The following is a 72,089-nucleotide window of genomic DNA, read 5'->3' on the forward strand; positions in this document are numbered from 1 at the left end:
AGAAAACTTAATACCTATACTTCTCAAACTATTCCAGAAAATTAAAGAGGAAGGAATGCTTCCAAACTCACTATGTGAAGCCAGCATTACCCTGATACCAAAACCAAAGATATTGAAAAAAAAAAAAAAGGAAAAGAAAAAAAATTACAGGCCACTATCCTGATGAACATGGATGCAAAAATCCTCAACAAAATATTAACAATCTGGTTTCAACAGTACATTAAAAGGTTTCTACACCATGATCAAGTAGTGTGAAAAATTTTGTGTGAGGTAAAATTGGAAAGGTAGTTTAATTAACTTCAACCTCAATCTTTGAAAGTTTCCAAATTTTTTGTTCTTTTTAAATTAGAGGGTGCTTATTTAGAAATATTAATTACCTTTGATATATAAATATATTAAATCATTGAGGGTCTGAAAGCAGGGAAATTTATTGTGAAACAGATACTAAAATCGGGGCTTAAGGTGGTTAAGAACAGGATTGAGGCACTTGTAATAAAAGTGGAAGTAAAGGAATGGATTCAGGACATACTGTGATGGAGCACATGTCTTGAGTCCTGATTAGATGTGAAAAGGATAAAGATAAAAAGTAGCTAAATTAAACTCTGGTATTTTTCAAGATAGTAACTAGAAGCATTTTCACAACTAGTTTCACAACTAGAGAACAGAAACTTGGAAATATTTTGGAGGGTGGATATAGATACAAAGATAGAGATAGGTAGAACTAGAGATGCGGGGAGAGAGAGAGAGGTTGTTTGAGTATGTATTGGGGAAGTAGCATGTTGAAGAGGTATTGGTTGATGTTATGGGTCAATAGTTGACAAAATTGTCTGCCTATCAGAATAATTTACATTGCTCTTTAATTAATAAACCATGGACCACACCTCTACAGAGTCTAACTCAATAGGTCTATATATGTTTAAAATATACACATAATAAATCAACCTAACAAACAAAAGCTTCCCAAGGGATTCTGAGGGGCAGTGTCCTTGCTAAGTTATATGACATTTTTGTGGAATTAGGGAAAGGTAAACCTCTCATCCCTCCCCAGGGCAGACTCAACCTTCTGCCAAGGTGCAGGACTAGGTGAGTACAGTATTGACCAGATTTCAAGCCCCACTCACCTCCTTCTTGACTAGGTATTTTTGTACAGTACATTTACTATACAATCAAGGGCATTAGCCCTGCTCATGGGCAACTTAGAGTTGGATCTGTTTACATAAAATCACAGAATATTAAGGGGTCTCAAATATAAATATCTCCTGTGCATTCCAAACTATCAGTCAGAGCCCTGGGATTAAATTCACACTAGCAGAGGAAAGTTTTAAATGCCTTTTTCCATGTCACTGTGCACATTTCCCTTAATCTATCTTTGTCTTTTCTCATAGACTATCTCCTCTCATGCAGTACTCTGACCACTCCAATTGCTAGTCTATAGCTCACGGTGTCCTCAGATACCACCTGGGAATGATATCTCACTCCTGTCAGCCATTTATCCTGGGATTAACCTCTCTCAAGAGATGAAGAGGAATTCATTGGTCTTATTTAAATGGACTTGCAAAGTTAGCTTATCATATTTTGTTTAATTTGTAGGACATCATCAATGGATTACTTTGTCAAGTGCATGCAAGCTTAGCAGGAATTATGCTCTAAGTGATTTACTAACACTCAGTGCCAGTGACAGCAGTGATACACTGCTGTGCTTGAGGGTGATAAAAATGGCCTGTGCACCAACCAGACAGTTATGCTGCTAAATCATGGAACATCTTTAGGTAAATATCAGAAAAAGAATTGCCTTACATTTGCAAGTAAATGATAATGCTTACATTTGTTTCTAATAAAAACTACCTTCTCTGTGAGAGAATATGGATCATATGGACACCTGTGTCATGTCATGAGGTTTGTTTGAGTTTTTCTAAGTCTACCCACATTTTCTTTTATTAAGGCCTAAATTCTGCCTTAATTATTAATTCCTGGATCATAAACAGTCCCTAGATAATTTTGCATGTGAGAAAACTAAGGTTCAGAGGGCTGAAGTTGCCAAGGGCCACGTAGCTCTTTGTCCACAAAACTAAGGCAAAATTCCTGAATTCTTGTTTTATGTGTTTTCGTTATGACATGTTGCATTTGGCTTAAGCATTGCTCTTGCCAGTATTCTATTTCACAATTAAATAATTTCAGGAGAGACTGTATAGTAAGTTCTTAACACTTTAGTATGAATGAATTATTGCTGCAAGGTAGTAGAAACCAGGGTAAGATATTACTGGATCTTAAGAAATGAAGAGAAATAGAAAGTGATAAAGGAAAATGAAGGTTGAGGAAAGAGAGGTTAAAAGAAAAGCCTTGGAGTGACAGAGGGAATTTTTGGCTGACTTAATTTTCAATTTTGCCTTGGACCTGTATGGTTTTGTAAAATATAAAGCATTGTTCATTTAACTGATTGTTTCCCAAGACCAGTGTATTATCACTGTGTTTATTATCTGTGAAGTTCCATGTTACCAGTTCATTTTATTTCTATCCCTTTTATTGTGAAGAAGACAAACAATTGTGCTGTCATCAAAGTAGGCAGCACCATCTGCAAAATTGTTCTGCTCCCATGAGTAGGGTATTGGTGCTCTTTTTAAAAGACTTTAAAATCAGAAGAGACTGCTACTCATCACAAAGAGAAATTCTTTAGTTCTTTATTCCCCACTATACTTTCTAACTTGCCACTGTAATCTTCATATAGCTGAAGGAAGCCAGGCATGAAATGGTGTTCTATTTAGTTTAATGGTTAACAGACTGCTCCAACAGCTGCATTCAGTGCATCACCCAATGCTGAAAGATCTGATAATTTTTAATAAGGAGAAAAACTATTTGGTGTATAACACTGTATGGCAGAAATATACTTGACCCTCTTTTTCTCTTCATTGTCACAAAATATATTGGACAGGGGCACTTCATAATAGTGCTTTTCTAGCTTTTGCTTACACAAAGCAAGGAGCTCATGGACCTACGGAGTTCAAAAGAGAGTTAAAGTTACAAAATTTCCTATAGATTTTGAAAGATCTTAGAAGTTCTCTAGTCCAAATCATTTTATTTGTCAGTTAAATAAATCAAAACCAGAAAAGTTGAGTGGCTCCAATAAGTCAGTTAATGCATAGCTTCTTTTTTCTCTCCTTCCTTTTTTCCTCCTTTCCACATTTTTTCCTTTATTTTTTCCTTCCTCCTTCCCTCATTCTTCCCTTCCTTTCTTCTTTTCTTCTTCTCTTCTTATCCTTCTTCTTTCCTTCCCTATTCCCTTCCTGTGTATCTTCTAAGTGTCACAAGAAGATTATGTTTGATACCTCTCTCTTTCAATCCTATACTTGTAAAAACAATCTTTATTCAATATGAAAGACTGCTTCTCCCCACACTCACGCAGTGGGTATTTTCTTGATAGGCAAAATGTCCTTCTCTTGGAAAAAAAAGAAAATTAATATGTAATACTTGATCTCCTCTCTTATTATTATGTTTCCTAGTCCCAAGAATCCTAACCTTCAAAGCCCTCAGTGCAACATAGTTCAATTTCAATATTCATTAATTAGCTAGATGAAGAAATAGTTTTATCTAAAAGTAATTAATCCTTTATCTTTCATCTCATAGGATTAAGGATTAAAGACTCTAAGAAAAGGTTATAATTATTATTGATCATTTTGACTAAAATATGAAATACCTTGCAAATATGATAATTACACTCATTTTTCAGTTGTCTCACATTATCATCTCATGTGAGCCATATACCCTCTGTACTAACATAGAGAATATATCATTATTTAAATTTTATAGATGGTAAAATGAATTTCTGAGATTTCACATGACTTGGTCAAAGTCACATGGCTTATCAGTATTAGAGTCATGACTAAATAACAGATTTTCTAACACCCAGCTCTATGTTTTTCCCACCATACCAAACCATTTCCACTCATGATAGTAATTACTGTCTGGGTGTAGGGAGATGAACCAGAAAAACTGGACTGAGGAAGAATTGTGGGGAGAGTGAGACTTGGGAAAGCATAGCAGAGGAGAGCAGAGGAAGGTAGAATTTGCACATTTTCCTGCAGGCTCATGTGGGATACTAGTGGGGTGCCAAAGTCGTGGAGAAACACCTGGTTCATGAAAAATAGACTCCTCATCCTTAGGAAACTGCGGCTGGATCAGACTGGAAAGTTGAGATCCAGGGTTGAGGTAAGCACCAAGGACATCTCCAAAACAAGCTAAGAATTGAGGCAAAGGTCACACAGAATACAGCAAAACTGATCTGATAGGAAAAAATAGTAACTGGAACAAATAAGATTATATAGTACTACTGAAAATTTTATGATTTTTGATCTTAAAGAGATAGTCTATCCACACAAACTTCTTTTATTTTTTAGTGTTAAATTTATTCTCTTCTTTTGTATAACCTGAATGCATCATCAATGTGCTTTCAAGAGTGATTAAGGTCAGTCCTATTATCAGATACTTCTCATTCTAGGGCTCTGTGTCAGAAACTGTATGTGGAGCAAGATACCCTAGCTTGGGACTTAATAAATATATAGTTGATTTTGCATTGGTATCTTATAGGCAAATATTTTTTGAATGTAAAATTTACTCCAAGAACAATGGTATGTCATGTTTCTATTTAAGATGTTAATGACAGTTCACTTTACTTGGAGGGGCCATTTAACAAGATGGTCTAAAAGATATGTCTTGAGCTGCTTCTATAAGTTTATGTAAATTTATTGAACATAAAATAATTTATTTTTCCAAAAGATGTAATCCCCTTTAAAGTAATTATCATGGGAGATAGTAAACAAATCCAAACAATACTCCTATTTTTTGAACTCTTTTGTATACTTTTAAAAATTTACCATAGTGCTTTATAGGAGTTTGAATTAGAGCAAATGCCCCCCAAAATGCTTGTTTATAAGTATCATGTATACCATAGATTTATGACTAAGAAATAGAAAATAGAAATAATCCTCCCAAGGAACTATGGAGACTTTGATTCTTGTTTATCTCCTTTGATGTAAGTCAGGGACATAGTTTCCGATCCAAGCTTTTTCATTAATTAACTGTGTAGCTTTAGGCAAATGTCTTAACCACTCAGTTTCTTCATCTAAAAGGTTGGATTACATGACTTTTCAGTTTCCTGCTAGCTATATCAGTTTGTATTTCTATTATCTACATGGTGCCAAATCCAGCATCAGGTTCTCTTAGGGAAGGTGTGATCTTTAAAAGGTAAATCATGAGTAATAAGGGACATTTGCAAACTTCAATTCCAGTGAACAGAATGAAGTTTTTAGACACAAATAAGTGTCTAATTGTACATATTTATATTCTCTTGGGTCTTCAGGAAAGAGCATTGCCAAGCCAAATGCCACAAGCCTTGCATGAGATAAGTGGTCAAGAAAAAAGTCAGAAGGCAGAGAAAAGCAAAATGAATGAGAATGAGAGAGTGGTTAAAGAGTTACAAATATTCAGAAGAACTAGTCAAACAAATGACACAGACATATCTTTAAACAATTATGGGTAGATTCAAATAAATATAACATAAAAATCAGCATAATGAGGATAACAACTTCTGTGTAAATTTGTACATTTTTTGACAAGTAGAAGTAATTGAGAATGGACACCTGAGAATGGAATACAACAGATATCAGCAGAGGTCACCATACCCAATGAGAATGAAAAAGAATCAGCCCAATTACCCCCACATTTTATGGGACGTCACATGTCTTTCTAAGACTTTGGTAAAATCCCAGGGTCTTGCAGTTTCCTAATCATTTCTCGTCTCAAGTCTTCCCTCCATCCAGGCTTAGACCACTTTATAGCTTCCCTCCCATGGTAAATCTCTGTCCTATGCTCTAGGTTGACCCAATATTGAACTCAGTATCTTGATGTGATTGTCTACCAAAGCTACTCTATAAAATGTCTGTGAATGTGCAAAATATCTGGGATAATGTTGGATGTTTACAAAAAAAAAAACAACAACTTGTAATTGAATCTTGAGCACCCTGTTGTGATGCTTTTGGGCCACGTTATCATTTGGAATTCTCTTCTGGTCTCCTTAAATATAAATTGGGCACTTTCACTTAGGCAAGACCTTTCCCATTCAATTCCCCATCCTCTAACTAGGTCCACTGAAGATGTGTTCTGCAGATTGTACCCTTCATGAGGTCTGTGGTCGGGTTTCCCAATATCAAAAAAAGCCTAGTACTATGTTTAGAGAAGTTGATCAATAACAGTATTAGCTGAGTAAGCAAAATAATATCTCAGACTGTTGAGTCTGGGTAAGTTTTTGACTTTACCTCTTGCAATCTCTACAACTGCACATTGTTCTTAGACCATGAAGCTATCACAATACTTATTGTTTGAAAGTTTCCCCTCCAATCACACATACCTTCTATCCAGAGACATCTTTAAGCATGGAGACTTCAACACTGATATGAAACTAAACACAAAGCATATGGCTGGTAAACATTACCTATCTGCAGAGAACAAGGAAGTAATTTAAAATCTTAAGTTTCTGTCAAATAAATATTAGGCAAAGTGCCAAAGTACTTTTGCATCCATTGAAGGAAGACTATATATCAGGAATGGCACTGACAGCAGAAATAAATACATGAAGCTATCTACCATTATCACTAAATAATTGTTTATTCTTTAAAATGGGCTTGCAATGTTGCATTATTTCTTAAAACATCATCCCGTAATCTCAAAATCCAAACTTGCAAATTTCTAGGAGTTGTCAAACTGCTGTGCTGATTAAATGAGAAATCTGAGCATTTGTATGCAAAAAATTCCCAAGGCCATACTCAACTAGAAGGAAGAATTAGAAGAATAATATGACGAAGGACTGTGGTTGAAAATTATCACTAGGAAAGTGGATATGCTCAGGCTAGGAAAGGGAAAAGGATAAAAACCATGTAGGGAAGGATGTTCATGTAGGAGAATCAAAGGTTTAAGTGCTGTGCTACCAGTGCAGAATCACAAGTTTGGGAGAAGGGTGATGATGAAAATAAGCTGGCAGGAATCAGAGAGCAGAGGGTGAAAAAAGGATGGAAGAAGTGAAAGGTGGAGGAGGGAGGGAGGATGCTGAAGGGTGGATATGATTCTGAATGAGAATATAATTACCATGTAATTGTTCACAGCACCCCCTTTCTCAAAATGAATCTGAGGTTTCTATCTGCTTAAGTTCCCCTTCTCATGCTAATCCCCACAAATGTTGCCAACATGTCTTCCTTGCCCCATTTATCTTTCTAAGGAGAGTTCTCTGTACAAGACTGAATCTTCTGACTTCAGAGATGAATTTTTTTTTTTTTTTTTTTTTGCTGTACGCAGGCCTTTCACTGTTGTGACCTCTCCCATTGTGGAGCACAGGATCCAGACGCTCAGGCTCAGCGGCCATGGCTCATGGGCCCAGCCGCTCCGCGGCATGTGGAATCTTCCCAGACCAGGGCACGAACCCGTGTCCCCTGCATCGGCAGGCGGACTCTCAACCACTGCGCCACCAGGGAAGCCCAGAGATGAATTTTTAGAAGAAAATGATTAGTTTGATGGAAGAAGCTTGAGAGAAAGCTGAGATTCAAGGAAAGGCTTGACCTGTATAGATTTTTTTTAGTTCTTCTAAAGAAAGCTAAAAAGAAGGAGAAGGAAATTTAGCAAGCTGCATGGGAAGGAAGGCTTTAATTTAATTTTGGACTTTGTTTTCTTTAGCATTTCATTGTGAAGGTTTAAAGAGGTAGTTGTTGGATCATGAGTTGCAGAATGTAAGGAAGGTAGACTTAAGAGTCCACAGAATTTTAGTAAGTGCTGTCCATGGATTATTATTTAAAATATCATTTTGCTGCTTAGGAAATAAGAAGCCAAAATGTTCAGTTATTTTGAAATGCCTTTATTTGTTGGATTTTGTTTCTTGGTTTAAGAAGAGGTGTAACCCATAGATCTCAGATCTATCCAAATTGCATTTGGAGTAGAGTGTCAGATCTTGGTGCATGCCACTTAGTTTCTTCAGTTGGAAAGACCAAAAGAGGGGTAAATGATACTGGAGGTCTTCTTTAGTTGGACCATGAAGTGAATAGAAAACATACAATAGCTTTAGGCTACCATAATCTTACCTGTGAAAGCCATGAGCCTTAAGTGAAAACAGGACTTAGAATAGAACAGCTGGACTGCTTGTCTTCTTACACACTTGGAATAGCTTTAGTATTTTTTAACCCTGTTGTTGATGTCTGTGGTCTTAACATTGCAAGGAACACTAATAATAAGAAACATGAGTGGCATACCTGTGCTGTTTCTCATGAGCTGGGATCAGGTTTTCACTTGGCAGAGAGAAAGGACAGATTTAAAATGATTAATATTGACTAGGGATAAGGTTTTGTATTCTAGCAAATGCTCTTTAAAAGTGTCTACTTATATACCAAGGATCGTGCATTTCCTATAGAGAAGGTATGTATTTCAAAATTATAATCGTCCTTATATATTTGCTTAGTTTTCCACAATATCATTTTAATACCAAACATTCTCCAAAATTACTAGGCAAATATGAGAAAGTCAAAATCATAAGGCTTAAGCTAACTTAAATAAAAAAAAAATCACCATTTTGCAGGTTTAACTGGAAATTGAGAAAATTCTAACAGGAAAACTACCAATCTTTAAGGAGCAATTGCTACCAAAGTGTGCTCAATTTATGTCATGACGATTGCTGTATCATCTAATGGACATTGCATTTGCCATTTAATTTTTTTAACATCTTTATTGGAGTATAATTGCTTTACAATGGTGTGTTGGCAGCTGCTGTATAATAAAGTGAATCAGCTATACATATACATATATCCCCATATCTCCTCCCTCTTGCATCTCCCTCACACCCTCCCTATCCCACCACTCCAGGTGGAAAAAAAGCACCCAGCTGATCTCCCTGTGTTATGTGGCTGCTTCCCATTAACTATGTATTTTACATTTGGTAGTGTATATATGTCCATACCACTCTCTCACTTTGTCCTAGTTTACCCTTCCCCTCCCCATGTCCTCAACTCCATTCTCTACGTCTGCTTCTTTATTCCTGTCCTGCCCTTAGGTTCTTCAGAACCATTTTTTTTTCTTAGATTCCATATATATGTGTTAGCATATGGTATTTGTTTTTCTCTTTCTGACATACTTCACTCTGTATGACAGTCTCTAAGTCCATCCACCTCACTACAAATAGCTCAATTTCATTTCTTTCTATGGCTGAGTAATATTTCATTGTATATATCTGCCACATCTTCTTTATCCATTCATCTGTCGATGGACTTCCATGTCCTAGCTATTGTAAATAGTGCTGCAATGAACACTGTAGTACAAGAATCTTTTTGAATTATGGTTTTCTCAGGGTACATGCCCAGTAGTGGGACTGCTGGGTTGTATGGTAGTTCTATATTTAGTTTTTTAAGGAACCTCCATACTGTTCTCCATAGTGCTTGTATCAATTTACATTCGCACCAACATTGCAAGAGGGTTCCCTTTTCTCCACACCCTCTCTAGCATTTATTGTTTGTAAGTTTTTGATGATGGGCATTCTGACTGGCATGAGGTGATACCTCATTGTAGTTTTGATTTGCATTTCTCTAATGATTAGTGATGTTGAGCATCCTTTCATGTGTTTTTCTGGCAATCTGTATATCTTCTTTGGAGAAATATCTATTTAGATCTTCTGACCATTTTTAGATCGGGTTGTCTGTTTTTTTTTGTTTTTTTGATATTGAGCTGCATGAGCTGCTTGTATATTTTGGAGAATAATCCTTTGTCAGTTGCTTCATTTGCAAATATTTTCTCCCATTCTGAGGGCTGTCTTTTTGTCCTGTTTAAGGTTTGTTTGCTGTGCCAAAGCTTTTAAGTTTCATTAGGTCTCATTTGTTTATATTTGTTTTTATTTCCATTTCTCTGGGACGTGGGTCAAAAAAGATCTTGCTGTGATTTATGCCACAGAGTGTTCTGCCTATGTTTTCCTAAGAGTTTTATAGTGTCTGGCCTTACATTTAAAAGGTCCTTAATACATTTTGAGTTTATTTATGTGTATGCTTTTAGGGAGTGTTCTAATTTTATTCTTTTACATGTAGCTGTCAAATTTTCCCAGCACAACTTATTGAAGAGGCTGTCTTTTCTCCATTGTATATTCTTGCCTCCTTTATCAAGGATAAGGTGACCATATGTGCGTGAATTTATGTCTGGGCTTTCTATCCTGCTCCATTGATCTATATTTCTGTTTTCGTGCCAGTACCATATTGTCTTGATTTCTGTCGCATTGTAGTATAGTCTGAAGTCAGGGAGCCTGATTCCTCCAGCTCCGTTTTTCTTTCTCAAGATTGCTGTGCTATTCAGGGTCTTTTGTGTTTCCATACAAATTGGGATTTTTTAAATTCTAAGTCTGTGAAAGATGTCATTGGTTGTTTGATGGGGATTACATTGAATCTGTCAATTGCTTTGGGTAGTATAGTCATTTTCACAATGTTGATTCTTCCAATCCAATAACATGGTATATCTCTCCATCTTTTTGTATCATATTTAATTTCTTTCATCAATGTCTTATACTTTTCTGCATACAGGTATTTTTTCTCCTTAGGTAGGTTTATTCCTAGGTATTTCATTCTATTGTTGCAATGGTAAATGAGAGCGCTTCCTTAATTTCTCTGCCAGACTTTTCAACATTAGTGTTAGGAATGCAAGAGATTTCTGTGCATTCATTTTGTATCCTGCTACTTTACCAAATTCATTGATTAGTTCTAGCAATTTTTGGTTGCATCTTTAGGATTCTCTGTGTATAGTATCATGTCATCTGCAAACAGTGACAGGTTTGCTTCTTTTCCGATTTGGATTCTTTTTATTTCCTTTTCTTCTCTGATTGCTATGGCTAAAACTTGCAGAACTATGTTGAATAAGAGTGGTGAGAGTGGGCAACCTTGTCTTGTTCCTGATCTTAGAGGAAATGCTTTCAGTTTTTCACCATTGAGAACAATGTTGGCTGTGGGTTTGTCATATATGGCCTTTATTATGTTGAGGTAAGTTCCCTCTATGCCTACTTTCTGGAGAGTTTTTATCATAAATTGTGTTGAATTTTGTTCAAAGATTTTTCTGCGTATATTGAGATTATCATATTGTTTTTATCCTTCAGTTTGTTAATATGGGTTATCACATTGTTTGACTTGTGCATAATGAAGAATCCTTGCAATCCTGGGATAAATCCCAGTTGATCATCGTGTATGATCCTTTTAATATGCTGTTGAATTCTGTTTGCTAGTATTTTGTTGAAGATTTTGCATCTATGTTCATCAGTGGTATTGGCCTGTTGTTTTCATTTTTTATGCCATGTTTTTCTGGTTCTGGTATCAGGGTGATGGTGGCCTCGTAGAATGAGTTTGGGAGTGTTCCTCCCTCTGCTATATTTTGGAAGAGTTTGAGAAGGATGGGTGTTAGAGCTCTTCTCTGAATGTTTCATAGAATTCACCTGTGAAGCCATCTGGTCCTGGGTCTCTTTTTGTTGGATGATTTTTCATCTCAGTTTCAATTTCAGTTCTTGTGATTTGTCTGTTTATATTTTCTATTGTTTCCTGGTTCAGTCTCAGAAGGTTATGCTTTTCTAAGAATTTGTCCATTTCTTCCAGGATGTCCATTTTATTGACATACGGTTGCTTGTAGTGATCTCTCACGATACTTTGTATTTCTGCAGTGTCAGGTGCTACTTTTCCTTTTTCATTTCTAATTCTATTGATTTGAGTCTTCAGCCCATTTTTCTTGATAAGTCTGGCTAATGGTTTATCAATTTTGCTTATCTTGTCAAAGAACAAGCTTTTAGTTTTATTGATCTTTGCTATCATTTACTTCATTTCTTTTTCATTTATTTCTGATCTGATCTTTATGATTTCTTTCCTTCTGCTAACTTTGGGTTGTTTTTTTTGTTGTTGTTGTTGCTGTTGTTCTTTCTCTAATTGCTTTAGGTGTAAGGTTTGGTTGTTTATTTGAGATACTTTTTGTTTCTTGATGTAAGATTGTATTGCTCTAAGTTTCCCTCTTAGAACTGCCTTTACTGCATCCCATGGGTTTTGGGTCATCGTGTTTTCATTGTCATTTGTTTCTAAGTATTTTTTTATTTCCCCTTTGATTTCTTCAGTGATCTCTTGGTTGCTTAGTAATGTGTTGTTTAGCCTCCATATGTTTATATTTTGTACAGATATTTTCCTGTAATTGATGTCTAGTCTCATAGCGTGGTGGTCAGAAAAGATATTTGATATGATTTCAATTTTCTCAAATTTACCAAGGCTAGATTTGTGACCCAAGATATGACCTATCCTGGAGAATGTTGCATGAGCACTTGAGAAGAAAATGTATTCTGTTGTTTTTGGATGGAATTTCCTATAAATATCAGTTAAGTCCATCTTGTTTAATATATCATTTAAAGCTTGTTTTTCCTGATTTATTTTCATTTTGGATGATCTGTCCATTGGTGAAAGTGGGGTGTTAAAGTCCCCTACTATTATTGTGGTACTTTCAACTTCCCCTTTTATAGCTGTTAGCATTTGCATTATGTATTAAGGTGCTCCTACGTTGGGTGCATAAATATTTACAATCATTATATCTTCTTCTTGGATTGATCCCTTAATCATTATGTCATGTCCTTCTTTGTCTCTTGTAATAATCTTTATTTTAAAGTCTATTATGCCTGATATGAGTATTGTTACTCCAGCTTTCTTTTGATTTCCATTTTCATGGAATATCTTTTTTCCATCACCTCATTTTCAGTCTGTATGTGTCCCTACATCTGAAGTGTGTCTCTTGTAGACAGCATATATATGGGTCTTATTTCTGTATCCATTCAGCCAGTCTATGTCTTTTGGTTGGAGAATTTAGTCCATTTACATTTAAGGTAGTTATTAATATGCATGTTCCTAATACTATTTTCTTAATTGTTTTGGGTTTGTTATTGTAGGTCTTTTCCATCTCCTTTGTTTCCTGCCTAGAGAATTTCCTTTAGCATTTGTTGTAAAGCTGTTTTGCTGGTGCTGAATTCTGTTAGCTTTTGCTTGTCTGTAAAGGTTTTAATTTCTCTGTCAAATATGAATGAGATCCTTACTAGGTAGAGTAATCTTGGTTGTAAATTTTTCCCATTTATCGCTTTAAATAAGACCTGCCACTCCCTTCTGGCCTGAAGAGTTTCTGCTGAAAGATCAGCTGTTAACCTAATGGGGTTTCCATTTTATGTTATTTGTTGCTTTTCCCTTGCTGCTTTTATTTTTTTCTTTTTATTTAATTTTTGATAGTTTGATTAATATGTGTCTTGCCTTGTTTCTCCTTGGATTTTTCCTATATAAGACTCTCTGCTCTTCCTGGACTTGATTCACTATTTCCTTTCCCATATTAAGGAGTTTTTCAACTATAATCTCTTCAAATATTTTCTCAGTTTTTCAGTCCCTTTTTTCTCTTCTTCTCTGAGACCTCTATAATTTGAATATTGGTGCATTTAATTTTGTCCCAGAGGTCTGTGAGACTTTTCTCAATTTTTTTCATTCTTTTCTCTTTTCTGCTCTGTGGTAGTCATTTCCACTATTTTATCTTCCAGGTCACTTTTCCATTTTTCTGCCTCAGTTATTCTGCTATTGATTCCTTCTAGAGAATTTTTAATTTCATATATTGTGTTGTTCATCATTTTTCATTTCCTCTTTAGTTCTTCCAGGTCCTTGTTATATGTTTCTTGTATTTTCTCATTCTATTTCCAAGATTTTGGATCATCTTAAAATCTACTCCCAGCCACCACCCACCCCAGTGAGTGAGCAGACAAGCCTCTCGGGCTGGTGAGTACTGGTCAGCACTGATCCTCTGTACAGGGATCTCTCTGCTTTGCTGCCTGCGCCCCTATTGCTGTGCTCTCCTCCATGGCTCTGATACTTCCCCTCTGCCCACCTCCAGTCTCCACCAGTAAAGGGGTTTCCTAGTATGTGGAAACTTTTCCTCCTTTACAGCTCCCTCCCAGAGGTGCAGGTCCCATCCCTATTCTCTTGTCTCTGTTTTTCCTTTCTTCTTTTGCCTTACCCAGGTATGTGGTGATTTTCTTGCCTTTTGGGGAGTCTGAAGTCTTCTGCCAGTGTTCAGTAGGTGTTCTGTAGGAGTTGTTCCACATGTAGATGTATTTTTGATGTATTTGTTGGAAGGAAGGTTATCTCGAAGGAAGGTTATCGCCATGTCTTACTCCTCTGCCATCTTGAATGTCCCCCCACATAATTTGTTTTATCTTTCCTGGCTTTTTTTCTTACCATTTTTCAGCATTGCTATGAAATATATACATAAGACACCATTTTCTGCCACATTTCTTCAAAAAATATTTAATGAGTTTTTGTCATTGCCTATAGGATCTAACCCATCACTTGGTTTTTATAAAAGTCTTCAGAAAATTATTTCATTTTAGATATCATCTTTTTATGGGTTACATTAGTAAGGTTGGTACAAGCCCAGAAAAAAAAGCTGACCTGGAGGGCCTATTCAAAATAATTTAATCCTTTAACCCAAAGAGAAAATATAATTTCCTATGTCAATTTTAAGTTCCCTCATGATTGCCCTCTGACTACATCCTTCTTGCCTTATTTGTCAGCCATTACCCACTCCCACTGCTGGTACTTTGTCCAGTATGTGGAATCACCCATGTTCTCTCTTGCTTCTTGACTATTGCACATACTATACTTGGAACATTTTGTCCCAAATTTGTAGGCCAGATCTCTTGTTTTAGCTACATTTTGCCCATCTTTTAGGTAACCAACCAATTTCCCCATTCTCTGGGAAACTTTTCTTGGATACTTGAATGTGGATAAGTCCCATGCCGTATGTTGCCATAACATCTTGTCCTGCTTTTATCATATATAGATATTGTCATACTTCACTGTAATTGTTTCCAATTATCTGCCTTCCAATAGACTGTAAAAATCTAGGATTATGTTCATCTCATTTATCATTATATTTCAGTGCCTCCCATAGTTCCTTTCCTACAGGATTCGTATGAGCACAATTTGAAAAATGAGGCTATGAAAGGTGATGTTTTGTTAAAAGCAGATAGAAGCACCAAAGATCACAGTGATGAATACAAATTAGTACCAAAACAATTTTCAAATTTGTGTCAGAGTGGAAACTATGATCATGAGTAATATACAGTGGCTACCCAGGGGATCAGACCAAGAGGGAGGGATTTTGCTAAACTGACTCAGTGGGATTCTTGTTAAAACTGGGCTGAAGAGGCCAAGAACAGGACCCAAGGTGGGGGCTTAGTCAGAGAGAAGACAGAAGAGTCTGGCTCAGGTTTGCTCAAAGGAGAGTCCTTGTCACCTCAAACATGCAATGAAGTGTGACAGCTGTGATAAAATCGAGCCAGAAGGATGTCTTGAAACAACTGAGCCTAACATGAAAACCAGAAGGGGAGCAGTGCATGTTAGAATAGCTGCCGTTTCCATGGCTTGGACATAGGGTGTTAGGGAGAGGGTGACTGGAGCTGGAGAGACAGGTAGGGTGATACAGAGTGGGACCCTGTCTTCAGGCTTGTAATATTGTATATATTTCAAATGTACAATAGCATTAAGAATAAATTAACTACCTCAAGGCTGCATAATAGACACTGAGTAGAGGACTTTCAGCTTTATGTCTTTGGTTTGAATCTATCCCTAGTTTAAGACTGACTGAAAGTTGTTATCCTTTGTCAGCTGTTTGGTGACTTATGAAATGAGTTATTGGTCTTAGTCAAGTTCCGTAGTCAAAAAACTTCACAATTGATGATCTTTGGGAGCTATTGGAAGTTAAGAAACAGGGTGAGAGATTGAATTGGTCATGAAAATTGAATAAGTGTCTCTCTGGTCCACTTTTTAAACATACATTGAGGCTTAGAGTTTTATCCTTCTTTAGAAGAGAATGATGTGTCTCAAGAGTTGCTGATTAGACACCTTTCATTAACATAATATGATGGAGACAATTTATGGCTTTTTCTTCTAGCTAGGGAAGCACAATTATCTCCAATTTCTTTCTTCACATAAAGAGATATCTGAGGGCTTAGTCATCTCCAGGGTAGGATGGTTTTTTTTTGAAAACCTCACAAAGTACAGAAAAAACACTGAGATTCCATAGCCTTTCTTACTATTGTCTCTATAAGGGCAAGAACATGTTGGAATCAGATTGTTATTTTGATCTGTCTAGAAATAACATGGTTTAGTAGAAAGCATCCTTGTCATGTGGAATTTTTTCTGTTTGGTTTTTAGTTCTTGCTCTGCCTCTATCTGTAAAACATTGTGTGCATTTTTACCCTAATCACAGGGTTAGTTTATTTTGATATTAGTTTAAATGACATCCACTTAAGAAGGTCTTTCCCCACCTCCTCTTTCAGTCTCTTTTCATCTCCTTGGTTTTGTGATTTTTGTCTGTGTTTTAAATAAGATGTCTTAGCCCTAGCAATTATTTTACTTATCCGTGTACTACTTGGACTTTAATTTTGTACTTTTTTGTTTACTTTTTTCTTGTTCTATTAATGTAGAACCTAATCTCCATAACAGAAGAAATTCTATCATGTTTAGCACCATATCTTTAGAATGGTTTCTGGCATACAGTAAGTTCTAAATAAATATTCAAGGCTTGCTTGACAGATGGAGTGAATGATTTAAGGGGATGCAGTATATTTGGAGGAGAATATAGCTCCAGGAAAGGAAAGCTAATAGATGCCATCCAAGGATCCTCAGCCAATAGAAGGTTCTAGGCTTGACTTTGGTACCACAGTGGAGATTAGGTCTTAAGTAAGCCAATAGGGAAAACACCGGAGTGAAGTGTCAAAGAGGAGGCTCAATTCAGTAACCGGGCAAATATAAGTGTGGCTTGTCAGTAAATGTGCTGTAAGGGCTTGATATTCTGACAAGAGTTTGCCCTGGTCAGGTGAGGCTTAGATGCAACACAAGAACCCAGCAGGCAGACCAAGGTATAAATCCAAGGATCAAGTAAAGATGAATATAAGTGGAAAAGAGGGCAGGGAGCATTACTCTCTTGTCCAATTTGGAATCCTGAAAATGTGGTTTTATGCCAAGCATTTAAGAAGTACTTAATAAAATTAGGCAAGACATGTATGAGTGTCAAATGAATGAATGAATAATTAACCTATGTATGTAAAAACAATTACCGGGATTCCCTGGTGGCGCAGTGGTTGAGAGTCGCCTGCCGATGCAGGGGACACGGGTTCGTGCCCCGGTCCGGGAGGATCCCACATGCTGTGGAGCAGCTGGGCCCGTGAGCCATAGCCGCTCAGCCTGCACATCCGGAGCCTGTGCTCCACAACGGGAGAGGCCACAACAGTGAGAGGCCCGCGTACCACAAAAAGAACAAAAACAGAAAACAATTACTGTAATGTCTGGTATGTTAGTCACTTGTCTTCCTCCCCCTTTTCTTTACCTTTATAAGTTGTAGCATGGTGGAGGTGATGCTACTTTGAAACTTGTCAGGTATGCCTGTGGGATGGCGGTGGGATCTTGAGGGACTGGCAGATACTGCTGTGTGGAAGTTGGGAAAGACAAAGATGATGGGGAAGTGAAGCAGAGAGACAAAAACTGACTGCTGCTGTAAGTAGACTCCCTAAAGAGAATATTAATATTGTCATTACTCAAGTGGCATTTCTTCAGGAGTATCTCAGTAACATGAGTTAGATTAAGCTTTATATAATTAACCCTAAGAAATTATCTTTAATCAAGAATCAATTCTATAATTTGCTTTCCCCCTGATCTCTCTCTTTCTTCCCATTCTTTTTGACACTTAATCCTATTTTATACTAGATTAATATCTGTTGAATCAACTTCCCTGGCTATCTAAATGACATTTGCTCTAAAGGAGAAATAGCAGTCTTAATTCCCTTAGTATACTAGTTTTCTAGGGCTGTAATAACCAAGTACCACAAACTGGGTGTCTTAAAACAGCAGAAATGTATTTTCTCACAGCTCTGGAGACCAGAAGTCAGAAATCAAGTTTTTGGCAAGTCTGTCCTCCCTATAAAAAGTCCAGGAAAGACTCTTTCCTCTTCCTAGCTTCTGGTAGTCGCTAGCAACCTTTGACACCCTTGGCTTATGGATGCATATCTCCAGTCTCTGCTTCTGTTTTCACATGGCCTTCCCTATGTTACTCTGTTTCCAAATGTCTCTACTTTTATAAGACTCTCATCCTAATCCAGTATGACTTTATTGTAACATTATTACATCTGCAAGGACCCTATTTCCAACTAAAGTCACATTCGCATGTGAATTTTGGGAGGATTGTATTGAAATCAGTACATGTAATGAGAGGGGAAGTACTATTATGGGATACTCCTAGGCTTAGGCCCTTATTGAGAAAGGCCTGGGGAATTTTTCACATTGAGTAGATTTGTTTTACAGATATTTTTTCTAAAGGAAATGTGCCTTAATCTTTTTTATATTCTTCATTCTTACAATGGTTTTATGCACAGTGTGTATTTACTGAATAAACAAATTTGAATAAATGAATACTATTAATAATCTTCTTGGCTGCCCACCTCCGTGGCTCACTAACACCACCAATGAAGCTTTGTATTGACTCAGGGGCTAGGGTAGGAAGTGCCTGGATTCAGATGCCTTGGTCTCCTGGGCCTGCCACACTTTGTTTCTGATATGTCTGTCACCTGGTTGATATGTTTATGATTCCTTTTAATACTTGAATTTTGAGACAGTGCTTTGAGAAACAAAGCCTGCAGTATGAGGAATTATCTGTTCAAAACAATGTTACTGAAATATTGGACCTTAAATTAACTGTTTTAAAATCATATTTGTATAGATAATCTACTTAATATAAGAGATACAAATAGCTGTTCTTCAGTTGATAACTAGCTTTTTTGTTAAACTCATCAGTATTCCTTTTCAAAAAAATATTTAGACAGTGTAAATCCAAGCCTTAAAACAAATGAGCTTGTAGAGAGAGACAATGTTACATTTGCATGACACTTTCTAATTATCTCATTTGATCACTGCAAGGTAGGCAAGACATGGATAATTTTCTCCACTTAACCAAGAAGGAAACTGAGGCTCAGAGAAGTTAAGTAGTCATATTAAAGAAAAGAAGGAAATAATGAGGGTATGAGGACTTCATGTCTTCATATCCTAGTCTCTTTCTCTTTCCAGAATACTACCCTGCTTCTCATCACTTGGAGTATCTGAAAGGTTAAATTAGGTTACACTGTCAATTACTACTCAGTCTGAAGAAGTTATAGCTCACATCTACATTGTTCATACAATGGATTTTGCTTAGGAACTACTACTAGACTTTTTTTCTTCATGTTCAATTAGTATTAACATAATTTTCTTTTTTCAAAGTCTTATTTTATTACAACACAAATAAAAGCATAATATTAAAGAAGAAGAAAGACCTGTGTAAAGAGTATCAGATCTATAGGCTGACAGCTTGAGATTAAGTCCTGTGTGATTTGGTATGAGCCACTGACCTTCTAGGGAGCTCAAATGAACTCCAATGTGGACCTCTGCACTTGTTGACCTTGTGATATTTCAGTGTCTGGTTGGAGTTAGGGGGAAAATATCTTGTGGGGGGAATTTGGAAACAAATTGGTCATTCTGGTTGCTTTACCAATTATACTTTGCCCAGCACATGAAAAATTTTGGGCCTATTGATATTTGTTATGACACTTAAATGTTCAGCACAGTATTGATTCTAAATGTCAAGCCCTCTGCTTAGGTGATATTTCTGTGTGAAGAGCAGATTACCACAGAATATTAATTGAACCCTTTAAATACACACTTATGCACAAATACACACATACACATACACACATACACACACATTCCTATATGCACAGTACCAACACCCAGGAATTTAAGTGCACGTTTAACCAGAGTCCATTCTCAACTTTAACAGAAGCAAAATAGCTATGTTTTAAGCATTGCTAAATAGTTTGCAGTGAGTTTTCCACCAAAATACATAATTTACTGCTGTAAAATAAGTTTACATGGTTTGAAGTGGTACCTGGGACAGCTAATAACCAGATAGGAACAATGATGAAATAGAATACTAATCTGAGAGAGAAAATATTATATTATCATGCACTAAAGGGAATAAATGAAATGTAATTGACTTACTTAGTGCAGTTGAATAAAACAAGGTTTTGAAGAAAATTTCTAAGGTTTTTAAAGCATCTACAGAAAAGTTGATAAGAATGATACACTGTTTATTGGTAAAATCTAGAAAAGACATGTAAGTTGATTAATGTTAGTCTATGTTGTAAAATATTCATAATATTCTGTAATTAATTGATTATTTGGTATCTTGGAAGCAGAGCCAAACTAACAAACAAAGTTGTTTATATTTACAGCATCTCATGTTTTCAGTGACGCATAAATTCCGTAATAAAAATTCTCACCACAAACTTCAATATCTGTGTTTTTTTCTTGCCCAATACGGTATGCCTTCTACCTGACAATTTCCTACAACTGTAGTAATTATGTCTCACATCCATGCTTTCCCCTCACTTCTTCTGTCCCCTGAACAACTCTGGTCCTTCTTCACATGGCTCTGCATGGTGCAATGTGCCTCCTCATCTTGGGAATTGTAGGTAATTGACACATCTTTTAAAGGCACTGATGGTTCTGTGTCATTAGTCATAACTATAAATTAAATCCTTGGTACATTTAAAACAGTTGTTTTGAGAGTTCAATTTTAAATGATTCAATTGTAAGCTTGTTCATCTTTTTTGAGAGGTATATATATATATATATATGCATATATAAACATATATATAGATCAATAGGTACACAGATAGATATATTAAATCATTTTATCACATAATTCTAGAAGTTTAGTTTAAAATTAGCAAGAAACTCTTTAACCCACACTCACTTGAGAAATGCAAGGTCTTTATATAAATGAACAAGAAATATCTGATCAAAATTAGAAGAATATATTTTATGATTTAAAAAATAAGCTATAAATTTCTTGCTGATACTCAAATCATATGAGAGGTCTTTCTTAACTCCAGTCTCCTCTGATTCTGAAGTGATAATCAACATCAGGATGTCTTGAAGAACGGATTGGAGGAACCAAGATGTCAGAGTAGAAGGATGTGCTCACACTCCCTCTTGCAAGAACACAAGAATCACAACTAGCTGCTGGACAATCATCAACAGGAAGACACTGGAACTCACCAAAAAAAAAAAAATACCAAACATCCAAAGACAAAAGAGAAGCCACAATGAGATGGTAGGAGGGGCACAATCACAGTAAAATCAAATCCCATAACCATTGAGTGGGTGACTCACAGACTGAAGAACACTTATACCACAGAAGTCCACACACTGGAGTGAAGGTTCTGAGCCCCATGTCAGGATTCCCAACCTGGAGGAACAGCAAGGGGAGAAGGAATTCTTAGAGAATCAGACTTTGAAGCCTAGTGGGAATTGATTGCAGGACTTCAAAAGGACTGGGAGAAACAGACACCCCACTCTTGGAGAACACACACAAAGTAGTGTGCACATCGGGACCTAGGGAAGGAACAGTCACCCCAGGGGAGACTGAACCAGACCTACCTGCTGGTGTTGGAGGGTATCCTGCAGAGGTGTGCAGTGGCTGTGGCTCACTGTGGGGATGGAGCCGCTGGCATCGGAGGTTCTGGGGGGTGCTCCTTGGTGTGAGCCCTACCAGAGTCTGTCATTGACCCAACCAATGAGCCTAGATGGGCTCCATTGCTGGGTTGCCTCATGTCACACAACCAAGAGGGAGGGAACCCAGGCCTACCCATCAACAGTCAAGTGGATTAAAGTTTTACTGAGCTCTGCCCACCAGAGCAACAGTCAGCTCTATCCACCACAAGACCCTCCCATCAGAAAACTTACACAAGCCTCTTAGATAGCCTCATGCACCAGAGGGCAGACAACAGAAGCCAGAAGAACTACAATCCTGCAGCTTGTGGCACAAAAACCACATTCAAAGAAAGATAGACAAGATGAAAAGGCAGAGGGATATGTACCAGATGAAGGAACAAGATAAACCCCCAGAAAGACAACTAAATGAAGTGCAGATAGGCAACATTCTAGAAAAAGAATTTAGAATAATGATAGTGAAGATGATCCAGGACCTCAGAAAAAGAATGGAGTCAAACATCGAGAACAGGCAAGAAGAGTTTAACAAAGACATAGAAGAATTAAAGAACAAAGAAACAGAGATGCACAATACAACAACTGAAATGAAAACTACACTAGAAGGAATCAAAAGCAGAATAACTGAGGCAGAAGAACGTATAAGTGACTTGGAAGACAGAATGGTGGAATTCACTGCTATGGAACAGAATAAAGAAAAAAGAACGAAAAGAAATGAAGACAGTCTAAGAGACCTCTGGGACAACATTAAACACAAGAACATTCCCTTTATAGGGGACCCAGAAGGAGAAGAGAGAGAGAAAGGACCAGAGAAAATACTTGAAGAGATTATAGTTGAAAACGTCTGTAACATGGGAAAAGAAATAGCCACCAAAGTTCAGGAAGCACAGCCAGTCCCATACAGGATAAACACAAGGAGAAACATGCTGAGACACATAGTAATCAAATTGGCAAAAATTAAAGACAAAGAAAAATTATTGAAAGCAGCAAGGGAAAAACAACAAATAACATACAAGGGAACTCCCATAAGTTTAACAGCTGATTTCTTAGCAGAAATTCCACAAGCCAGAAGGGAATGGCATGATATAGTTAAAGTGAGGAAAGGGAAGAATTTAAAACCAAGATTGCTCTACCCAGAAAGGATCTCATTTAGATTTGATGGAGAAATCAAAAGATTTACAGACAAGCAAAAGCTCAGAGAATACAGCACCACTAAACCAGGTCTACAGCAAATGCTAAAGGAACTTCTCTAAGTAGGAAACCCAAGAGAAGAAAAGGATCTACAAAAACAAACCCCAAAAAATTAAGAAAATGGTCATAGGAACATATATATCAATAATTACCTTAAACGTGAATGGATTAAATGCTCGAACCAAAAGACAAAGGCTTGATGAATGGATACATAAACAAGAACCATATATATGCCGTCTACAAGAGACTCACTACAGACCCAGGGACACATACAGACTGAAAGTGAGGCGATGGAAAAATATATTTCATACAAACGGAAATCAAAAGAAACCTGGAGTAGCAATACTCATATCACATAAAATAGACATTAAAATAAAGAATGTTACAAGAGGCAAGGAAGGACACTACATAATAATCAAGGGATCAATCCAAGAAGAAGATATAACAATTATAAGTACATATGCACCCAACATAGGAGCATCTCAATACATAAGGCAACTGCTAACAGCTATAAGAGAGGAAATTGACAGTAACAAAATAATAGTTGGGGATTTTAACACCTCATTTACACCAAAGGACAAATCATCCAAAATGAAAATAAATAAGGAAACAAAAGCTTTAAATGACACAATACACCAGATAGGTTTAATTAATATTTATAGGACATTTCATCCAAAAACAGCAGATTACACTTTCTTCTCAAGTGTGCATGGAACATTCTCCAGGATAGATCACATCTTGGGTCACAAATCAAGCCACAGTGAATTTAAGGAAATTGAAATCGTATCAAGCATCTTTTCTGACCACAACGCTATGAAATTAGAAATGAGTTACAGGGAAAAAAATGTAAAAAAACCTAAACACATGGAGGCTAAACAATACATTACTAAACAACCAAGAGATCACTGAAGAAATAAAACAGGAAATCAAAAAATAACTAGAAAAAAAAATAACAATGAAAACACGATGATCCAAAATGTATGGGATGCAGCAAAAGCAGTTCTAAGAGGGAATTTTATAGCTATACAAGCCCACCTCAAAAAACAAGAAAAATCTCAAATAAACAATCTAACCTTACACCTAAAGGAACTAGAGAAAGAAGAACAAACAAAACCCAAAGTTAGCAGAAGGAAAGGAATCATAAAGATCAGAGCAGAAATAAATGAAATAGAAACAAAGAAAACAATAGCAAAGACTAAGAAAACTAAAAGCTGGTTCTTTGAGAAGATAAACAGAATTGATCAACCATTAGCCAGACTCATCAAGAAAAAGAGGGAGAGGACTCTAATCAATAAAATTAGAAATTAAAAAGGGGAAGTTACAAGAGACACCACAGAAATACAAAGCATCCTGAGACTACTACAAGCAATTCTATGCCAATCAAATGGACAATCTGGAAGAAATGGACAAATCCTTAGAATGGTATAACCTTCCAAGACTGAACCAGGAAGAAACAGAAAATATGAACAGACCAATCACAAGTCTTGAAATTGAAACTGTGAATAAAAATCTTCCAACAAACAGAAGTACAGGACCAGATGGCTTCACAGGTGAATTCTAACAAACATTTAGAGAATAGCCAACACCCATCCTTCTCAAACTCTTCCAAAAAATTTCAGAGAAAGGAGCACCCCCAAACTCATTCTGAGGCCACCATCACCCTGATACCAAAACCAGACAAAGATGCTACAAAAAAAGAAAATTACAGACAAATATCACTGATGAATATAGATGTAAAAATCCTCAACAAAATACTAGCAAACAGAATCCAACAACACATTAATAGGATCATACAACATTATCAAGTGGGATTTATCCGAGGGAAGCAAGGATTTTTCAATATACATAAATCAATCAATATGATACACCATATTAAAAAACTGAAGAATAAAAACCATATAATCATCTCAATAGATGCAGAAAAAGCTTTTGGCAAAATTCAACACCAATTTACGATGAAAAGTCTCCAGAAAGTGGGCATAGAGGGAACCTACCTCAACATAATAAAGGCCATATACAAAAAAACCACAGCAAACGTCATTCTAAATGGTGAAAAACTGAAAGCATTTCCTCTAAGATCAGGAACAAGACAAGGATATCCACTCTCACTACTATTATTCAACATAGTTTTGGAAGTCCTAGCCACAGCAATTAGAGAAGAAAAAGAAGTAAAAAGAATACATATTGGAAAAGAAGAGGTAAAACTGTTACCGTTTGCAGAAAACATGATACTATACATACAGAATCCTAAAGATGCCACCAGAAAACTACTAGAGCTAATCAATGAATTTGGTAAAGTTTCAGGATACAAAATTAATGCACAGAACTCTCTTGGATTCCTATACACTAATGATGAAAAATCTGAAAGATAAATTAAGGAAACACTCCCATTTACCATTGCAACAAAAAGAATAAAATACCTAGGAATAAACCTACCTAGGGGACGAAAGACCTGTATGCAAAAAACTATAAGACACTGATGAAAGAAATTAAAGATGACATCAACAAATGGAGAGGTATATACCATGTTCTTGGATTGGAAAAATCAATATTGTGAAAATGACTAAACTAGCCAAAGCAATCTACAGATTCAATGCAATCCCTGTCAAGTTACCAATGGCATTTGTCACAGAACTAGAACAAATCAACTTAAAATTTGTATGGAGACACAAAGGACCCTGAATAGCCAAAGGAGACTTGAGGGGAAAAAAAAAAGCTGGATGAATCAGACTCCCTGACTTCAGACTATACTACAAAGCTACAGTAATCAAGCCATTATGGTACTTGCACAGAAACAGGAACATAGATCAATGGAACAAGATAGAAAGCCCAGAGATAAACCCACACACCTATGATCAATTAATCTATGACACAGGAGGCAAAGATATACAATGGAGAAAAGACAGTCTCTTCAATAAGTGGTACTGGGAAAACTGGACAGCTACATGTAAAAGAATGAAATTAGAAAACTCCCTAACACCATACACAAAAATAAACTCAAAATATATTTGAGACCTAAATGTAAGACTGGACACTATAAAACCCTTAGAGGAAAACATAGGAAGAACACACCTTGACATAAATCACAACAAGATCTTTTTTGATCCACCTCCTAGAGAAATGGAAATAAAAACAAAAGTAAAGAAATGAGACCTAATGAAACTTCAAAGTTTTTGCACAGCAAAGGAAACCATAATCAAGATGAAAAGACAACCTTCAGAGTGGGATAAAATATTTGCAAATGAATCAGTGGACAAAGGATTAATCTCAAATATATATAAACAGCTCATGCAATTCGATATTAAAGAAAAAAACAACCCATTCCAAAAATGGGCAGAAGACCTAAATAGACATTTCTCCAAAGGAGACATACAGATGGCCAAGAAGCACATGAAAAGCTGCTCAACATCACTAATTATTAGAGCAATGCAAATCAAAACTACAATGAGGTATCACCTCACACCAGTTAGAATGGGCATCATCTGAAAATCTACGAACAACAAATGCTGGAGCAGGTGTGGAGAAATGGGAACCCTCTTGTACTGTTGATAGGAATGTAAATTGATACAGCCACTGTGGAGAACAGTATGGAGGTTTCTTAAAAACCTAAAAATATAATTACCATATGATCCAGCGATCCCACTACTGGGCATATACGCAGAGAATACCAAAATTCAATAAGACACATGCACCCCAATGTTCATTGCAGCACTCTTTACAATAGCCAGGTCATGGAAGCAACCTAAATGCCCATCGACTAATGAATGGATAAAGAAGCTGTGGTACATATATACAATGGAATATTACTCAGCCATAAAAGGGAACGAAATTGAGTCATTTGTTGAGACGTGGATAGATCTAGAGACTGTTATACAGAGTGAAGTAAGTCAGAAAGAGAAAAACAAATATCGTATATTAACACATGTATGTGGAACCTAGAAAAATGGTACAGATGAACCAGTTTGCAGGGAAGAAGTTGAGGCACAGATGTAGAGAACAAATGTATGGACACCAAGGGGGGAAAACCGTGGTGGGGTGTGGTTGGTAGTGTGCTAAATTGGACCATTGGGATTAACATATATACACTGATGTGTATAAAATTGATGACTAATAAGAACCTGCTGTATAAAATAAATAAATAAAATAAAATTCAAAAATTAAAAATAGTAAATTAGAATATCCTACAAATATGAAATGCGTTCTTTATTTAGCACCTTTTTTCTTTGTCTTTCTGGTAGATTGCCCCCTGTTTTTCTTAAAAGTGGAATTGCAAAGCAGCCTTCAGATGTTTGCAAGAAGAACATGGGACATATTGTGCGAAAACAAAGATATCCACCCAGAAACATGCTCTACACCCCAAAAGCATACCATCAGTATTATCTCTCTTTGTTTGAGATACTGTGCCATAAACCATGGTTTGAAATTTTCAGTTCCTCTAAGCTGAGGCAGCAATATTCAAAATCTTCAGTGGATTTGATATAAGAAAGACCAATGCAGACATTTAATGGAAAAAATGCATTGTTATGATTAGTGGACCATCATCTAGAACAGCGATGTGAATGAGTTTCACCACCAGAGCACCAAATTCACTCCTTGAAATAATAACACACAAAACCGTGGGCTGATATTGAGTGTTAAGTGTGTCCTTTTATGTTTCTTCATGAAAATGAGGATTAACCATGGTTTGCCAAGGATTTATAGGATAATCTTGTTTATAACTTCAAAAGGCACATTAGATGTGATAAAGCCAGATAGCCCAGCACTCTTATCTGCAATGTTATCTTCTTTGGTGCCTACATGCATCTGATGCACTTACGTTGTGGGGCACTTTAATAGATCACACTATCAGTAAAAACGATGGAGTTTTAAAGGCTGTATTGGGGCCTGCTACGTATAATCCAGTACAGTGGGTCTGATCCTATCAAGTGCATAAGATACTCTGGAGGTTGTCAGGCAGCATGTGGAGTCCCCCTGAGCTCACTTGCTCTGGTTCTGTGTGATTCCAAAGTCCAAAAGGCAGGGGTATCTATTCCACCATCACCAAGACAATGCCAGCAATACTGTCAATGAAATATATTTCCTTCTTTTTAAAAGGCTGATAGATGCTGTTACATGAACCTCCCAGTTAGTTGTTGTTTAAAGAGTTATTTGTTGGAAGGAATTTAGTTTTGTTGCCTTAAGAAGTGAATATGTTTGTAGTTCCAGCTGTCAGAAAATACATCATATGGATGTCATTAATATCGTGGTCCTGACTCAAAGAAAATGGAACCCTTTTCTCTCAGTTTCTTCATCACTCTTGGTAGTAGGTACAATTCCAAGTCCATGAATTCAGGTTTCAAGAAATATGGCTTTCGTTTATTTTCTTAAATCAATTTAATTTCCAAACCTGACTTGCTGAGGTTGGTGGGAAATTTTACATTATGTCATTTGAGTTTTATGCCTCAGTTTTACCAAGGCTTATACCAAAGTTCCATGATTTTATGCAGAGCTAAGGCTCCAGGGAGGCCCATCTCATAATTGTCTTTTTTGTCCATGTTGGTTAATTGTGGAGATGGCTCTTGACTTAGCCCTTATTGTCCTTAAGTCTTGAATCATCCTCTTTCTGTGCCTTGAAAAGGATTTGGCATTTTTGGTGAGGTCTGGGGTTTGCTTTGTTCCAAGGACCCAGAGTCTTCTAAGTCCTTCCCTCCTCCCCAAGGATATTGCCAAGATTAAGAGAAGGAATCTGCCTCACCAGGCACCTGGGGTCCTTTATCTTCAATTCTTAGAAGTTACCCTTCTCTCCTCAAATCCAATATTAGTTTTCATCAAAGCAAATGGCCCTTTAGGTCAAAGAAGTAAATCCCTGAGGCCATTAATTTAAAGATCCAAAGGACTCTACAATATCTTCTTTCCAGGACACTTGGAATAATCATCTCAGTGATTGTGGAATTTTTTGAGAAATGGAACATAGGGAAGGAAGTATCTTCCCAACAAATTTTTCCTTCCACTCAGTGACAAATCCCCTTGACTACAAGTCAACTCCACATCGCCACAGGTTAAGAGATAACAGAACTTGAAGCTGTTGTATAGAGGGGTGGATATGGGGAAATAGTATAAAAACAACACTGGTAGTGCATATGCATCCTGCCACACTCTTCATGACAAAACCACCCCCTCTGTTCCAGGAATGCAACTTTGTAGTTAAATTTTACTTCCTGGATGACCTCCTGCCAGTTTCCTCCTAGGGATCCCTCTTCCCATTTTTTCCATCTTTCCTCTCCCCACCCACAAGACCTCGTACTATTTCAATTCCTCATTGAACTGAATGTCCTGGAGTTGAAAATCCTTGAAAAGAGAAGCTTGGGTCTATAACCCAAATGTTTGTTCATGTTGGTTGCCTCAAGGCAGGGATATTTTCTTTTTTAGTCTGTTCAGTCCCAGTGCATGTCCTCTTTTGTTGAATGAATGAATTCTACCACTACTCAGAGGTGTCATGCTGAGCCAGTAAGCGTTCATTATTTCATGAGGCTCTTTTGAAACATCTTTGCAAGATCCATATCTTTCAGTTTGTATAAATTCAATTTCTTGAGGGCAATTTATTTAATGAAAGGTCACATTTTCTAAAGTCTAACTGGGAATATGACTGCCCTCCTATAGCAGCTAGGCTCTAATTGCTGCACATAAGTAAACATCATCTGAAATAGAGTCATCTTATAACTCTAGATGCTACTCATTTCCAAACTGCCATGGTCATTTATTACTAATGACATGAATCTGTAGTTGACTGAAGCTGGCAGTCATATTCCTATGCAAGCAGAATTTCAAATTGGCTGTGTGCTTTTGGGAAAACAGCCTATACTTATGTGCTTCATGTCTTGATCTAATTTCCATGTCCTACAGGAAATCTTCCTATGTCACATTATGATCCATTTGTTGTCCATGTAACAAATTCATATACAGGTCTGTATCATTGTCATATACTGCTATTTAGATTCTTATACATCTACGTCATGCATCTTAAGAGATAAATGAGGTCCTTTAGGAAAGCAACTGTCTCATATTTGAATTATTCAAAGCCATAAGCACAGAAATTTGACATTGCTGAATGTCTAAAAATAACCAATCAACCTGTATAAGGGATCATCCAATCCAAACTGCTCAGTTGACAATGAGAGAAAAACAGGGTATGGAAGGGACCAAAGAAGAAAATAATTTACTCATTTTGTTCATTGCCTGCATTTCTTCATTTCCAGAAGTCAAGTATAACTATCCCTTACTGACAAACTCAGCCATGCCATATACAGTAATATTGTGCTTGTTGTAGATTAGAATAAATTAAAAAAAAATTATGGCACAGAATTCACTACATTAGCAGTTCAACCTTAAACTGGAACCATTCTAATCTAATATATAGATTTTTTTCTTTCAAGTTTATTGAGATATAATTGACATACAGCACTATTTAAGTTTAAAGTACACAGAATAATGATCTGACTTACATATATCATGAAGTGATGGTCACAAATTTAATGAACATCAATCATTTCATATAGAAACAAAATTAAAGAAATAGAAAAAAATTTTTTTTGTAATGAAAACTCTTAAGATTTACTCTCTTAACAAATTTATATACAACTTAGAGCAGGGTAAATTACATTTATCATGTTGTACATTATATCCTTAATATTTATTTATCCTATAACTGGAAGTCTGTATCTTTTTACTGCCTTCATCAAATTCCTTCTCTCCCCAACCCCATGTCCAATAACCACAAAGCTGACCTCTTTTTCTATGAGTCTCTTTGTTCTTAAAGTATGATTACCCACCAACATTAAGTTAATTCCTGCTACACAACATAATGACTTGGTATTTCTAAATGATCACCATGATAAGTCTAGTTATGATCTGTCACCATACTAAAATATTACATATCTATTGACTATATTTTCCACACTGTACATTTAATACTCATGACTCATTTGTTTTGTAACTGGAAGTCTTTACCTCTTAAATTCCTTCACCTATTTCTTTCCTACCCCCAATCCTCTCACCTCTGGCATCTTAGGGTTCTGACTGTTCATTTTTTTGTTTGTTTCTTTTATTTTTATGACTGTGTGTGTGTATGTTTCTGTCCGTGATTTTGTCTGTCAGGTTTTGCTTTTACCATTTGGTTTGGGGTACTACTTGTTTGGCTTTATTTTTCCTTTTTTTTCTTCCTTTTCTTCTGAGCTGTGTGGCTGGCAGGGTCTTGGTTCTCCAGCTGGGGGTCAGGACTGAGCCTCCAGGGTGGGAGAGCTAAGTCCAGGACATTGGACCAGCAGAGACCTCCCAGGCCCAAGTAATATTATTCAGCAAGAGCATTCCCAGGGATTTCTGTCTCAACAAATAGACCCAGCTCCACCCAACAGCCAGCAAGCCCCAGTGCTGGATACCCCATGCCAAACAAATAGCAAGACTGGAAAACAACACCACCCATTAAAAGAGAGGCTGCTTAAAGTCATACTAAGTTCACAGACATGCCAAAATACACCACTGGATGTCACCCTGCCCACCAGCACCAAAAAGAAAATATCCAGCCCCAATCTCCAGAGCACAGACACCAGTGCCCTCCACCAGGAAGCCTACACAAGCCACTGAACCAACCTCACCCACTGGGGGTAGACACCAAAAACAATGGGAACTATGAACCTGCAGCCTGCAAAAAGGAGACCCCCAAAACAGTAAGTTAAACAAAATGAGAAGACAGAGAAATATGCAGCAGTTGAAGGAGCAAGGTAAAACCCACCAGACCAAACAAATGAAGAGGAAATAGGTAGCCTACCTGAGAAAGAATTCAGAGTAATGATACTAAACATGATCCAAAATCTTGGAAATAGAATGGAGTAGGTACATTTAGAAACATTTAACAAGGACCTAGAAGAACTAAAGAGCAAATACACAATGAAGAACAACACAATAAATGAAATTAAAAATTCTCAAGAAGAAATCAACAGCAGAATAATGGATAAGTAATCTCAAAGATAAAATAGTGAAAATAACTGAAACAGAGCAGAATGAAGAAAAAAGAATGAAAACAACTGAGGACAGTCTCAGAGACATCTGAGACAACATTAAATGCACCAACATGTAAATAATAGGGGTCCCAGAAGAAGAAGAGAAAAAGAAAGGGTCTGAGAAAATGTTTGAGGAGATTATAGTTGAAAAATTCCCTAAGTTGGGAAAGGAAAAAAATCGATCAAGTCCAGGAAGTACAGACACTCCCATACAGGATAAATCCAAGGAGAAACAAGGCAAGACACATATTAATCAAACTATCAAAAATTAAATACAAATAAAAATATTAAAAGCAGCAAGGGGAAAGTAACAAATAACATAAGAGGAAATCCCTATTAGGTTAAAAGCTGATCTTTCAGCAGAAATACCACAAGCCAGAAGGCTGTGGCAGGATATATTTAAAGTGATGAAAGGGAAAAACCTACAAAAAAGATTACTCTACTCAGCAAGGATCTCATTCAGATTTGATGGAGAAATTAAAACCTTACAGACAAGCAAAAGCTAAGAAAATTCAGCACCACAAAATCAGCTTTACAACAAATGTTAAAGGAACTTCTCTAGGCAGGAAACACAAGAGAAGGAAAAGACCTATCAAAACAAACACAAAATAATTAAGAAAATGGTAATAGGAACATACATATTGATAATTACCTTAAATGTAAATGGATTAAATGCTCCAACCAAAAGACGCAGACTGGCTGAATGGATACAAAAAAATGACCCATATATATGCTGTCTACAAGAGACACACTTCTGACCTAGGGACACATACAGACTGAAAGTGAGGAGATGGAAAAAGATATTCCATGCAAATGGAAATCAAAAGAAAGCTGGAGTAGCAATACTTATAACATACAAAAGAGACTTAAAAATAAAGACTATTACAAGAGACAAAGAAGAACACTACATAATGATCAAGGGATCAATCCAAGGATAAGATATAACAATTGTAAATATTTATGCACCCAACATAGAAGCACCTCAATACATAAGTCAAATACTAACAGCCATAAAATGGGAAATCAACAGTAACAAAATAATTTTAGGGGACTTAAACAGTCCACTTTCACCAATAGACAGATCATCAAAATGAAAATAAATAAACACAAGCTTTAAATGACACATTAGAGCAGATGGATTTAATTGATATTTATAGGACATTCCATTCAAAAACAACAGAATATATTTTCTTCTCAAGTGCACATAGAACATTCTCCAGGATAGATCATATCTTGGGTCACAAATCAAGCCTCAGTAAATTTAAGAAAATTGAAATCTTATCAAGTATCTCTTCCAACCAAAACACTATGAGGCTAGATATCAACTACAGGGAAAAAAAATTGTAGAAAAAACAGACACATTGAGGCTAAACAATACACATCTAAATAACCAAGAGATCACAGAAGAAATCAAATTGGAAATCAACAAATAACTAGAAACAACTGACAATGAAAGCACAATGACCCAAAACCTATGCAGCAAAAGCAGTTCTAAGTACATAAAAATTCACCAATTTTGATAAATCTTTCTCAAATGCATGCTGATATGACAGCTGTTACATACAATCTAACAAAATTGTTTTGAATGACTTTAAAGACAACTAAGTGCTACTAGAACCATCTTACGGAAAAAACGAACAAAGCTTTTTTGACCAACCCAGTACCTCCTGCTTTGTTCTTTTTTCTCAAAATTGATTTGGCTACACAGGGTCTTTTGTGTTTCCATACAAATTTTAGGATTATTTGTTCTAGTTCTTTGAAGAATGCCATTGATAGGGACTACATTGAATCTATTGATTGCCTTAGGTAGTATGGTCATTTTAATGATATTAATTCTTCCAATCCATGAACATGGTATATTTTTCCATTCGTTTGTGTCATCTTCAATTTTTTTTTAATCAATGTCTTATAGTTTTTCAAGTATAGGTCTTTAATTCTTTAGTTAGATTTATTCTTAGATATTTTATTCTTTTTGATATGATTGTAAATAGGGTTATTTTCTTAATTTCTCCTTCTGATAGTTCATTGTTAGTGTATAGATATGCAACAGATTTTTGTATATTGTATCCTTCAACTCAACTGAATTCATTTATTAGTTCTAATATTTTTGGTGGCATCTTGAGGATTTTCTATGCATAATATCATGTCTTCCAAATTTAGTGACAGTTTTATTTCTTCCTTTCCAGTTTGGATGCCTTTTATCTCTTTTTCCTTGTTTGATTGCTGTAGCTAGGATTTTCATACTATGTTAAAATGGGTGAAAGTTGGCACATTTGTCTTGTTACTAATTTTAGAGGAAAAACTTTCAGCTTTTCAATATTGAGTATGATGTTAGCTGTGGGATTGTCATAAATGGCCTTTATTATGTTGAGATATATTCCCTCTATGCCAACTTTGGTGAGAGTTTTATCATGAAAAGATGTTTAATCTTGTCAGTGCTTTTTCTGCATCTGTTGAGATGTTTGTGTGACTTTTATTGTTCCTTTTGTTAATGTGGTGTATCATATTGATTGATTTGCAGATATTGAACTATCCTTGCATCTCTGAAATAAGTCCCACTTGATCATGATATATAGTTATTTTACTACATGTTGAATTTGGTTTGCTAATATTTTGTTGAAGATTTTTGCATCTATGTTTATCAGTGATATTGGCCTGCAATTCCTTTTTAATGTGATATATTTGTCTGTTTTAGGTATCAGAGCAAAGTTGGCTTTGTAGAATGAGTTTGGAAGTTTTCCTTCCTTGGCAATTTTTGTGAATAGATTGAAAAGGATAGGAGTTAACTCTTCTCTAAGTGTTTTGTAGAATTCACCTGTGAAGGCTTTCAGTCCTGGACTTTAGTTTATTAAGAGTTCCTTTTATTACTGATTCAATTTCATTATTAGTAATCCATCTGTTCCTATATTCTATTTTTCCTGATTCATTCTTGGGAGATTTTACATATCTAGGAATTTATCCATTTCTTCTAGGTCATCCATTTTATTGGTGTATAATTGTTCATAATAGACTCATGATCCTTTGTATTTCTGTGGTGTCTGAGGTAATTTCTCTTCTTTCATTTCTTATTTTGCTTATTTGGTCCTCTCTCTTTTCTTCTTGATGAACCTAGCTAAAGTTTTATCAGTTTTGTTTATCTTTGCAAAGAATCATCTTTGGTTTCATTGATTTTTTTCTATTTTTTAACTTCTTTATTTCCTCTGTGATTTTTATTATCTCCTTCCTACTGCTGAATTTGGACTTTGTTCTTCATTTTTTAATTCTTTTAAATTGTAGGTTAGGTTTTTTATTTTATTTTATTTTTCTTCTTGAAGTAGGCCTGTATTACTATACACTTACCTCTTAGAACTGCTTTTGCTGCATCCCATATATTTTGAAAAGCTGTGTTTTCATTTGTCTTTAGCTATTTTGTGATTTTCTCTTTGATTTTTTCATTGACCCATTTTTAAAGTAGAATGTTTTTTATTTCCCAAATATTTGTGTTTTTCCCTTTTTTCCTGTAATTGATTTCTAGTTTCATGCCACTGTGGCCAGAAAAAAATGTTTGATATAATTTCTATCCTCTTAACTTTGTTAAGACTTCTTTTGTAGCCTAGCTTGTTATATATCTTGGAGAACATTACATGTGCACTTGAAAATGTATTTTGCTGTTTTTGAAGTGTCCTGCAGAAATCTATTAAGTCTACTGGTCCATTGTGTCATTTAAGACCACTGTTGCCGTACTGCTTTTTTGTCTGGATCATCTGTCCATTGATGTAAGTGGGGTGTTAAATTTCCCTACTATTATTGTATTATTGTCAATTTTCCCTATTATATCTGTTCGTATTTGTTTTATATATTTCGGTGCTACTCTATTGGGTACATATATGTTAATGCATGTAATATCCTCTTCCTGTATTGACACCTGTATCATTATATAGTGCCCTTATTTGTATTTTGTTATAGACTTTGTTTTAAAATCTACTTTTTCTGATATTGGTATTGCCAACCCAACTTTCATTATGTTTCCATTTACATGAAATATCTTTTCCCATCCTCTCACTTTCAGTCTGTGTGTGTCTAGATCTGATATGACTCTCTTGTAGGCAGTCTATATATATGTCTTCTTTTCCTATCCATTCAGTCACTCTAAGTATTTTTATTGGAGCATTTAGTTCATTTAAATTTAAAGTAATTATTGATAGGTACTTATTACCATTTTGTTAACTGTTTTTGAGTTGTTTTTTTAGTTCTTTTTTATTCCTTTTTTCTTCTTTTGTTTTCTTCCTGTGATTTGATGACTATCTTTATTGTTATGTTTTGAATCCTTTCTTTTTTCTTTGTGCGTGTCTATTATAGATGTTTTGCTTATGGTTACCATGAGGTTTATATATAGCAATCTCTAATATATTAGACAACTTTAAGTTGCTGATCTCTTAAATTCAAATGCATTTTAAAAACCCTGCATTTTTACTCCTCCCCATGTTTACTTTTTTTGACATCATATTTTACATATTTTTGTTTTGCATTTCCTTTACTTATTGTGAATATAGGTGCTTTTCTAATTTTTGTCTTTTATCCTTCCAGTAGCTTTATGTGTAGTTGATTTACTAACTTTACTGTATGTTTCCTTTACCACTAATACTTTTGTTTTCATAATTTTCATGTTTCTAGTTGTGGCCTTTTCTTTTTCACCTAGAGAAGTCCCTTTAACATTTCTAGTAAAGCTGAATTGGTGGTGCTGAAGATTTTTAGCTTTTGTTTGTCTTCAAAACTTTTTATCTCTCCATAAAATTTGAATGAAAACCTTGACAGGTAGAGTATTCTTGGTTGTAGATCTTTCCTTTTTGTTATAGAGTATATCCTTTCTGGTCTGCAGATTTTCCACTGAAAAGTCAGTTGATAGCCTTTTGGGGGTTTTGTTGTAGGTGGCTTGTTGCTCTTCCCTTGTTACTTTTAAGATTCTCTCAGTATCTTTAATTGATGCCATTTTAATTATCTGGATGTCTGTTTCCCTTCCCAAGTTATGGAAGTTTTCAGCTATTATATCTACAAATATGTTCTCTACCCCATTCTTCTCTTTCTCTGACCCCTATACTGTTAATATTAGCATGTTTGATGTTTTCCAATATGTCTCTTAAACAGTCTTCATTTCTTTTTATTCTTTGTATTCTTTTTGTTTGTTTTTCTGTTCAGCTTAAGTGATTTCCACTATTCTGTCTTCCAGCTCACTGATCTGTTCCTTTATATTATCGAATCTACTATTGATTCCTTCCAGTGCATTTTTCATTTCAGTTATTGTATTCTTCACATCTGTTTTGTTCTATTTTTTGTTTTCTAACTATTTGTCAAAAACCTCCAACTCTGTTCATCTAATCTTCATCCAATTTCTTTGAACATCTTTATGATTATTACCTTGAATTCTTTACCAGGTAGATTGCCTATATCCACTTCAGTTGGTTCTTCTTCTGGGGTTTTACCTTATTTCTTAATATGGAAGGAATAATAATTCTTTTGATGCCTCAGTTTGCCTAATTTGTTGTTTTTATCTTTATGTGTTTGGTAGTATTTTCCTATTTCTGATCTTATTGAAGTGTTCTTTCATAGGAGATATTATATGTGTCCCAGAAGCACACTCCTCTCTGGTCACCAGAGCTATATGCTCTAGGGATATCTCTTATGTGGGCTCTGTGGGTACTTCTGTTGTGGTGGGCTGACTACTCTGGGCAGTCTGATAGGTGTGGCTAACCTCTAGTCCAGCTAGCTGTTAGGCCCTGCTTTGTGTGAAGGGTGCAAGCCACTGGTGGGCAGTGCTGGGTCATAAGGCTACTCACTGCTGGGCCCCCAAGGGGGGGGTCCCAGGGTTAGTACCAGACCACTGCTGGATGGAGCAATGTTCTGGGAAGGGTGATTGCAGAGCCAGGATCCAAGATCTAGTTTTGGCCTGCTAGTGGGTGAGGTCAGTTCTTGACACAGCTGGCTGTTGAGTTTGGGTGCCCCATTGTGTGAGGCTGCATCCTCCAGGTGGTTGGTGAGGGTTTCAATGTGTCTCAAAACTTGTGTTAGCCTGATGGTGGGTGGGGCTGAGGTTCAGGAGGTTACAGGGTTAGTACTGGCTTACTGGTGGGTGGAGCCATGTTCCCTGGTCTCTGACTGCAGTGTCCTGTGGATCCCTAAGCTGATGTCTTCCTGATGGTGGGTGGGGTCAGATCTTGGGACAGCTTGTGAAAGGGCCCAAGGTGTCCTAGAGCTGATCTGTTGGGGGGCAGGACTGAGTTTCAGGGCATCATGGGGCTGGTGCTAGCCTGCTTTTCGGTGGGCTGTGTCTTGATTCAGCCAGCTTACAGGGCTGCGGTAGTCCTGGGGCTGTTGTTTGCCTGCTCTCGGATGGGGATGGGGCCCAGGGGAACCTGGGGCTGGGGCAGTTGCATGTCTAATCGTGTGTGAAGCCAGGTCCTAGGGCTAGTGCTGTCTCACTTGTGGGCAGAGCCATATCCTGGGACTCTGACTGAAGGCTCCTGGTGTAACAAAACTGATGCCTGCACGTTGGTGGTTAAGGTCAAGGCCTAGGGAGTCCTGGGACTAGTTCCAACTCACTGGTGGGAAGATCTGGGTCCCAGGGCCACTGGTTCAGGGATCTGGGGGTCTGGAACTACTGCCAGTACACTGGTATGCAGGGCTGGGACTTGGGTCCTCTGGTTCACAGAACCAGGTCTCAGGGCTGCTGTTGGCTCAGGGGCTCTAAAGGCATCAGGCATGCTACTGGGTAGGGTTGTATTTCCACCTAGTTAGCTCCTTGGCCTGAGGTGTCCCAGTACTGGTGCAGACAGGCTGGTGGGAGGAACCGACTCCTCATGCTAATAAGCTAGAGGGAAGATTTCAATTGACTAGCCAATGCCAGAATCTCCGTGGTAGAATGAGCTCCCCCAAATGGCTTCTACCAGTCTCTATATCCCCAGGATGAGCTCCAGTTGTCTCCTGACTCTCCAGGAGGCTCCCTGAGGTCAGAAGATTGATCTGACCCAGGTTTCTTTCAAATTACTGTTTCAACCTTGTGTCCCAGAGAATGTGGAATTTTGTGTGCTCCCTTTAACATTGGAGTCTCTATTTCCCACAGCCTCTGGCTCTCCTGAAACTAAGTTCTGTTGACCTTCAAAGCCAAGTGTTCTGTGAGCTTGTCTTCCTGGTGCAGGACTCCCAAGCTGGGGAGCTCAATGTTCCTTAAGGAAAACCTCTGCAATTGTAATTATCCTCCCATTTGTGTGTCACCCACCGGGAGTTATAGGTGTTGACAGTAGTGTGTCTCTGCCTCTCTTACTCATCTCATTGTGGTTCTTTCATTATATCTTTAGTTGTAGAAGATCTTTTCTGCTAGTCTCCCAATTTTTCTCATCATTAGTTTCTTTGTAAATAGTTCTAATTTTGGTGTGCCTATGGGAGGAGGTGAGCTCAGTGTCTTCTCCAAGTTCTGTGAGCCACTCTAGCAAATTAACCAAACCCAAGGAAGGGGTCATGGAAAATGGATTTACAGCCAGTTGATCAGAAGTACAAGTAAAAATCTGGACTTTCAATTGGCATCAGAATTGGGGTGAGGGCAGTCTTGTAGGACTGACCCTTTAACTTATGGAATTGGACACTATCTCCACATACTGTCAGAATCGAATTGAATTTTAGAACACTCATCTGGTCTCAGAGAATTTCTTGGTAGTGTGGGGGAAAAGCCACATCTTGGAATTGGGAGCAGAATCATTAGAGACACAAAAAAATCTAGTCAGGGACACAGAGTGTAGGCAGAAAGATATAGAGTGACCAGGAGAACTCTACATTTAAGAAACAAACCCCATACAGACTGCTGGTTTCCAGAACTAATTCCTGCTGTTTCTGGTCATGAAGAGTGGATGAGCAAAAACAAAGTAGGGAGGGGTAAGATACCAGAACAGTAGTTGATTGGACAAAAGACAGGTTTAAGATCTTCACACATCTGCTTTCTCTCTGAAACACTATTCCCTTTGGCTCTTTCCCATCCTCCAGAGAGGCTCTGTCTACCACCAATCTAAAATAGTTATCTCTCTCCCTATTTGTCTTTCTCAGGACACCTGGTTCTTTTCCCTGTGTAACCTATCACAATATGTGTCTACACATTTATCCCTATTTTTTTGTTTATTCCTTGTCTTCCCAACTCAAATATAAACTGTGAAGTTAACATCTAGTTCTGTTTTCTTCACAATCAAATGCTCAGGGCCTATTTATAAATATGCATTGAATGAATAAATGAATAACCAGGATTCAGACATAGGGACAAAAGACATCAGCCCATATAATGTATTGAATCCAGAGCTGAGGAGGAGACGTCAGAGAGGAAAGATCACTTAAGTTGAATTACCACATTACCATTATTTAGCATTGATGAGCTTCCCAGGGTCTCTGGTACTAGATATTATAGAAATGTAATGAAGACAGAAGATAGACAGGTTTGCAAAATCCCTATGAAAATGTTATAAGTGGAAGGAGATTTGTTCCCTGATATAAACTCTTACAAAATTCTGCTTACTAAAGTGCTGTTATATAGAATGTTTACCAGAAATGGACCTATATTTACCTATTCTTTTCAATGAAACATTTTTGAAAGCACAGAATTAAAATTTTAATGGGTTTAACTTATTCCACTTATGTATATGTGACATGAAGTTTTAAAAATATCATATTCTTTGTATCTGCTCATCAGACATAATACACACACCCACTATAGCCTCTCTCTCTCTCCTCCCCTCCCCAGTGGCCCTGATCTTTTTTACTAAAAAACATTCACTCTGCCAATGAGAACTCCAGGAACCTCTAATAAGGAAGACACAAGATAAAAATATAGATGGTTATTTTTCCAAGAGATGGGACCCCTGTCATGAGAAGCTCTGCAGGCTGCCTCTCCTTTTGTGTTTTAATTTGGTTGTTAATAAAGAATAGTAAGACATTGAGCTGCCTGCCTCTCACAAACTCAAACTCCTAAACACAGGTGAGAGGGAGGGAATGATAGCCCCATACAATGTGTGGAGCTAAGAAAACAGTATGTAATAAACTTCACCCTATATGGAGGCACAGTGAAAACAAGGTGCCTCATTAAAGTGTTGCCTGCAATATGGTGTCTCATTCGAGGTCTAGGACTGCAATTGGCAGGTTTGTGCAGATCCTATTTATTTATTATTGACACCTGCTTTTACCTTCTACTTTCTCAGAAAGTTTCTCTTTTTGCCACCCAACAAAACCATCCTCTTTTCTTTAGACAAAGACCAGAGATAAAAAAAAAAAAAAGTGTAACGAAAGAAATAGGTAGTGTGAGCCCTTACACTCATACTGTCACTTTATAAAATCAAACTAAGTAATGACTGAGTAACATTTCAATAGATCACTTATCTACTTTCAGATATTTTTAAAATAAATTTTATTGGAGTATAGTTGCTTTAAAATGTTGTCTTAGTTTCTGCTGTACAGCAAAGTGAATCAGTTATACATAAACATATATCCAATCATTTTTTTGGATTTCCTTCACATTTAGGTCACCACAGAGCATTGAGTAGAGTCCACTGAGCTATACAGTAGGTTCTCATTAGTTATCTATTTTATAAATAGTATCAATAGTGTATATATGTCACTCCCAATCTCCCAATTCATCCCACCCCCTCTTTCCCCACTCAGTGTCCATATGTTTGTTCCCTACATCTATGTCTCTATTTCTGCTTTGCAAAATAGATCATCTATACCAGTTTTCTAGATTCCACATATATTAATATCGTATATTAATATATGATATTTGTTTTTTTCTTTCTCACTTACTTCACACTGTATGACCATTTCTAGGTCCATCCACGTCTTTACAAATGACCCAATTTTGTTTATTTTTATGGTTGAGTAATATCCCATTGTACATATGGGCCACATCTTCTTTATCCATTCCTTTGTTGATGGGCATTTAGTTTGCTTCCATGACCTGGCTATTGTAAATGGTGCTGCAATGAACATTGGGGTGCATGTTTCTTTTTGAATTATAGTTTCCTCTGGGTATATACTCAGAAGTGAGATTGCCAGGTCATATGGTAGTTATATTTTTAGATTTTAAGGGACATCCACGTTGTTCTCCATAGTGGCTGTATCAACTTATATTCCCATCAACAGTGCAAAATGGTTCCCTTTTCTCCACTGTCTCTCCAGCATTTATTGTTTGCAATTTTTTTTTTTTTTAATGATGGTCATTCTGACTGGTGTGAGATGATACCTCATTGTAGTTTTGATTTGCATTTCTCTAATAATTAGTGATGTTGAGCAGCTTTTCATGTGCCTCTTGGCCATCTGTATGTCTTCTTTGGAGAAATATCTATTTAGGTATTCCACGCATTTTTTTTGATTGGGCTGTTTGTTTTTTTGATCTTGAGCTGTATGAGCTGTCTGTATATTTTGGAGATTAATCCTTTGTCAGTTGCTCCATTGTCATATATTTTCTCCCATCCTGAGGGTTGTCTTTTCATCTTGTTTATGATTTCCTTTTCTGTGCAAAAGCTTTTAAGTTTAATTAGGTCCCATTTGTTTATTTTTTGTTTTATTTTCATTATTCTAGGAAGTTCTATTTCATTTATTTCTTCTCTGATCTTTATGATTTCTTTCCTTCTACTAACTTTGGGTTTTGCTCTTGTTTTTCTTCTTCTTTCTCTACTTGATGTAGGTGTAAAGTTAGGTTGCTTACTTGGGATTCTTCATGTTTCTTGAGGTAGAATTCTATTGCTATAAACTTCCCTCTTAGAACTGCTTTTGCTGCATCCCATAAGTTTTAGGTAATCATGTTTTCATTATCATTTGTTTCTCGTTTTTTTTTTTTATTTGCTCTTTCATTTCTTCAGTGATCTTTTGGTTATTTAGTAGCATATTGTTTAGATTCCATATGTTTGTATTTTTTTTACAGTTTTTTCCCTGTAATTGATATCTAGTCTCATAGCATTGTGGTCAGAGAAGATACTTGATACAATTTAAATTTTCTTAAATTTACCAAGGCTTGATTTGTGACCCAAGATATGATCTATCCTGGAAAATGTTCCATGAGCACTTGAGAAGAAAGTGTATTCTGTTGTTTTTGAATGGAATGACTTATAAATATCAATTAAAATTCCTTTTGTTTAATGTGTCATTTAAAGCTTGTGTTTCCTTGTTAATGTTCATTCTGGATGATCTGTCCATTGGTGAAAGTGGGGTGTTAAAGTCCCCTACTAATTGTGTCACTGTCGAGTTCCCCTTTTATGGCTGTTAGCATTTGCCTATGTATTGAGGTGCTCCTATGTTGGGTGCATAAATATTTACAATTGTTACATCTTCTTCTTGGATTAATCTCTTGATCATTATGTAGTGTCCTTCTTTACCTCTTGTAATAGAGTTTATTTTAGTCTATTTTGTCTGATATAAGGATTACTACTTCAGCTCTCTTTTGATTTCCATTTGCATGGAATATCTTTTTCCATCTCCTCACTTTCAGTCTGTATGTGTCCCTAAGTCTGAAGTGTGTCTCTTGTAGACAACATATATACAGATCTTGTTTTTGAATGCATTTAGCCAGTGTGTGTCTTTCGGTTGGAGCATTTAATCCATTTACATTTAAGGTAATTATCAATATGTATGTTCCTATTACCATTTTCTTAATTGTTTTGAGTTTTGCAGGTCTTTTTTCTTCTCTTATATTTCACACCTAAAGAAGTTTCTTTAGCATTTGTTGTAAAGCTGGTTTGGTGGTGCTGAATTCTTTGAGCTTTTGCTTGTCTGTAAAGCTTTTGGTTTCTCCATCAAATCTGAATGAGATCCACACTGGTTAGAGTAACCTTGGTTTATCTCTTTCATCACTTTAAATATATCCTGCCACCCCCTTCTGGTCTGCAGAGATTCTGCTGAAAAATCAGCTGATAATCTTATGGGGATTCCCTTGTATGTTATTTGTTGCTTTTCTCTTGATGCTTTTAAGAATTTTTCTTTGTATTTAGTTTTTGTTAGTTTGATTAATATGTGTCTCAGCGTGTTTCTCCATGGGTTTATGCTGTATGTGGCTCTCTGCACTTCCTGGACATGGGTGACTATTTCCTTTTCCATCTTAGAGAAGTTTTCAACTATAATCTCTTCAAATATTTTCTCACACCCTTTCTCTCTTTCTTCTCCTTCTGGGGTTCCTATAATTCGAATGGTGGTGCATTTAATGTTGTTCCAGAGGTCTCTGAGACTGTCCTCACTTCTTTTCATTCTTCTTTCTTTATTCTGCTCTGCAGCAGTTATCTCCACCATTCTCTCTTCCGGCTCACTTATTCATTCTTCTGCCTCAGTTATTCTGTTGTTGATTCTTTCTAGTGTATTTATTTATTTATTTATTTATTTATTTATTTATTTATTTATTTATTTTTGGCTGTGTTGGGTCTTCACTGCTACACACAGGCTTTCTCTATTTGTGGTGAGCCATGGCTACTCTTCATTGTGGTGTGCAGACTTCTCATTTCAGTGGCTTCTCTTGTTGTAGAGCATGGGCTCTAGGCACATGGGCTTCAGTAGTTTTGGCTCATGGGCTCTAGAGCATAGTCTCAGTAGTTGTCAGGTATGGGCTTAGTTGCTCCATGGCATGTGAGATATTTCTGGACCAGGATTTTACCGATGTCCCCTGCATTGGCAGGCAGACTCTTAACCACTGTGCCACCAGGGAAATCCCCTCTAGTGAGTTTTCAGTTTCATTTTTTCTGCTGTTCATCACTCTTTACTTGTTCTTTAGTACTTCTAGGTCTTTGTTAAACATTTCTTGTATTTTATCGATCTGTGCCTCCATTCTATTTCCCCAATTTTGGAATTTGGTCTTGTGAGTTTTTACCTTGCTCCTTTGTCTGCAATATATGTCTCTGTCTTCTCATTTTGTCTAACTTACTGTGTTTGAGGTCTCCTTTCCACAGGCTTCAGTGTTGTTGTTCTTCTTGCTTCTGCTCTCTGCCCACAGTGAGTGCAATTGGTCCAGTGGTTTATGTAGGCTTACTGGTGGGAAGGACTGGTGCCTGTGCTCTGGAGGGTGGTGCTGGATCTTGTCCCTCTGATGGGCAGGGCCACATCAAGTGGTGTGTTTTGGGGTGTCTGTGAGCTTAGTACAACTTTAGGCAGCCTGTCTGCTAATGGGTGGGTTCGTGTTTGTCTCTTGCTTGTTGTTTGGCATGAGGCCTCCAGCACTGGAGCATGCCGGCAGTTGGGTGTAATTGGGATTTGGAGTCGAGATGGAGACTCCTGGGAGAGCTCTCACAGATTAATGTTCCCTGGGGCTTGGAATTCTCTGGCAGTCCAGTGCCCTAGATTCGGCATTTCCACCCCAGAGGCTCAAACCCAACCTCCCGCTGGGGAACCAAGACCACACAGGACACATGGTACAGCAAAAAAAAAAAAAAAAAAAGCGGGGGAAGAAAACACACAGATATGCAAAACCCAAGACAAATAGCAAAGACAAAAACAAAGAAACAGCAATAACATTTTTTTAAAAAAGAAAACAAATGAACAGACAAATAACACCCAAGAAAAATGGTAACAGCAAAACCAAACAAGCAAAAATATAAACTAACAAACAAATGCATACAAAAAAGAAACAAAAACAAAGAAAACAAAAAACAAGAGTGCAACTAGTCAAAAAAAACCCAAAAATGAAATCAAACAAAGACAAAACTAACAAAAACAAGAAACAAAACCAAAGCAGAATGTAAACTAAGAAAAAGAAAACATAAAACAAACACACAAAACATTTAAAAAATTAAAACCAAAACAGAAGACAGAAAATAAAACCAAAACAACAAAAAGTGAAGTAAAAATAAATAAATAAAAAAGATTAAATTTTTTTTAAAAATTAAAAAAAATAAAGATAATAATAAAAAACATCAACAGAACAAAACATAAAAAGTAATAGTAATAATAGTATTTTTCTGGAGTCTCAGCTGTCAGTGTCCTTGACCCCACCATGAGCCACAGCCAACCTCCACCTCCCCAAGAGACCCTCTGATACCTCTATGTAGGTCCCTGTACCTGTAGTGGGCACTGTGGAGGCAGCTCAGACTCTGACCTGGCCCAATTCCCATGTGTACTTGCCCTAATAGCCATGACTACTAAAGCTAGACCTGTCTTAGTTGTGGGAACACTTGTAGTTCATTCAGATATTCCATAGATACAGGGTTTACAAAGTCAATCACAGGGATTTAGCCTGTGGCTTGTGCAGCTGCCTGGAAAGATTTTAATTCCTCTTCCTTAGTACCCCAGCCCTGGGGCTTAGCCATGGTTTTAGCCTCACCACTGCATGTGGGCTACCCACAGTGCTCTTCTCCTGAGGCTGCCCTGGAGCACTCAGGTCTGCCCCAGTGAGGACAGGGCATGGAGGTAGCATGGCTGCCAGGGTTGTGGAAGCCCTAGCAGTGACAGGTGTGCAAGGGGGTCAGTGGCCATGAAAGATTCAGTCTTGTCAGTGAGGAGGTGTGTGGGGAAGCTGAATGCCATGGGTGTGAGAGATCCAGCCCTAGTAGGAGACTTTCCTAGAACTCAGGGACCATAATGAGAGGATCAATGGCAGCTTTTCCTAGTGCCTGCTGAAAGGCATGCAAGGGCCAGCCATGGTGGAGGCCTTTCCTAGTGTTTGGCCACAGGCATGTGAGGGCCAGCCCTATTAGGGGCTTTTCCTAGTGCCTGGAGACAGGCACACGTGTGCCAGCCTCAGCAGGGACCTTTCCTAGTGCCTGATGGCAGGTGCATGAGGGCCAGCTCTGGCAGGGCCCTTTCCTAACACCTGGGGGAGAAGGGGCTGGTGCATGGGAAGAGAGAGGGTGCAATGGTGTCTCCACCTCTGTACGTCATTCAACAGTGGTGGCACTTAGCTTCTATGGTAGACCGGATTTCCTCTATAAGCATTCCCAATTGCAGATTTCCTTCCTCCCATTCCCTCAGGCTGTCTCCTTACAGCCAACACCAGTCCTCTCTCTGGGTTTGCTCTCCAATCCCCATGTTCTAGCTCCCAGCACTCATGCACACTGGTGGACGCATGCCCCAGTCTGGGACCCTCAGGGTTGTGGCATGTACTGTCTGTGTAGGTCTCACTCTGTCCTGTCTGCTACAGACTGGCCTTTACATCCTCCTCTGACAGCCTCAGATGCTCCCTTTCTGTCCCAACTGATTTCCCCATTGGTGAGGGAGATTCCTCAGATGTTAACCTCCCCTCTTCCTCAGCTCCCCCTAGGGGCACAGGTCCCATCCCCTTCCTCTCCTCTTCTTTTTTCTTTCATTCTACCCAGTTACTTGTGGATCTTTCCTGTCCTTTCCTGTGTCCAACGTCTTCTGCTCATGTTCAGTCAGTGCTCCCTGAGAATTGTTCAATCTGTAGATGAATTCTTGATTCATTTGTGAAGAGAGATAAACCCCATATACTCCTACTTCTTCACCATCTTGAAATCCTTCTACTTTCAGATTTTAATGAGACTAAGTTCTGAATTTTACTATTTGTACCTCAATCCAGTACTTGCCTTTATGGAAAAATACCAAAGAGATAGGGATAATGATTGAACTTCTTAATGGTCCTGGAGCAGTAGTCAGGTCTCCCATTCTCCCTCTTCCATTTTTCTAAAAAGAACCATCAGGTCCAAGAATGAGTAGCCAAACTCTATAAGTGGCTTCCCCAGAGAAGGGACTCTCTTCTCACATTCTTGCTCAGACTTTGTCCAATCTTCTTCCCATACACACATTGCTTGATTATTGATACTTGCAATTTCATTAGTCAAAACATCTCTATTTTGTTTGTACAAATTATCCACTAAAAGCTGCTCTTAGATACACATGCCTTAATGTAAATGAATTCCTAATGTTTCACAAAAAGCTGGTCTATGAGATAGGGGCTGTGGACACTGACCATCATAAGAATGAGGAGAGGACAGAAACCCATAAAAAACATCAGAGATAAGAGTGATGGAGAGCTGAGAGGCTGTCAATGTCAACAAAGATATGGACTTAATTCACTATTTTGCCAGACACACTCTTCTTTTATTCTAAAATTCAAATTGGGAAATTTCCACCAGAACCACTTGTTCAGTGCTGCTTGTTGAAAAATATATACAGATATTAGTCCATGGCTGTTGCTGGCTAACATGGAGTCAAAGAAGGAAGAAGACAGTGAAGGACACAGTAGGAGATTCATTACAGGATGATATATAGTGTGGCATTTAGATTTTGTTTTTAAATTGGTTTACAATGCTTCATGTTTGTTTTTTCTTTCTTCTTCTTACTTTCACACTTTTTTCCCAAATATGCTAACACAGTGTCCACCAGTCTTGATCTCCCTAACTGTTAAGGTAAGTGCATAAGAATCAGAGATTTAAAAAAAAAGTCTCTAACATATGAAATTTAGGAGCATGTGCCAGAAAAGAAGTGACCAGGTTTTGAATCAGTCTGATATCCCTGCAGCATCCTCAGATTGCCTTCTGTTTCATTCTTAATTCCTTTAACAACCCCCACCTATTTCCCAGTGCCAACTTTTTCCTCATAGTAGCAGAGCTTGGGAGATTATATCCATTAGAAAGGAAAATAAATTTCATCCTTCAACAAAAAGTTGATGCAAGAGCCTGCTATCAAATAAAACTGGCAAAAATGTCTCTCAAGTCACTGATCAGTTAAAAAAATAATTAATAGGTGAAGAGCAAAATACCATTTTCAAATGGAAATATTGAAGAAAGATCCTGGATGTGAGGAGCCAGCATCATAACTGTGCTACTAATTACAACCCTGGTCTTCAGGTAGTCACTTATTGGAGTGGGTAGGGCATGGTCAGGCTCATGTACTCTCATGAAGTAGAAGAAGATAAATGTACTCTAGAGTCTGTTTTCTTTTTTGTATGATTTCATGAGTTTTCATTGGAGAATAGCATTCATTTCTGTGGGTTCTACCAACATTCCAAGACCTGGCACCCCTTGTCTCTCGTGTCCTTGCTTGCCTGTTGTGGGATAAATTCTCTGTAACGCTCCCTAGCTGTTGCAGTTGGAATTCACTCCAGTAGTAGCTGTTGCTACAAAAATAGTAGCTGCTAACAACTGAAAGAACTATCTCTCATTAAGATATTCATTGTATTGAATTCTTAAATATGATTCTGAGGAATGATTTTTGAGACAGCGATCAACAGTGGAATAATTATTTCTGATCAGAGACCATTTCCCCTTAAATCACATCAGTTCCACTTCCTGCTAAAGCCAATCATGCTTAAATGACTCAGCTAAATTCATCCCTTGCCCCCATTTAACCAGCCTTTATTTCCTCGTTTGTTCATCCAAATATGTTAATGATTACTCATGCACAGTGTTCCCAGTCATACATGTGCTTGGTATGCAGGAGAGAAGATACAATTCCTATCCTAAGGAAACTGCAGGTTTCTAACAACTAGCCTCTTCTGACAGTGAAGAGGAAATTTAATATTTTCTGATTTGACCTCTTTGATCCTCCAAGTTGTCAGAAAATCATGTATGGAGGGTGGAGGAAAAAAGAAAACGAAAGGTAACATAGAGTCAACAAAACATTTTTTATTGAGTGTGTAGGTTCACTGGTGACTCATCCTGCCTCTTAACTTGTGAATTAACAGATGGTGACTTTGGTCAAAGGCCCAGCTGGAACACTTTCCTTGGCCCTCTGAAAGATTGAGCTTGATCAAATACTGACTTGTATGTCACTATCTAAGTTCAGGGAAGTTCTTGGATTAAGGTAGGCCTTGAAGAGTTAGATTAGCACCAGGTTAAAAGGAGGGCATTCCAAGTGGGCCAGTGGGAACATCACATGTGGAATTCAGTGTTGCACAAATGTGGGAAGAGACATATGGTTAATGAACTATTTCATCTGGAGAATGTAGGACTCTAACCTCTGTGGGGACCAGGCAGATCATATAAATGATTAAAGAGCAGAGGATAAGAACTAGAGGCTAACTGGCCCATACCAGAATTTGAGCTCACCATGGAGGAAGTGTTCTATTGGTCAAGAGAATTTAGAAAGTTGCTTTTTGTCTTTGTATGTGTATAATCTTCCTATTTAAAATGGTGATCATGTAGTTCTGTTTTTATACCCTTGTGGTGCAAACATAAGACAACTGCTGCATGGATGTTTTCTAAACACTACCAGTTTGTTATTTTGTGTCTTCACAAAGGCATTAAGATTAGACTGACAGACTTTTTAACAGTTTTTTAAAGATGTCTTTCAAGGGGGTTAAAAAATTCCAAGTAGAGAGATAAACTAGAATGATGCTACTTGGAATTTATGTAAAAAACGATAAAACAGAAAACCAGAGAGAAATCCCTGAGAAGAAATTGTTCTATTGAGGAAACATCTGACATTTATTATGGGTGATATTTCCACAATTTACAGTGATTAGCTTTGAGGTAGAACACAGAGACATATCAGGCTATTAAGATATGTTAAAGGGCTTTTTCTCCCTTTATTTTTCTAAAAAGTGCCAAGTAATTTTATGATGTCCATAACTTGTTTATGCATTTCAGAACATTAACCTCTTGGGAAAAATAACGTTTATTTGGGTGAAGTTGTAAAATGCACATATTGTATCCGAAAACCTAAACGTGACAAGTTGTTTGTATCTTTTTTTTAAATCAAACATTTCTGAAGAAAAATAATTCTCATTTTTATAGCTAGAAACAAGGTATCACAATGAGGATAGTGCTTTTCAATTATGAAAAATGATGCCAAGAATGACTGGAAAAGATAAATTCTCCATACACGCTCACAAAATGTTACAAATTTTATGCCATGTGCATCTATTCTCCTAAGATGGCCTTAAGTTACAAGAAAACATATGTTTTCCCACAGAGGATAGAGTCCAGACTGCTTGAGTTAAATATCAGATTTTGCTTTCTACAAGGTTCCATAGTTATAAATATTCACTATAGTGCCATGAAATCACACCATAAATCTATGTAAACCAACTCCTTTTATATGTATTATTTGGGTGCAGAGGAAAAGCTTAGAATTAGAAGCAGCATCTACCTAGTCTGTTAAGAGGGAAAAGCTTGTAATAATTTTTTTAAGCAAACTCAATTTGGCATATTATATATAGTGGGAATGTATTAACCCAATTATAATAGCCATAACTGGAAGATGTTTCTTACCTGATAAAGAAATTATTTAACTGCTAATTGGTTTATCTATGAATTCACATGGTATAATTATCTTTATTGCAAAGATATCAGACAAATTTAGCTGTATTTATTTTGTCAGTCAAAAATCTCAAAATTTGGGATACTATGGAGATACATAATAAAAGTGTAGGATATGGTTGCTACCCTTAGGACCAGCTTCCCAGTAAAACCTTATTAAAGTAGTTTCCTTGACTACCCAGGTTCTCATTCAAACACCTTGTGTGTCTTTGGGACAGTCTCATTCTTTTCCCAGATTCTCTGCAGGAGAGAACTTATCGCAAGATCACTCATTCATTTCCATTATACAAATTGCTGTCCAAATAGGCTTTCAAATTATCACTATTGACCAAACATTATTCAGTCAATTAGAAAGAAATTAAAATTTTCATTCTGACCAAATTGAGAATTATAACCTGGGAACAGCATCTCAGAAAACCCTGAGAACCAATCCTCCTGTTGGAAGTCAAAGCACAGTTATATGAGTTTTTTGAGATGGGAGTTGTACATTAAATAATGTATCATTGATAGTTTACACAATCCAGATCTAAGCACCATCATGGCCCCTTATCCAAGAAGGAATATTATCTTTTAAGGAGTTGTCTTTTTGGTGCTAGGAGAATGTTGCTTTTTATGTGGATGGAGGAGATTTGGTCAATGCATAATACAGACACACAGTACACCATTGTGGGGAGAGATGGGACCAAAGGACAGATAAAATCTTTTATGTTTAAATTCTTCTTGTTTTACCTTAAAATATGAATTTTATTTCACAATATTTATACTTCAGTGTGAGTTTGTCACTCCCATTTCAAGGTATGTTTCTAATTGTGTAATGAAAAGCTTTGGTTTATGGAAATGGAATTTCAGTCATTAAAAAAAAGAAAAAAAGGAGGAGGAAGAATTGCTACAAGATGGCAGAGTAAAAGAACGTGAGCTCACCCCTTCTTACAAAAACACTAAAATCACAAGTAAATGCTGAGCAACAATCAACAAACAAAATGATAGAACCTACCAAAAAAGATATGCTATAAACAAAAACAAAGAAGAAGCCACAATGAGACAGTAGGAGTGGCACAACTGTGATAAAATTGAATCCCATATTCACTGGATGGGTGACCCACCAACTGGAAAATAATTATATTATATCACAGAAATTCTCCCACAGAAGTGAAATTCCTGAGCCCCACATCAGGCCTTCCAGCCTGAGGATCAGGCAATAGGAGGAAGAGCCCCCAGAAAATCTGGCTTTGAAAGCCAGTGGGGTTTGATTGAAGGAATTCCACAGGACTAAGGGCAACAGAAACTCCACTTTTTGAGGGTTCACACAAGGTCTAGTGTACACCAGGACCCAGAGGAACAAAGCAGTGACTTCATAAGAGACTGGGCCAGACATAGCTGCTAATATTGGAGGTTCTTCTGTGGAGGCAGTGTGGCAGATGTGGCTCACTGTGGGGACAAAGACACTGGCAACAGCAGCACTGGGAGGTAGTCATTGGTGTTAGCCCTCCTGGAGGCTGCCATTTCCCCAAGACCTAGCTCCACCCAACAGCCTGTAGGCTGCAGTACTGGGACAATTCAGGCCAAACAACCAAGAAGGTGAGAACACAGCCCCACTCATCAGCAGACAACTGGCTGAAACTATTTCTGACCATGGCCCTGCCTACCAGAGGGATAGGCTCCACCCGCAACTGAGCAGGAACAAATTCATCCCATCAGGAAGCCTGCACAAGCCTCTTAGACAAATTCATCCACCAGAGGACAGACAGCAGAAGCAAGAAGAACTACAACCATGCAGGCTGTGGAACCAAGACCACAAACACAGAAAGTTAGACAAGATGAGATGGCAGAGGAATATGTCCCAGTTGAAGGAACAAAATGAAACCCCAGAAAAACAACTAAGTGAAGAAGAGATAGGCAATCAACCATAAAATGACAGTGAAGATGATCTAAGATCTCTGAAAAAGAATGGAGACACAGATTGAGAAGATACAAGAAATGTTTAACAAAGACCTAAAAGAATTAAAGATAAACACAGATGAACAATACAATAACTGAAATGAAAAATACACTAGAAGGAATCAATAGCAGAGGAACTGAGGCAGAAGAATGGATAGGTGACCTGGGAGACAGAATGGTGGAAATCACCACTGTGGAACAGAATACACAAAAAAAGAATGAAAAGAAATGAAGACTGTCTAAGAGACCCCTGGGAAAACAAATGCACCAAAATTCACATTATAGGGTCTCAGAAGGAGAAGAGAGAGAGAAAGGACCTGCAAAAATATTTGAAGAGATAATAGCTGAAAACTTCCCTAACGTGGGAAAGGAAATAGTCACCCAAGCCCAGGAAGCACAGAGAGTCCCAGGCAGGATAAAGCCAAGGAGGAACACATCATGATGCATAGTAGTAAAAGTGACAAAAATTAAAGACAAAGAAAAAATATTAAAAGCAACAAGAGAAAAGCAACAAATAACATACAAGGGAACTCCCATAAAGTTATCAGCTGATTTCTGAGCAGAAACTCAGCAGCACAGAAGGGGGCGGCAAAATATATTTAAAGTGTTGAAAGGGAAGAAGCTACAAGCAAGAATAGTCTACCCAGCAAAGCTCTCATTCAGATTTGATGGAGAAATCAAAAGCTTTGCAGACAAGCAATAGCTAAGAGAATTCAGCAACACTAGACCAGTTTTGCAACAGATGCTAAAGGAACTTCCCTAAGCAGAAAAGAAAAGGCCACAACTAAAAACAAGAAAATTATAAATGCTCAAATGTAAAGGCAAACATAAAGTAAAGGTAGGAAATCATCCGCACACAAATCAATATCACACCTAGCAATTCTGAGAAGAGTGCACAAATTCAGGATATTGGAAATGCATTTGAAATTAAAAGAGCAGCAAATTAAAACAATCTTCTTTATATATATACTGTTATATCAAATCCTCATGGTAAGAGCAAACTAAAAATCCACAATAGAAACACACACAAAAAAGAAAAAGTAATCCAAACACAACACTAAAGTGAGTCATCACATCACAAAAGAATAAAAGAGGAAGGGAAGAAAAAAGACTTACAAAAATCTACAATACACACACACACACACACAAAGATCCAAACAAAAAACTAAAGTTAGCCATCAATGCACAAGAAAAGAGAACAAAAGAGGAAGGGAAGAAAAAAGACCTACAAAAACAAATCCAAAACAATTAGCAAAATGGTAACAAGAATAAATATATTGATAACCACCTTAAATGTATATGGATTAAATGCTCCAACCAAAAGACATAGACTGGTTGAATGGGTACAAAAACAAGACCTGTATATATGCTGTCTACAACAGACCCACTTCAGATCTAGAGACATATAAAGACTGAAAGTGAGGGGATGGAAAAAGGTATTCCATGCAAAATAAAATGAAACAAAAGCTGGAGTAACAATACTCATATCAGAAAATGTAGACTTTAAAATAAAGACTGTTACAAAATACAAAGAAGGACACTACATAATGATTGAGGGATCAAACCAAGAAGGTGATATAACAATTGTAAATATATATGCACCCAACATAAGAGCACCTCAATATATAAGGCAGATACTAACAGCCATAAAAGGAGAAATTGACAGTAACACAATAACAGTGGGGGACTTTAACACACCACTTTCATCAATAGACAGATTATACAAAAAGAAAATCAATAAGGATACACAAGCCTTAAATGACACATGACACCAGATGGACTTAATTGACATTTATAGAGCATTCTATCCAAAAGCAGTAGAAAACACATTCTTCTCAAGTGTACATCAAACATTCTCCAGGACTGGCCACATGCTGAGCTGCAAAGTGAACCTCGGTAAATTTAAGGAAATTGAAATCATATCAAGCAAGTTTTCTAACCACAATGCTATGAGATTAAAAATCAACAACAGGGGGCTTCCCTGGTGACGTAGTTGTTGAGAGTCTGCCTGCCGATGCAGGGGACATGGGTTCGTGCCCCAGTCTGGGAAGATCCCACATGCTGCGGAGTGGCTGGGGGCCCATGAGCCATGGCTGCTGAGCCTGCACATCTGGAGCCTGTGCTCCACAACAAGAGAGGCCACACAGTGAGAGGCCCACATACTGCAAAAAAAAAGAAAAAAAAAAAAAATCAACAACAGGAAAAAAGCTGTAAAAAACACTAACACATGGAGGCTAAACAACATACTACTAAACAACCAATGGATCACTGAAGAAATCAAAGAAGAAATCAAAAAATACCTACAGACAAATGAAAATGAAAGCATGACAATCCAAAACCTATGGGATGCAGCAAAAGTAGTTCTAAGAGGGAGGTTTATAGCTATAAAATCTTACCTCAGGAGGCATGAAAAAATCACAAACAACCTAACCATACACTTAAAGCAACTAGAGAAGGAAGAAAAAACAGAACTCAAAGTTAGTAGAAGGAAAGAAACCATAAAAATCAGAGCAGAAATAAATGAAAAAGAGATGAAAAAATCAATATCAAAGATCAATAAAACTAAAAGCTGGTTCCTTGGAAAAATAAACAAATTTGATAAACCTTTAGCCAGACTCATCAAGAAAAGAAAGGAGAGGGCTTAAATCAATAAAATTAGAAATGAAAAAGGAGAAGTTACAACTGACACCACAGAAATACAAAGGATCATGAGACTACTACAAGCAAATATATGCCAATAAAATAGACAACCTGGAAGAAATGGACAAATTCTTAGAATGGTACAATCTCCCAAGGCTGAACCAGGAAGAAGTAGACAATATGAACAGACCAATCACAAGTGCTAACATTGAAACTGTGATTAAAACTCTCAACAAACAAAAGTGCAGGACCAGATGGCTTCACAGGCAAATTCTACAAAACATTTAGAGAAGGGCTAATACATATCCTTCTGACACTGTTCCAAAAATTGCACATGAAGGAATACACCCAGACTCATTCTATGAGCCCACTGTCAACCTGATACCAAAACCAGACAAAGATAAAACCAAAAATGATAATTGAAGGCCAATGTCACTGATGATCATAGATTCAAAAATCCTTAAAGAAATACTGCAAATCCAAATCCAACAATCATACACCATGATCAAGTGGGATTTACCCCAGGGATGCAAGTATTTTTCAAGATCCTCAGATCAATTGGTGTGATATACCACATCAACAAGTTGAAGAATAAAAACCATATTATCATCTATAGATTCAGAAACAGGCTTTGGCAAAATTCAACATTTATTTATGATACAAACTCTCCAGAAAGTGGGCATAGAGGGAACCTACCTCAACATAATAAAGGTCATATATGACAAACCTACAACTAACAACATACTCAACAGTGAAAAGCTGAAAGCATTTCCTCTGAGATCAGGAACAAGACAAGGATGTCACTCTCACCACTTTTATTCAACATCGTTTTGTAAGTCCCAGTCACAGCAATCAGAGAAGAAAAATTAAAAAAAAAAAAAATAGAATCCAAATTGGAAAAGAAGTAAAACTTTCACTGCTGATGATGTGACACTATACATAGAAAATCCTAAGATGTCACCAGAAAACTACCAGAGCTCATCAATGAATTTGATGAAGCTGCAGGATACAAAATTAAAGCACAGAAATCTGTTACATTTCTATACATTAAAAATAAAAGAACAGACAGAGAAATTAAAGAAACAATCCCATTTACCATTGCATCAAAAAGAATAAAATACCTAGGAACAAACTTACCTAAGGAGCTAAAAGACCTGTACTCTGAAAACTATATGAAGCTGATGAAAGAAATCAAAGATGACACAAACAGATATACCATGTTTTTGGATTGGAAAAATAAATATTGTCAAAATGACTATATTATCCAAGGCAATCTACAATGGCATTTTTCACAGAACTGGAAAAAAAAATCTTAAAAGTTTTATGGAGAAACAAAAGATCCTGAATAGTCAAAGCAATCTTGAGAAAGAAAAATGGAGCTGGAGGAATCAGGCTCCCTGGCTTCAGACTATACTGCAAAGGTAGAGTCATCAAAACAATATGGTACTGGCACAAAAACAGAAGCATAGATCAATGGAACAGGATAGAAAGCCCAGAAATAAACCCACACACCCCTAGTCAATTAATGTATGACAAAGGAGGCAAGACTATACAATAGAGGAAAGACAGTCTCTTTAATAAATAGTGCTGGGAAAACCAGGCAACTACATGTCAAAAAATGAAATCACAACATCCTTTAGCAACATACACAAAAATAAACTCAGAATGAATTAAAAACCTAAACATAAGACTGGATACTATAGAAATCTTAGAGGAAAACAAAGTGAGAACACTCTTTGACATAAATCACAGCAAAATCGTTTTTGATCTGTCTTCCAGAATAATAAAAATAATAACAAAAATAAAAGATGGGACCTAATAAAACTCAAAAGCTTTTGCACATCAAAGGAAACCATAAACAAAACAAAAAGACAACCCACAGAATGGGAGAAAATATTTGCAAATGATGGGATCAACAAGGGATTTGTCTCCAAAATTTACAAACAGCCCATGTGGCTCAATATTAAAAAGACAATCAACCCAATCCAAAAATGGGCAAAAGACCTAAATAGATATTTCTCCAAAGAAGACATACCGATGGCCAAGAGAGACATGGAAAGATGCTCAGCATAGCTAACCATTAGAGAAATGCAAGTCAAAACTACAATGAGATATCATCTCACACCAGTCAGAATGACCATCATCAAAAATAATCTATAAACAATAAATGCTGGAGAGGGTATGGAGAAAAGGGAACCCTCCTACACTGTTGATGGGAATATAAATTGGTACAGCCACTATGGAGAACAGTATGGATGTTCCTTAAGAAACTAAAAACAGAGCTACCTTATGATACAGCAATCCTAATCCTGGGCATATATCCAGAGAAAAACATGTTTTGAAACTATATATGTACCACAATATTCATTGCATAGCTGTTTACAACAGCCAAGACATGGAGGCAACCTAAATGTCTATTGATAGATGAATTGAATTGATAAAGAAGATGTGGTACAGTGGAATATTATTCAGCCATTAAAAAGAATGAAATGGGGCTTCCCTGGTGGCGCAGTGGTTGGGGGTCCGCCTGCCGATGCAGGGGTCGCGGGTTCATGCCCCAGTGCGGGAGGATCCCACATGCCGTGGAGTGGCTGTGCCCGTGGGCCATGGCCACTGAGCCTGCATGTCCGGAGCCTGTTGCTCCATGGCGGGAGGGGCCACAATGGTGGGAGGCCCATGTACAGCAAAAAAACAAACAAACAAAAACAAACAAACAAACAAACAAAAAGAATGAAATGATGTCATTTGCAGTGTCATGGATGGACCTGGAGATTATCATACTAAGTGAAGAAAGTCATACAGAGAAAGAGAAATATCATATGATATTGATTATATGAGGAATCTTACAAAAAAAAAAAAAAGATACAATTGAACTTACTTACACAACCAGAACAGACTCACAGACTTAGCAAATGAACTTATGGTTACCAGGGTGAAAGGGTTAGAGGTAGGGACAGATTGGGAATTTGAGATTGACATGCACTATACTTAACACTATATTGACACTACTATATTTAAAATAGATAACCAACAAGGTCCTATGTGTAGCAGTTATTATATTTTGTAATAACTTAAATGGGAAAAGAATTTGAAAAATAATAGATGCACGTATATGTATAACTGAATTACTCTGCTGAACGCCTGAAACTAATACAACATTTTAATCAACTATGCTCCAATATAAAATACAAATTAAAATAATAACATAATAAAATAAAAATAAAGAGGAAGATAATATATTGGGGGTAAAAATAATACTTTTCAAAGTCCCCTAAAACCACTAAAAAATGTAGCTATTATATTATTATCATGTCATCCCCACTTGTCCTCAAGGAGCATGCAATTTAGAGATATGATTGATGTATGTAAAATAATTTTCAAACCAATTAATACATAATTAATTGTTGACTCTGTTGGGGAGGAAGAAAACTTTGGAAGGTTCTTCTGGCTGGTCTAAATATTAAATTGACATGAGAGAGATTAACAGGAAAAAATCAAGCAAAAATTTAATAACAAGTAAACATGGCAGAGACCCTAAAAAGCTGAGTAACTCACCAAAATGGCTGAAGTCCTTGCTTTCAGTACCATCTTCATCTAAAGACAAAGGGGTATAGGGGTTTGGGATGTCAAAGGGGAGAAGGGAAATTGATATGGAAATAGAAAAGCAAATATTTTGTAAATAAATGTTTGCTGGGTCATTCAGAGACAATAGGACACAGAAAGGAATTTTAGCAAACAGACTTTGCTATGTTCCTCTCTGTTCACCACACTTAGTTCATACTGCAGTTATCTACGGTGATAGTTCTGCTCTTGGAATAGGCCCTCTATTTAAATTATTCAGGCAGTTTAGACAGAGGTCAGAGTTTCTTCCTGAGTCTTTCTTTGGGCCTTGATCATTTTCACCTCAAAATAATCTCCATGCCAGAGACACATGAATATTGAATATGCTTTGGACCAATTTTGTTTCCATTCTTTCTAACCCCTTATGTACCAAGTCCTTCAGGCTCCCTCAGTTTTCTCTGAAATATCTGTATTGTCTTTGAATTTAGAAGCTGTTAGAATCAGATCTAAGAAGCCATGACCATGTCTCACTTAGGCAGCTGTAAATGAATTCCATTAATTTATTAGTGAATCCTTGCACATTTCACTAAGCAAGTTCCAATCAATTTGAGAATGTTCTTCCAGGAAAAAAATGTCCAGACACTAAAACAGACATCTGGAGGATATGTTAACTTTATTTTATGAAGTGACTTCACATGTCTTTTATACCATTATTTTAGTGTGGGATTTGCAAAACTAAATCCTTCAAGTAGCAAGTGTATCTATATTTTCAGGTGTCATCAACAGTTAGGACAGCCACTGGAATCTTTTAAGAACACAAATGAAAAAGACTGAGTTCCTTTTTCCTAGGAGTGAAGCAGGTTTTATATTGTATTTCAAGATATTTTAACTCTGTTGTTTCTCAAGAATGTTTTGTCCCTGCCTTGCATTCTGTGTATACAAACATGAATATGTGAGACTGTATCTCTGACACTTCAACCCCACCCCATCTCTTTCTGTCTCTGTTTCTCTTAGTTGAAGAGAACTCCCATGTTTCTCATGTTAATAAATAAGACAAGCTGTTAGTCTTTATCTAATTACTAAACAAATGTTGCTTAAAGTAACAATAATTGGAACTATACACCTTTAAATATATTAACTAAAATGGAAAAATATTTTTCTATTTTTTGTGCATTTTATTATTTTTTTATACATCTTTATTGGAGTATAGTTGATTTACAATGTTGCTTTAGTTTCTGCTGTACAAAAAAGTGAATCAGCTATCCTGACACCATACAAAAAATAAACTCAAAATGGATTAAAGACCTAAATGTAAGGCCAGAAACTATCAAACTCTTACAGCATAACATAGGCAGAACACTCTATGACATAAATCATAGCAAGATCCTTTTTGACCCACCTCCTAGAGAAATGGAAATAAAAACAAAAATAAACAAATGGGACCTAATGAAACTTCAAAGCTTTTGCACAGCAAAGGAAACCATAAACAAGACAAAAAGACAAACCTCAGAATGGGAGAAAATATTTGCAAGTGAAGCAACTGACAAAGGATTAATCTCCAAAATATACAAGCAGCTCATGTAGCTCAATATTGAAAAATCATTTTTTCTTGTTAAAATTTAGTTTTTTTGAAAATTTGACCAAAAAATTAGGTGAAGTAAAAACAACAAAGGAACTCAACATAAGACAATATATCTTTAAGACTGAATCAACTCTTCTTTGTAAAATTTAATCATGAGCATTTTATGCTCATGAGTTTAAATAATTTAATTTAATTATCAGATTATTTAATTAAATTTAATTATTTAGAAATTTAAATAATAAAAACAGTTTGTTCTGTAGGAAATTAATAACTGAAACCCATAAACTCAATTTAATTCTGTTTGGAAAATACTCAAGGAAATTTCATTAATATTAGTAAAATTTACATGAAAATATCTTTACAACATCCTTAGAGTCAAAATATGAGCCCCGGTAGAGTGGATACCCTTAAATCCAACTTGAGATGGATTACAGATTTAAACATAACAGGCAAATAAATAAAGCTTTTATAAGAGAACTTAGGAAAAATATCATCAAGACCTCATAGTAGGTAAAAAATCTTAAACAGAATAGAAAAAGTCCTAATTATAGGAATTAAAAAAAAAATATGTTCATCAAAAAATATCTCTAAGAGTGAAAAGGCAGTCCAATAGGAGAGGAAGAAGATCATTGAAAAGAATATGTTCAACAAAGGATTCATAACCAGAATATAGAAAGAATTTCTAACCATCAGTTTGAAAACTCAACCCAATGTAGAAATGAACAAAAGTCTTAAACAGGCACCTAATAAAAGAGGATATCCAAGTGGCTGATAAACATGTAAAAATTAATCACAGGGAAATAAAAATTAAAACCATAATGCAATTTACCAGAACTCAGCACAATAATTAAAGTGAAATGTAGAGACAATATCAAACTGCTGACATGGATATGGAGTAACAATCTCTCATGCATTGCTGGTATAAGAGTAAATTGATACAACTGCTTTGGAAAATAGTTTAGAATATCTACTAAAGCTGAACATATGCACACCTTCTGACCCAACAAGTCTACTTGCATACCCAAAAGAATGAGCTTCTATCTATCAAAAGATATGTGAGAGGGAGGGCTGCCCTGGTGGCACAGTGGTTGAGAGTCTGCCTGCCAATGCAGGGGACACGGGTTCATGCCCCAGTCTGGGAAGATCCCACATGCCACGGAGCGGCTGGGCCCATGAGCCATGGCCGCTGAGCCTGTACGTCCAGAGCCTGGGCCCTGAAAAGGGAGAGGCCAAAAAAGGAAAAGGCCCAAAAACAAAAAAAAAAAAAAAAAAAAAAAAAAATTCCTGGGAAATAAAAATCTGGAAAAAAAAGAAAAAAGATATGTGAGAGAATTATTGACAATGACACTATTTATAATTACTTCAGAATGAAAACTACCCAAAAGACTATCAAGAATTAGAATGGGGCTTCCCTGGTGGCGCAGTGGTTGAGAGTCTGCCTGCTGATGCAGGGGACACAGGTTCGTGCCCCGGTCTGGGAAGATCCCACATGCCGCGGAGGGGCTGGGTCCGTGAGCCATGGCCATTGAGCCTGCGCATCTGGAGCCTGTGCTCGGCAACGGGAGAGGCCACAACAGCCCACGCACTGCAGAAAAAAAAAGAATTAGAATGGATAAATATATTATCATATATTCACAAACAGCATACTATATAACAACTAAAATGGATGAGCTCTGAATACATGAAACATTGTGGATGAACCTCACAGGCATATTATTGAGTGAAAGTAATTCTATAGGATTAGAAGTTAGGATAGTGGCAAAGTTAATCTATAGGATTAGAATTTAGGTTAGTGGTTTCCCTTAGTCTTGGTAGTGATCAGGAGACATGGACATGGAGGTGCCTTCCACAGTCTGACATGTTCTGTTTCTTGATCTGTGTGACAATTACATGTGTGTTCACTTTCTTGAAAAGTATATGAGAATGATTTCTATACTTTTCTTGGAAATTGAGTATGATTTGAGTACTTTTCTTATATTCATGCTATATCTCTAAAGTGGAAAACAAAACAAAACATACTGAAATTAATATATTTTAAATGTCCCCTCACTCTACCCTCCAATATCTGTCCTAGGAGAAAATAAGAATAAATATCTATAATCCCTGAGAAAGAAACATTCTATAACAATTCCTCTCCCTTCCCAATTAAGGTAGATGCCTGGAGTCTATAATGGGAAGTACATTAAGTTGAACTTATTTTTCTACTAAAGAAGGAAAATGTTAGGGAGAAGCGTCTGTGAAAAATTTCTGACATCTTCCCAAAAGAAGAAGTGCCCTGGAGAATGTGTGTCCTGTAAGAAGACCTCTTTTATTGTCATGGCAAGGAGAAAGGGGTGAGTGAGGAACTCCAGAAAGACAGTTGCAATATTCCCTAAAGCTAGAAGTCATTGAACCATTGCAAGGCCAGGAAAGGGGTAAGAGGAAGAGATGTACAAAGAAAATTTCCTGTGGTAAACTTTGAATAGTTAAAATATGATGAAAAGAGATCTAATATCCTTGGGTGGAGAGCTGCAAAACTGCAAAAAGTTATGAAGAAGGTTGTAGTGAACCACTCCTAACTGTCCACTGAAGACAATTTCCAACGGTCATAAAGTCAAACTGTATATTCTAAAATATTTACATCTGAAAATAAGGATTTATAAATTATGTGAAGCATATACATGAGCACCCAATCATATTCTTAAAGTATAACTTTCCCATTTGTTTGTAGAATGACTTGGTCTCCAAGATTTGCTTTTTACAGTGGTTGGCACATGAGAGCCTTTGTATACCATCCTGAGAATCCAGGGTTTTGGCCACGTAGGAATCTTACCATGATGCATAGTACTTTCTGAAAAAAGAAACTATCAGAACAAGTGAGTTCTTGATAGAGAGTTTTCCATAGGAACCTAATCATATATTTTTTTAATGACTAGAATGCAAAAACAATATTGAAACACTTGATATAGTCCATTTTCATTTATTGACAGTATCTCATTCTCTTCTAAATTCCTCCTTCCCTTTTGTGATCTCACTAACCTAAGACAGTTCTAATGCCTACTGAGTGGAAAATTGAGACAATTATTCAGATAATTTAGGCTAAAATAATAGCATACAGCATAGTTGACTTATTGTATTATTTTTTACAATATTGATTTTATTGATAATAATAAATAACTGAATAACTTTAATAACTGTTCACTTGATCTTGAAATTCACACACAAAGACAGAGCTTCCAGTGATTATCAAACAAAAGATGAAATTTTCAAGTCTTTTTGGAGCATTCAATTTCTTTTTGTCCTATAACATGACAGTGAGGCTTTATTTTCATGACCCTGTCAATCACTGCATTCAGAGGCAGGCTGAAATTTTTCTTGAAGCTCTTGCCCTTTCTAGACAATGAGGAATTACTTGACCTGAGCCTGATCAATGTTGTATCAGAAGAGATATTTGTGAAAACTAATGATAACCTCAGGTGTGCTTCAACATTTACATTTCCTACTAAATTAATACATCCTCCTGAAAAAGCTGGATATGTGCATATTTAGATAATTTTTATTAGCTAATGAATTAGAATACAGTGAAAGTGAACACCTTCCAAATCACTAGTTTACATACTCAATTAAAACTCTGTAACTTTCATTTAATATGCAAAATAATGATCTTGCGATTTGGGGATTAGAGGACTTTTGTTAGGGAGCTAGAAAATACTGATATCATGAGCTTCTTTTACAGATTTTGTGAATCATATATATGGAAACAGTTGTCCTATATGTTTTAAAGGTTTGGGACAGAGAAAGAGGGGCCCAGGCTTTGGGAAAAGTGACAATTTTTCAAATCTCCTCCACTTATATGTTAACTTTAGTCTCCAAAAAAAAAAAAAAAAAAAAAAAAAAAAACCCTGAAAATGAGGTCCTGTCTCCTTGATCAGGAGATAAAAAGTTCTCCAGGAGTTATAGATGGGGACATGTGTCAGAGACCACATTATAAGTTGGGGATAATGAACCCCTGTGTTTTGCCAGAACTTCTCACTTAAGAAGAAATGTGTCTGTACTTGTTCAAACCTTTCTTGGTATTTTTTAATGCTTTAAAGTATATTCAGTGTATTTAAACACATGTTTTTAATTCCTCATTGCTGTTCCATGAGTTAGGAAGGTTAGCTTACAAACTTCATTTTTAAGTGGAAATACTGAGTTCCAAGTGACCTGAGGGCTCAAGACTCTGTGTCCAAAGTCACACAGAGTAGAAATGGTAACTCTTGACTAGGTACTGCCTGAGTCTCCTTGGGCCTGCTGTCTGATGTCTTAACAAAATGCCAAAGTGTGACTCACTCCATGTAGTCACGTGTGGCATTATATGAAGGAAAGAAAAACAATGAGTCTGGAAGTGGCGAGGCCTTGCTTATTCTGTACTCACCATTTCAGAGTCAAGGGCACATCTCATATATTTTCTTTCTCAACTATGGCTATGGATATTGATGTGAAATGGTTTTGTGGTGGTGGTGGTTGTGTTTTTAAAGTCATGTTCCTTTGTGGCCTATAAAATATGCAGAAACATATATTTTTGATATATACAGATAATAATACAACTTACATGTGTCATGTTATCTTTATCCTTGTGATTACTTGACTGGATGAATTAGAAATTCAATAAACCAGATTAAGAAAAATTAATTGTCAAAATATATTTGTTTAGCACCTGGTTCTGTGTTACATACTATGCAAGATACAGAAAAATCTGAAATATGGTTCCAATCCTGGTACTGACCATATTTTATGAGGTGAGATATTCATGCATGAAACCAAGAACAAATGAAATTCCAAAATACTTTGTTGACAGTAAGGATGAAGTGAGGAATCAGTATGATAAGAACCACTATCAGATAGAGGCTAAATGCAGGAGCCCTGGAGCTGGACTGTCCAGATTCAAACCCTAGTTCCACCAGTCACTAGCTCTGTGGCCTCACTTTTAGCCTCCCTTTACCTCAGTTTTCTTATGTGCCAAATAGAGATAATAATGTCAGCTATTAGAGCAACTGTGAAGATTAAATTAATTAAAATATATAATAGAGAAATCAAGATGGCAGAGGAGTTGGAAGACGTGGAGTTCATCTCCCTCTACAAATGCATCAAGAATACATCTACAGATGGAAAAACTTTCACAGAACACCAGCTGAACAGTAGCAGAAGACTTCAGACACCAGAAAGGACAAAAAAGATCCCCACATAACCAGGTAGGATAAAAGAAAGAAGGGAAAAAGAAGAAGAGAAGAGGTGGGATGGGATCTGTGCACCTGGGAGGGGAGCTGAAGCAGAGGAGATGATCCCACATCTGGGGAAGCTCCCTCACTGACAGGGAAATCAGTTGAGACAGAAGGGGAGTATCAGAGGAGGGCTAAACGACTGGCCTTTGGCAGACAGAACAGAGTGAGACCTACACAGACAGTCCATGCCACAGCCCTGCATGCCCCAGACTGGGACGTGTGTCCACTGGTGCACATGGGCTGAGAGCTGGAACGTGGGGATTGGAGAGCAAGCCCTGGGGAGGACAGCTGTTGGCTGTGAGGTGACAGCCTGAGGGGTTGGGAGGGAGGTAATCCACAATGAGGAATTCTTGTGGAGGAAACCCAGACTGCCATAGAAGAAAGGCACCACTGTTGAGTGATATGCAGGTGGTGGAGCTGTCATTGCAGACTCTCTCTCCCCACACGTTGGTCTCCTGTCCCACCAGGCATTAAGAAAAGCCCCTACCAGAGCTGACCTTCTTGTGCCTGCCACGAGGCACTAGGAGAAGCCCCCACCAGGGCTGACCTTCTCACACCAACCACCAGGTGATAGGAAAGGCTCCCACTAGGGCTGCATTGCTCACAGTTTTCCATGTACCTGTCACCACCAGGGCCCTAACGACCCCAGCAGCTGTGCCACCTCCACACCCTGTCCTCACGGGGACAGATTCAAGTGCTCTGGGGCAGCCTCGAGAGCACACTCCTGTGCATGGCCCACACACAAAGGTGGGGAGAAAACCACAGCTGAGCACCAGAGGTGGGGCGACTAAGGAAGAGGAAAAAAAATCTTTCTGTACACAGACGACAGATTAACCCCCCACAATTGGCTTGGTAAACCTGCATCTATGGAATATCTGAATGGACAACGAGTATTCCCACAACTGAAACTGGTCTAGTTCTAGTAGCTATGGACTTTCAGGACTAGTACAAATGGGAATTGGGCCAGGTCAGAGTCTGAGCTGCCCCCACTGTTCCCACAGCAGGTACAGAGAACCTACATAGATGTATTAGAGGGCCTCCTGGGGAGATGGAGGTTGGCTGTGACTCTTAGTGGGAGCAAGAACACAGACAGCTGACACTCTAGGAAAATAATTATTACTATTTTTTAATGTGTTGTTTTGTTCTATTGTTGTGTTTTTTTAAATTTGTTGTTACTTTTATTTTCATTTAGCTTTTTAAATTTTTTAATATATTTTTATTTGTTATATTTCTATTTCTACTTTACTTTTTTTGTTCTGTATTCTTCCTTGTTTTCTTTCTTTGTTCTAATTTGTTTTTATATTTTATTTTGTTCTATTTGTTCTTATCTTTTTTTTTGTCATTTTTCTATTGCTTTTTTTTTGTGTGTGTGGGGGGTATGCGGGCCTCTCACTGCTGTGGCCTCTCCCTCTGAGGAGCAGAGGCTCTGGATGCACAGGCTCAGCAGCCATGGCTCACAGGCCCAACCACTCTGTGGCATGTGAGATCTTCCCGAACCGGGGCACGAACCCGCGTCCCCTGCATCAGCAGGCAGACTCTCAACCACTGCGCCACCAGGGAAGCCCTCTATTGCTTCTCTATGTTTGTTTTGTTTCCTTCATTTTTCCATTCAGTTTGCATTCTGCTATTTTTAAAAATTATTTTTCATTTTTGTAAATTTTGTGGTCAATTATTTGATTTCATTTGGGATTCTTTTGATTGGTGGTTCTCTTGTTTTTCGTTTTCTCTATTTTTGGTTTTTATTTTGTACGTGAGTGTTTTTCCTTCTTGTTGTTTTTTTGTTTTTTATTTTGTTTGGTTTCGCTTTTATCACGTCTGGAGTTATGTATGTCCGTTTGTTTGTTTTTATTTTATTTTATTTTTTTTAACATCTTTATTGGGGTATAATTGCTTTACAATGGTGTGTTAGTTTCTGCTTTATAACAAAGTGAATCAGCTATACATATACATATGTTTCCATATCTCTTCCCTCTTGCATCTCCGTCACTCCCACCCTCCTTATTCCACCCCTACAGGCGGTCACAAAGCACCAGGCTGATCTCTCTGTGCTATGTGGCTGCTTCCCGCTAGCTATCTACCTTACATTTGGTAGTGTATATATGTCCATGTCTCTCTCTCACTTTGTCACAGCTGACCCTTCCCCCTCCCCATATCCTCAAGTCTGTTCTCTAGCAGGTCTCTGTTTTTATTCCTGTCTTACCCCTGGTTCTTCATGACATTTTTTTTTCTTAAATTCCATATATATGTGTTAGTATATGGTATTTGTCTTTCCCTTTGTGACTTACTTCACTCTGTATGACAGACTCTAGGTCTATCCACCTCATTACAAATAGTTCAATTTTGTTTCTTTATAAGGCTGAGTAATATTCTATTGTATATATGGGCTACATCTTCTTTATCCATTCATCCAATTATGGACGCATAGGTTGTCTCCATCTCGAGGCTATTGTAAATACAGCTGCAATGAACATTTTGGTACATGACTCTTTTTGAATTATGGTTTTCTCAGGATATATGCTCAGTAGTGGGATTGCTGGGTCATATGGTAGTTCTATTTGTAGTTCTTTGAGGAACCTCCATACTGTTCTCCATAGTGGCTGAACGAATTCACATTCCCACCAGCAGTGCAAGAGTGTTCCCTTTTCTCCACACCCTCTCCAGCATTTATTATGTCTAGATTTTTTGATGAGGGCACTCTGACTGGTATGAGATGATATCTCATTGTAGTTTTGATTTGCATTTCTCTAGCGATTAATGATGTTGAGCATTCTTTCATGTGTTTGTTGTCAGTCTGTATATCTTCTTTGGAGAAATGTCTATTTAGGTCTTCTGTCCATTTTTGGATTGGGTTGTTTGTTTTTTTGTTATTGAGCTGCATGAGCTGCTTCTAATTTTGGAAATTAATCCTTTGTCAGTTGCTTCATTGGCAAATATTTTGTCCCATTCTGAGGGTTGTCTTTTAGTATTGTTTATGGTTTCCTTTGCTGTGCAAAAGCTTTGAAGTTTCATTAAGTTCCATTTGTTTATTTTTGTTTTTATTTCCATTTCTCTAGGAGGTGGGTCAAAAAGGATCTTGCTGTGATTTATGTCATAGAATGTTCTGCCTATGTTTTCCTCTAAGAGTTTGATAGTTTCTGGCCTTACATTTAGGTATTAAATCCATTTTGAGCTTATTTTTGTGTATGGTGTTAGGGAGTGATCTAATCTCATACTTTTACATGTACTTGTCCACTTTTCCCAGCAGCTGGGAAGAGGCTGTCCTTCACTGTACATTCATGCCTCCTTTATCAAATATAATGTGACCATATGTGTGTGGGTTTATCTCTGGGATTTGTATCCTATTCCATTGATCTGTCTTTCTGCTTTTGTGACAGTACCATACTGTCTTGATTACTGTAGCTTTGTAGTATAGTCTGAAGTCAGGGAGCCAGATTTCTCCAGCTCCGTTTTTTGTTCTCAAGATTGCTTTGGCTATTTGGGGTCTTTTGTGTTTCCATACAAATTATGAATTTTTTTGTTCTAGTTCTGTGAAAACTTCCAGTGGTAATTTGATAGGGATTGCATTGAATCTATAGATTGCTTTGGGTAGTAGAGTCATTTTCACAATGTTGATTCTTCCAGTCCAAGAAGATGGTATATCTCTCCATCTATTTGTATCATCTTTAATTTCTTTCATCAGTGTTTTATAATTTTCTGCATACAGGTCTTTTGTCTCCTTAGGTAGGTTTATTCCTAGATATTTTATTCTTTTTGTTGCAATGGTAAATGGGAGTGTTTTCCTGATTTCATTTTCAGATTTTTCATCATTAGTATAGAGGAATGCCAGAGATTTCTGTGCATTAATTTTGTATCCTGCTACTTTCCCAAGTTCATTGCTTAGCTCTAGTAGTTTTCTGGTAGTATCTTTAGGATTTTCTATGTATAGTATCATGTCATCTGCAAACAGTGACAGCTTTACTTCTTCTTTTCCAATTTGGATTCCTTTTATTTCCTTTTCTTCTCTGATTGCTGTAGCTAAAACTTCCAAAACTATGTTGAATAAGAGTGGTAACAGTGGGCAACACTGTCTTGTTCCTGATCTTAGTGGAAATGCTTTCAGGTTTTAACCATTGAGGATGATGTTGGCTGTGGACTTGTCATATATGACCTTTATTATGTTGAGGAAAGTTCCCTCTATGCCTACTTTCTGCAGGGTTTTTTTTTTTTTTTTTTTATCATAAATGGGTGTTGAAATTTGTCAAAAGCTTTCTCTGCATCTATTGAGATGATCATATGGTTTTTCTCCTTCAATTTGTTAATATGGTTTATCACACTGATTGATTTGGGTATATTGAAGAATCCTTGCATTCCTGGAGTAAACCCTCCTTGATCATGGTGTATGATCCTTTTAATGTGCTGTTGGATTCTGTTTGCTAGTATTTTGTTTAGGATTTTTACATGTATGTTCATCAGTGATATTGGCCTGTAGTTTTCTTTCTTTGTGACATACTTGTCTGGTTTTGATTTCAAGGTGATGGTGACCTCGTAGAATGAATTTGGGAGTGTTCCCCCCTCTGATATAATTTAGAAGAATTTGAAAAGGATAGGTGTTAGCTCTTCTCTAAATGTTTGATAGAATTCGCCTGTGAAGCCATCTGGTCCTGGGCTTTTGTTTGTTGGAAGATTTTTAAACACAGTTTCAATTTCAGTGCTTGTGATTGGTCTGTTCATATTTTCTACTTCTTCCTGATTCAGTCTTTTCAGGTTTTGCATTTCTAAGAAGTTTTTCATTTCTTCCAGGTTGTTCATTTTATTGTCATAGAGATGCTTGTAGTCATCTCTCATGGTCTTTTTTATTTCTGCAGTGTCAGTTGTTACTTCTCCTTTTCATTTCTAATTTTATTGATTTGAGTCTTCTCTCTTTTTTTCTTGATGAGTCTGGCCAATGGTTTATCTATTTTGTTTATCTTCCCAAAGAACCAACTTTTAGTTTTATTGATCTTTGCTATCATTACCTTCATTTCTTTTTCATTTATTTCTGATCTGATTTTTACGATTTCTTTCCTTCTGCTAACTTTGGGGATTTTTTTGTTCTTCTTTCTCTAATTCCTTTAGGTGCAAGGTTAATTTGTTTACTCGAGATGTTTCCTGTTTCTTAACGTGAGCTTGTATTGCTATAAACTTACCTCTTAGAACTGCTTTTGCTGCATCCCATAGGTTTTGGCTCATCGTGTCTCCATTGTCATTTGTTTCTATGTATTTTTTGATTTCCTCTTTGATTTCTTCAGTGATCACTTCGTTATTAAGTAGTGTATTGTTTAGCCTCCATGTGTTTGTATATTTTACAGATCATTTCCTGTAATTGATAACTAGTCTCATAGCATTGTGGTCAGAAAAGATACTTGATATAATTTCAATTTTCTTAAATTTACCAAGGCTTGATTTGTGACCCAAGATATGATCTACCCTGGAGGATGTTCCATGAGCACTTGAGGAAAATGTGTATTCTGTTGTTTTTGGATGGAGTGTCCTATAAATATCAATTAAGTCCATCTTGTTTAATGTATCATTTAAAGCTTGTGTTTCCTTATTTATTTTCATTTTGGATGATCTGTCCATGGGTGAAAGTGGGGTGTTAAAGTCTCCTACTATGAATGTGTTACTGTCGATTTTCTCTTTTATGGCTGTTAGTATTTGCCTTATGTATTGAGGTGCTCCTATGTTGGCTGCATAAATATTTACAATTGTTATATCTTCTTCTTGGATCGATCCCTTGATCATTATGTAGTGTCCTTCTTTGTCTCTTCTAACAGTCTTTATTTTAAAGTCTGTTTTTTCTGATATGAGAATTGCTACTCCAGCTTTCTTTTGGTTTCCATTTGCATGGCATATCTTTTTCCATCCCCTTACTTTCAGTCTGTATGTGTCTCTAGGTCTGAAGTGGGTCTCATGTAGACAGCATATATATGGGTTTTGTTTTTGTATCCATTCAGCCAATCTGTGTCTTTTGGTGGGAGCTTTTAGTCCATTTATATTTAAGGTAATTATCGATATGTATGTTCCTATTCCCATTT

The sequence above is a fragment of the Aethalodelphis obliquidens genome, unplaced genomic scaffold (genome assembly GCF_003676395.1).
Source record: "Aethalodelphis obliquidens isolate GAN/ISIS:26980383/991018 unplaced genomic scaffold, ASM367639v1 scaffold32, whole genome shotgun sequence".
Classification (NCBI taxonomy): domain Eukaryota; kingdom Metazoa; phylum Chordata; class Mammalia; order Artiodactyla; family Delphinidae; genus Aethalodelphis; species Aethalodelphis obliquidens.